Genomic DNA, 72,089 nt, shown 5'->3' with positions numbered 1-72,089 from the left:
TTCTGTTTTAGGAGGATCCTTTGCTTGAAGCGTGGTAGGACCCCTCCAGGGAAGCTGTTACCACCCTGCTCCCCTCTCTCTGGCTCGTCTGCCGGCAGCGTGGCCTTGGTGGGATGGCTTCTGGCCCTGTCCCCTTATGGGCCTGGTGATTGCTGCTTGGCTCAATCTCTGTGTAGTCGTGGTGAGGGCATGAAGTACCCCCTCCACCTGTAGGTTAAGCAGCTCTGGATGATCTGCTGCCTGTACTGGGGACCTAGTTCCCCTTGTGTGCTCGGATACCGGGATCTCCGTACTCAGCCACCCTTCTCTCTGGATGATTTTCAGGCCGACCCACGGTACTCCTTTCTCCCCCGCTTTCAGCTACTGCACTCCTCAGGACCTGTCTGACACGAGAGCTCCTCTGCTCCCTTCCACACACTTCAACTTCTTCCTCCAGACTCTCCTCCTCCCTCTCTCTCTCTTTCCTGCTTCCTAGCAACCAGCCCCTGAACACACCCCCAGCTGGGAATTGAAAGTTAACTCCTTCTGGCTACTCAAGGGTCCCCTCTGGTAATGTGGGAGGCCTGGTCACTATATGTTTGTGTGTGCACCTCATCCTGGCCTTTGGAGATTACCTGGAAGCATTGTCCCCGCATGGGTGCAATACTCTGTGGTGCCTGACCAGGTCAGGGGCGCCACATTCCCCCTTAGTTATCATCAGCACGTCCTCGGGCTGCAAAGACAAGAGAAAAAGGTAAATACAAACTTTTCCCACACAGGGGCAATTATTTACATTTAAACATACCAGGTACCATTCCACTACCAACCACCCACATGTCCGAACCCCACCCAAAAAACCTCCAGGAGGTAGGTCGCCGGTCCTTTTGGTGACCAGGGCTGGGCCATCACATTCCCCAGACCTTTCCTCCAATCTTCCTCTCCTGAGGAGAGTGGTGTAAGGTAGGCCCCATAAACAGGCGTACCCGCTTCCGAGTGTTGGAGGGCAGGCCCCATAAACAGGCGTGCCCCCTTGTTGGTGCAGAGCCATGCCCCTCAACAGGCAGACTCTGTGGTTGATACCAAGAAGGCAACTTTTTACAATGCAAAAGTTTGTGGTTAAAGCCAGTTCATAACCGGTGGTCCATTTTAAGGAGGTCTCACAATAGTCCTTGTGGGCACATTTCGCTTAAACGTTACTTAACTATAACAGGTTAAACATTACATTTCATACCGTCACTTTGAACTAAACTGTACTTTCTCTATAGCGTAATGGGAGCTGACCAAAGTTGCTGCGGGTTGACCTACGCAGTACTATACTGTCATCTGTCTGAGGTTGTGTCCTCCCACCCGATGTATGTGTCTCAATGTGAATAATAGGTGTGCTAGGTATTGATACCAGTGCATGGTCTTCTGCTTCAGCTACATTTGGCTCTTCCAGGTTCTGAACAGGTTCTTCTGGTCCTCTTACTTCTCTAGATTGAGGGAATGTAATGACTGGAATAACTACTGCTCCATTGTATTGAGGCCAACTTGCTGGAAAATCTCCAAGTACAGTATGGATCATCTTTTCTTTTGGTTCTTGAACTGGCAAAGGGTTGGGAATATCTTCAGGGGTTCTTAGTTGTTCAGGACATTTCTTTAGGCGATCTCTAGAAACGACAGCTGTTGTTTTTCCTCCATCTTTGCTGATAAGGCATGTCTTTTCATTGTTAAGCGTCGATGGTAACACAGTATAGGGTTCTTCTTCCCAGTGATTGTCAAGTTTATGACGTCTTCTCTTCCTTTTGAGAACTATATCTCCTGGCATCAAAGGAACAGCAGGTGCTTTTCGATTGTAGGCCTTTTCTTGTTTCTCACGCTGCTGAGTCAGGCTTCGCTCCACACACTCTTGTACTTTCTTGTATTGGGCTTGGCGGTTGGAATCCCAATCAGCACCTTGTAGATGGTCCTCAGGGGTCTCAACTCCCATTTCCAGATCTACTGGCAATCTCCCTGGTCTGGCCCTCATCAGGTATGCCGGTGTGCAGTTCGTGGAACTCACAGGGATGTTGTTATACATGTCCACTAGATCGGGCAGTTTTTCCGGCCACCGACTTCGTTCTTCTAGTGGGAGCGTCTTCAGAAGGTCGAGAATGATGTGGTTCATCTTCTCACACATGCCATTGGTCTGAGGATGGTAAGGCGTAGTACGGATCTTCTGGCAGCCGTATAGGTTACAAAACTCCTTAAACACTTCAGCTTCAAAGGCTGGTCCTTGGTCAGTGAGCACTTGATCTGGATAGCCATGTGGTCGACAGAAGTGTGTCTGGAAAGCTTTGGCTGCAGTTTGACCTGTCAAGTCCTTGACTGGTACTACCACCAGGAATCTGGAGTAGTGGTCAACCATAGTGAGAGCGTAGTTGTAGCCTTGTCTGCTGGGTGCCAACTTTACATGGTCCAGGGCCACGATCTCCAGGGGCCGTTTAGTTTGGATTGGCTGGAGTGGTGCTCTCTGGCTGTGTTGGTCTTTTCTTCTAAGATTGCAGGGCCCGCAGTTTCGACACCACTTCTCTAGGGCAGATCTCATGCCCACCCAGTAGAATCTTACTTTCAGTAGGGCCTCCAGTTTCTTCCAACCAAAGTGGCCTGCACCATTGTGATAGGCTTCCAGCACCATCCTCGTATCCTTCTGTGGTACAATCACTTGCCACACCTTCTCATGCGTCCTCGGGTCAATGATACTCCTGTAAAGTTTGTCTTGATAGATGAATAATCGACCCCTCTCCTTCCATAGGTACTGCGCCTCAGGTGGGGCTCCTTTGTCAAGGCTGGCGCCAGGCTGGCTGATCAGTTTCTTTACCAAGCCTACCGCTGGATCATTTTCCTGGGTCTCCTTCCAGTTGTAGTGAGGTAGTGGGTTCAGGGTCACCTCTTGGCGGTTGGCACGCGACTGCCGACACTGTTTTGCTCCATGGCGATGGAACGCTGGCAGCTCAATCTCTTCAAGATCATCTACATCTTCACCCTCGTCTGCTAGGTGAGGCATCCTGGACAGAGCATCTGCGTTGCCGTTCTTGCGGCCAGCTCGATACTTGACAGTAAAGTCATAATTCGCCAGTCGGGCTACCCAACGCTGCTCCATGGCACCCAATTTAGCAGTATCCAAGTGGGTCAGGGGGTTGTTGTCCGTGAAGACAGTGAATTTGGTGGCTGCCAGGTAGTGCTTGAACCGCTCTGTGATAGCCCATACCATGGCCAGGAACTCTAGCTTGAATGAGCTATAATTCTCCGGGTTTCTTTCAGTAGGCCTGAGCTTCCTGCTGGCGTAAGCAATCACACGCTCTTTGCCTCCCTGCACCTGTGAAAGCACTGCTCCCAGTCCCACATTACTGGCATCTGTGTACAGTACGAATGGCAGACCGTAGTCAGGGTAGGCTAGGATCTCTTCACCCGTCAAGGCCCCTTTCATTTGTCTGAAGGAGTGTTCTTCTGCTTCTCCCCAGTGAAATGGCGGGCCGGAGATCTTTCCTCTCTTCTTTGGGTGGCCTACCAGGAGCTCTTGCAAAGGCGCTGCCATTTTCGTGTAGCCCTTGATGAACCTTCTGTAGTAGCCTACCAAGCCAAGGAACTGACGTACCTCCCGGACGGTAGTAGGTGTGGGCCATTCCTGGATGACTGTGACCTTCTCTGGGTCCGGTGCTACTCCTTCTGCACTGACCACGTGACCTAGGTACTGGACCTTTGGCTTCAGTAAATGGCACTTGGATGGTTTCAGCTTCATTCCATATCGGGATAGTGCTTCAAAGACTTCAGCCAGGTGTTTCAGGTGGTCCTCGTAGGTCTTGGAGTACACGATGACATCATCCAGGTAGAGCAGGACGGTTTCAAAGTTGAGGTGCCCTAGGCAGCATTCCATAAGCCTCTGGAAGGTCCCGGGGGCATTGCAGAGTCCAAATGGCATGCTGTTGAACTCACAGAGGCCCATTGGGGTGGTGAAGGCCGTCTTCTCCCGATCTTCTTCTGCTACAGATACTTGCCAGTAGCCACTAGTAAGATCTAGGGTAGAAAAGTAGTTAGAGGTTTTTAAGGCAGCGAGGGATTCCTCTATCCTTGGCAAAGGGTAGGCATCCTTGTGTGTTATCTGATTTATCCGTCTGTAATCCACACACATCCTCATCGTGCCATCCTTCTTTCTTACCAGGACCAGGGGAGCCGCCCAGGGGCTGCAACTGTCCCTAATGACGCCTGCCTCCTTCATGTCCTTCAGCATGTCCTTTGTGCGCTGGTAATGGGCTGGTGGAATAGGCCTATGTCTTTCCTTAATGGGAGGATGACTGCCTGTGGGTATGTGATGTTGCACCCCTTTGATCTTACCAAAGTCTAGTGGGTTCTTACTAAAGACCTGCTCGTATTCCTGCACGACCCTGTAAACCCCATGTTTCTGGTAGTCGGGTGTAGAGTCAGTCCCCACGTGTAGTTTCTGGCACCAATCCTCTAACTGCTTTTGGGAGGTCTCGCCCTCTTTTGAGTCAGCTTGTGTCAGGGGACCTACAGGTGTTATGGCGTCATCTGAGCATGTAAACAGTTTGGCTATGGTAGCGTACCTTGGTAGTCTGGCTTCCTCCTCCCCACAGTTCAACACTCGTACAGGCACTCGTCCCTTGTGTACATCAACTACCCCCCTGGCTGTCAGAATCGTGGGCCAGTGGTCTGAATGAGTGGGCTCTAGTACAGCCTGGTAATCTTGTCCTCTGAGACCTACCGCTGCTCTACACCACATCATCATTTCACTCCGTGGGGGTATCACAATGGGGTTTGCATCCATCACCCGTACACTACCAATCTCACCGCCAGTCTGTTTTACCTGTTGCTTCCTCAGAATGATTCGGATCTCCTTTTGCAAGGCTCTTTGCGACCTGCCCTCAGCACCTTCAACAATCTGGTGAAGCAACAACAACACTTCCTCTAGGCAATTTTCTATGACATTAGTGCCTAAAATCATTTGCGGGTTCCTTTCTCTAATATCAGTGTCCACAACAATCAGTCCTTGTCCCTTCATTTCCTGCCTTCCCACCTTTATGGTTACCTCTTTGACCCCGATCTGGTCTATAGGTTGTCCGTTGGCAGCATAGATGGTGAGGGAGGGGTCCGGTGGTCGGAGATCGTCGTCCGACCAAAACCTCCGATAAAGGACATACGGGATCGTGGTGACCTGAGAGCCGGTGTCCAATAACGCCGGGGTAGGGATCCCGTCCAGGACGATGGACAGGACAGGACGTCCACCCACGTACTGATCACAGCAGCGACTTGGGCCTGATCTTCTTAATCCTGAGGACTGGCCCCCGGCCCCAGGTTTGGCTCGTTTAAAGGACAGGCCCTTGCATAGTGTCCTGCCTCCTGGCAACGACGACAGATGGGTTGTCCAGATGAGTCATAGCGATCACTGCTCCTGCCTCGGGTTGGGGGACCTCTTCTCCTCCGCATCCAAGGGACGTCCTCTGGGTTGTCAGCTAGCAGGATCCGATGAGGGACTTTGGTCTCTGAGGGCAACTGCATTGCTTTCAGGATTTGTGCGACGTCCTTAGTGAGCTGTTGCACCTGGGAGGATAGTGTATTTATGGTCTCTGCTGGCGTGTTGAGTCCTTTTGCAGTTACCAGGGCCTGCGAGGAGGATTCCGCTCCTGCAGCCGTGGAACTGGCAGGCCATGCTGGTGCGACGGGGTCTGTGTCCACAGGAGGTTGGAGTGCTTTCACTGCCCTGTCTTTCAGAATGGCAAAGTCCACGTCAGGGTGTTCCAGGGACCACAGCTTCATCTGCTTCCCATCCTCAGGAGAACGCAGGCCCCGCAAGAATTGTTCCTTCATCATCCGGTTTCCTTCCTGATCACTGACAGGGTCCACCAGCTTGAGAGCCCGTAGTGCAGCCTGCAGCCTGAGGGCATAGGCTCTTATACTATCTTGGGGCTTCTGACGGCAGTTATAGAAGTCCGTCCTCAGCTCTCCCTCTGTGCGGTGTTCAAAAGCAGCTGCTAGTTTGGCAAAGATGGTCTCAACAGAGCCCCGGTCATCATTGGTCCAGGACTCAGCCTCCAACTCTGCTGCTTCAGTCAATTGTCCCAGCACCACAGCGGCCCTCTGCTTACCAGTCATCGCGTGCATGTCTAGCAGGGTGTTGATCTTCTTCTTAAACCCGGTCAGCGTGTCTATTTTACCGGCGTATTGGGGCAGCCACTGCGCTCCTGGGACATACAGCAAGGAAACTGGCATTATGGGGGAGATTTCAGCCGGCGCGGCTGCGACCGCGGCACCGGCACCAGGCGCTGCTGCGTCCAGCGCGACGGGGGCTGGCATCGCTTGGGCTGCGTCGCCCTGACCAGGGGCATTACCTCCTGCAGCGTCCATTTTTCTTCAGAAATCCCCGCGCTCCCTTTCCACTTCCTGGATCAGAACGCTCTCCGAATTGTGGGGGTTCTGGGGCGGCCACACCTCTTCGTGGGCGGTGCTCTTCTCCCTCGCGCGGGCTGCAGCGCGCGCTTTTGAAGATGGCAATATGGCGGCGGTTCAATTTTTGCGGTCGGACCTCTGAGGCACACGGTCACCTGTCTGAACAGGTCTAGTCCTTATCCTGTTCGTGACGCCAGAAGATGTGAAGCCCCGCTAGTATGTGTCGGTGCAGTACCTTCAGGGACTCCACGTGGATGGAACAGTCTGGTCACAGGTAGGGAACCTTCTTTTAGGATTGTCGTGACGCCACTCTCAGTATTGCGGTCAGCGGGGACCGCCACTGCAGAATAAGGGATGCCTGGGGCTGATGGTGGGTGCAGTCAGTATATTAGCCCCCTGAGAGTGAGGCAAGCCCCAGGCCCCGGTGTATGTGTGTGGGACCACAGGTCGCAGAATGACTCAAACACAGTCCAAGAAGTCTTTCAACGTGTTTACTCACTGTTTGGAGGTCACGGTGAGATGCCCGGGCGACACTGTGATAACCAGGTTGAACCAGGAATTCCAGGAGGCCGTTCTGAGGGTAGCTGTCCACTCGCCTTCCTTGCACTCTTTCTGTTTTAGGAGGATCCTTTGCTTGAAGCGTGGTAGGACCCCTCCAGGGAAGCTGTTACCACCCTGCTCCCCTCTCTCTGGCTCGTCTGCCGGCAGCGTGGCCTTGGTGGGATGGCTTCTGGCCCTGTCCCCTTATGGGCCTGGTGATTGCTGCTTGGCTCAATCTCTGTGTAGTCGTGGTGAGGGCATGAAGTACCCCCTCCACCTGTAGGTTAAGCAGCTCTGGATGATCTGCTGCCTGTACTGGGGACCTAGTTCCCCTTGTGTGCTCGGATACCGGGATCTCCGTACTCAGCCACCCTTCTCTCTGGATGATTTTCAGGCCGACCCACGGTACTCCTTTCTCCCCCGCTTTCAGCTACTGCACTCCTCAGGACCTGTCTGACACGAGAGCTCCTCTGCTCCCTTCCACACACTTCAACTTCTTCCTCCAGACTCTCCTCCTCCCTCTCTCTCTCTGCCCTGCTTCCTAGCAACCAGCCCCTGAACACACCCCCAGCTGGGAATTGAAAGTTAACTCCTTCTGGCTACTCAAGGGTCCCCTCTGGTAATGTGGGAGGCCTGGTCACTATATGTTTGTGTGTGCACCTCATCCTGGCCTTTGGAGATTACCTGGAAGCATTGTCCCCGCATGGGTGCAATACTCTGTGGTGCCTGACCAGGTCAGGGGCGCCACATTTGTTGTGTGAACAAGATCTGAGATAAGTTTGATACGTTAACTGATGAAGACTTAATCAGCAAATTAATAGATACCCACTGGCAACAGTGTTGAACAGGCAAACTAGTTTTTAAAGCTGATACAGCAGTGTCTATAGTGTTAACACGATCAAGGATAACATTGTTTTGCATACAGCAGATGAAGGGCTAACTGCAGACCTGAGCAAGGAAATACATTCAGGTAGTAGAAACAAAACGGAGTTTTCTAAAGATAATATGCAGCAGGAGACAAACAGGCAAACTAGTATTTAGAGTTGAAGCACTCTGATACAGCAGTGTTAGGCTACTTTCACACATCCGGATTTTTGCTCTGCGGCACAATACGGCGCTCTGCAGAAAAACCGCAACCGGCTTTTGTAACACCGGTTGCGTTTTTTTTTTGCATAGACTTACATTAGTGCCGTATTGTGCCGCAGGGGCTTGCGTTCCGTCCGGTTTTTGCCGCATGCGGCAGATTTAGCCGATGCCGCGGCCGGATCGAATGTTCCCTGCAACGTTTTTTGTTCCGGCAAAAAACACCGCATCGCGCCGCATCCGGCCGCTGCGGCGCATTTTTCAATGCATACCTATGGAGGCCAGATGCGGCGCGATGCGGAAAAAAACGCATCCGCTCGCCGCATGCGGTTTTTTCCACTGCGCATGCTCAGTAGCATGCCGCAACCGGAAAAAAATGGACGGGCCGCATGTAAAAACTTATGCAAAGGATGCGGTGTTTTCGCCACATCCGTTGCATAGTTTTCACAGCCGGATTGAGCCGCAGTGCTCAATCCGGATGTGTGAAAGTAGCCTTAGTAGTGTGAACAAGATCAGAGATGAGTTTGTTACGTTAACAGATGAATGGTTAATCAGCAAACAAATGGATAACTGCTGGCAGCAGTGTTAAGCAGGCAAACTAGTTTTTAGAGCTGATACAGCAGCTTCTGTAGTATTAACGACCTAACATTGTTTTGCATACAGCAGATGAAGGGATAACTGCAGACCTGAGCAAGGAAATAAATTCAGGTAGTAGAAACAAAATGGAGTTTTCTGAGATGATTTGCAGCAAGAGACAAACAGGCAAACTAGTTTTTAAAGCTGATACACTCTGATACAGCAGTGTTAGTAGTGTGAACAAGATAAGAGATGATATGCAGCAAGAGACAAACAGGCAAACTAGTATTTAGAGTTGATGCACTCTGATACAGCGGTATTAGTAGTGTGAACAAGATCAGAGATGATTTTTTTAAGTTAACAGATGAAGGCTTAATCAGCAAACACATGAATACCAACTGGCAACAGTGTTGAGCAGCCAAACTAGTTTTTAGAGCTGATACATTTTGATACAGCAGTTTCTGTAGTGTTAACGACATAACATTGTTTTGCATACAGCAGATGAAGGGCTAACTGCAGACCTGAGCAAGAAAATACATTCAGGTAGTAGAAACAAAATGGAGTTTTCTGAGATGATTTGCAGCAAGAGACAAACAGGCAAACTAGTATTTAGAGCTGATGCACTCTGATACAACAGCATCTGTAGTGTGAACAAGCACAGAGATAACATTGTTTTGCATACAGCAGATGAAGAGCTAACTGCAGACCTGAAAAAGGAAATAATTCAGGTAGTAGAAACAAAAGGGAGATTTCTGAGATGATTTGCAGCAAGAGACAAACAGGCAAACTAGTATTTAGAGCTGATGCACTCTGATACAACAGCATCTGTAGTGTGAACAAGCACAGAGATAACATTGTTTTGCATACAGCAGATGAAGGGCTAACTGCAGACCTGAAAAAGGAAATAATTCAGGTAGTAGAAACAAAAGGGAGATTTCTGAGATGATTTGCAGCAAGAGACAAAAATCAAAGCAGAAGTTAATGTAACACAACATACTTAATACTCAAACACACCTGAATGTTGGTCTTATAAGGTGGTGATGTCACTGAAGTTCCTTGGGCAACTTGTGAAGCCATAGAAGAAGGAAGCAGAACCCAGTCTGAGACAATTGTCTTAAGTTTTTGCAAAAGTTCAACACCAAAGAGATAAAGGGATGTATAGTATTCCATTGGCTGGAGAGCCACAGATTGGGGAACACTAATATAGAGAATGAAAAATCCTGGTTGTCATTGGAAAAGACTGCGGCGAGGATTATTCCTTTCCTGCATGGTTATTTGAACGCTTCCGTTCACCCATAACTAAATAAACCTCCCCCATTTTTCTTCTATTTTCATCCAATCCTATCTCCACTGTCTAAAGGTAAGCCGGGTTTGGAGGTTGCCGGTGCAGTCAATTTCCGCTCCTGTCATATTCTTCATTCCTATCCTTCACTCCTGTGACACAGATCTCCAGATTGTGATATTATTTTTAATGCTAACAGGGTATGTTTTCTGATAACAGTCCCGGCTAATGGATTTTGCAAGAAAACTTGTGTGTAAAATGTCAACAATAGATAAGTACCGCAAAGAGTCAAACAGGCCGCCTCGCTGGAGAAAAGATGTTTATCTGTGAATATTTTACCTGGGATATAAAAACTTTTTTTTTTCCCTCCCCTGTCTCAGCTGGATTACGTGTTGCCATGGTAATTCCTACATTTCTCGGCGTAGCTTTAATTTGGTTACAAATGTCTCTACAAACAGCAGACAGATAATATTCGCTGACAGATCGCTACAATGTAGCGGAGGAGACTGCACTCTGTAACCGTTGACCTTTGGGTGTATAAATAGTCATTAAATCTGAGAAAAGGAGAATATGGCACCAAGGGAGGGTTCACTTACTTAAAGGGGTTTGGATTATTTTCTTAGCAAATTAGAGGAAACATTATTTTGTGTTGGAAATAAAAAAAAATCTTGTATTCATCTATTATATAAAAAAAAAGGTGGGGGCTGATTTTGTCCTGCTCTCGGATTTCAAGCCAAAATTATATAAGGCTATGTGCACATGTTGCTTTTTTATGTGCTTCTTTTCTGCACATAAAAAAGCATGTTTTGGTAGGAAAAATGTCCATTTTTTAATGTGTTTATGGATTTTTTCACTTGTGTTTTTTCCTGCTTTTTGTGCTTCTTTTTAGTCATGGCGATTGCCGGGATTCAGGTGCTGTACCCCCGCAATCTCTGCCAGGTCTGATGTAGCAGCTGGGACCCGGGTCTCATTACCCGGAGTGGTGCCCGTGCCGCTTCCGGCCGTTTAACCCCCTAAATGCTGCAATGAGTACGATCACAGCATTCAGGAGGCAAGGAAAGGAATCAATTACCTCTCCCTGGCGATCCAGTCCCTAAAATGCGATCACAGGGACCTGATCACTGCCATAATAACGACCCCGGGTTACTGAGCTACGAAGAGCCTCACAGACCATGCTGTATACATGGCGTGTGAGGCATAGTGCTGCAGTATATAATCCACTGGATTATACAAATGCAGAAAAGAAACGCAGAAACTATTGACATGCTGCTTTTTTTTCAGCACCAAAATCTGTAAGGGAAAAAAGAAGCAGTGAGTACACAGCAAGGCACGATTCTCATAGACTTTGCTGGGATGCTTTTTCCTTGCTTTTATTGATTAAAATAGGCAAGGACAAAATACATGAAAAAAGTAAAGTGTGCACATAGCCTAATGCTTCCTCTTACCTATGGGGGCACTCCTGGGAAATGTGAAACTTGTCTCCCTTTTTCTAATCCCCACAGATTACTGCTGATTTCTGGGGTTTCAGCAGCAAAACTGTATTGGCCTTGCTTTTGCGGTCATGTTTAGGCTATGTGTGCATGTTGCAGATTTGGTGCAGAAATTTTCTGCATCAAATCTGCACCTTCTGGCAGAAAAATGCACCAAAACACACATGCATTTTTGTGCCATGCTTTTTCCTTAATGAAGTTAATGAGTGCAAGGGCTAAAAAAATGCAGGAAAAAAATGCACAAAGAATTGCCATGCTGCAGATTATTTTCTGCACCAAAATCTGCAAGGAAAAAAATAAGCAACGTGTGCACAGCACAGGATTCTTATTGACTTTGCTGGCATAAGGATAAACATGCAGAATTATTTTACAATTTACACCAAATCTACATTAAAAAACACAAAAAACGCAAAGACGTATACAATTTGCATTTTTTTCTGCAACCAAAACCTGCTCATTTAGCAGTAAAAAAAAAACTGCTTCAAAAAAGAATTGCTGCTTTTTTGCTGCTTTTTTTTGTGTTTTTCTGGCTGCGATTTTGGTGTGTCATTGTCTACAGTACATGTTTAAATAAAAGTAGGTTTTTTTACTACAAAAGCAGCAAAAAAGCAGCTGTTTCTTTTTTTTAGTGTTTTTGCACTTTCACGTTGCTTTAAAGCACTGCAAAAACCCTGAAAGAATTGACACGCTGCTTCTTTAAAAAACGTAACAGTTTTCCATTCCATTGGGGAAAAAAAACAAATGTATCTGTGTGTGTTTGAGATTTCTGAAATGAAATCTCATAGGTTTTGCAGGTAATGTATAACGCAGCTTATAATTTACATAAAACTCAAGAAAAAACACAGCAAAAACGTAATGAGTGAAAATAGCCTTAAAGAGGACAAGTCACTGCCTAAAAAAACGATTAATTAAATGCCTTGCAAAATTCCCTGAACTCCCCTGATTCAGCCCTTCAGTTTAGTTTTATCGCTGAGTCTCTCTATTGCAGAGATATTCACATTTGATTATTCTGGAGCACAATATGTGAAATCTCTGTTTGCAGTCTAACTGGGCGTTTCTTCAGTCTTCTCTGGGGTGAGTGCTTTTATCCCTGTCTCTTAATCATTGCCAATTACAGCATCTGAGACTGATAAATCAGCTGCGAAGTTGTTTGGGGGGGAGGGGTGAAACTGTAGTCCCCCAGAGAAGACTCTGATGAAGGAGTTGCGCTATAAGCAGAGATTTCACACACTGTGCTCCAAAAAGATACAAATATCTGTGAATATCTCTGCAATAGAGTGGCGCAGCATAAAATTGAAAACATCGGCAGAATCAAAAGAGCTCAGGGATTTTACAAGGTAATTTTTTGAGCAAATGCTAAGCCTTCTTTAAGTATGTCATATAGTGGCCTGGATTGCAATAGGAATCTTAAAGGGGTTGTCCACTACTTTTATATTGATAGCCTATCCTTAGGATAGGCCATCAATGTCTGATTGGCCAGGGTCTGACACCCCACACCCCCGCCAACCAGCTGTGCGCGATCCCGGTGGCAGCAGGCAGCCGAAAATACTCAGTTCCGGTGCTGCTCCATCTTCTAATAGTGGCCGCATCCGGGTATTGCACATCCGCCTCCCATTCTAATCAATAGGAGGTAGATGTGCAGTACTCGGCGGAGGGCACTATCAGAAGACAGAGCAGCACCGGAACTGAGCATTTACGGCTGCCTCCTGCTGGCACCAAGTACAGCTGATGAGCGAGGGTGACGGGTGTCAGACCCCAGCCGATCAGACTTTAATGACTTATTCTAAGGATAGGCATCAATGTAAAAGTAGTGGACAAACTCTTTAAAGTATATGGATTACTCTAGGGGCATTTTTTTAATTAATTGTGTTCATTTGGGGCTAAAAATATTGTTACAGTTTAGCTTCATTTAAAATTTAGCAGTATTTAGCTTTTACTGTCTTTTGTTTCTCTCCATTTTGCTATTTGCAGAATTATGCTAGACATAGAGATTTTTTATTAAAGGTTAAACTTTATAATGAGCTTTAACCCCCCCCAAAAAAGTTAAAGATGGGAAAGAGACACAGACATCATTAACATGGAGACGTGTAGTCAAAAGGCACATTATGAAGGGCTACAACATCAAAGAGATAATAGCTGGCCGATATAGTTTGAGATCAAGTAATGAGATAAAGTAAAGAAAATAACACAGGTATAAAAAAATAAATATCAAAATCAGAGGCAGTCAACATAAAGTAAGTATACCCATCTGTAAGGGAGAACACACCCGACGCACGTTTCGCCAAGGCTTCATCTGGCTGAGCATTTCCCTATAGGTTCAAATTTTCAGAATTAGTTATCTGAGAATCTCTCATTCTGGCAAGAAAATTTGTAACTCTTTCATCCATTTTTTTTCTGAGCTTTTCTAGAGCGGATTAATGACCACCTTAAAGTTCAGCTCAACTTTGATGTCATCTGTGGTCATAAATCAGCATGTAAGAAGTCAGATAAAGACGTAAAAAAAGTCACAAACTTTCCTTCAGAAGTATTTAAATTACAGATTCTTAGTTCACTCATCCTGTAGCTAGCAATGTGCAGCAAAAAAAAAGACTTTAAAAGCCAGATAGTGCTATATTTTTCATGAAATCCAGAAGCAAAAATTACTTTTGGCCTGAAAATATTTTCAAGTTATAAAAAAAGTCACCAAAGGTGTGCATATTTTTTAAAAAGTGAAAACCAAGTGATCCCTTAGAATACGCACACCAGTCTTCCCCTTTCAAGCTGACCTATGGTTTCTATTCATTTCTTTCTTTTGCTTATGTTCTTTTTGAAGTTGTTTCCAAAAAGTTGAACTGCTCTTTAGTGGCCACATGACTATAATGTGACTAAAAGTTTACAATAAAAGTTTTCAAAAGTTCTAAAAGTTTGTAAATAAGTAATAAAAAATAATTAATTACTATTAATGATTATTCTACCAGTAAAAATGTATACTGTATTTTTGGTTTTATAAGACGCACTGGATTATAAGACTCACCCCAAATTTAGAGGAGGAAAATAAGAAAAAATAATTTTTATTGTTAAAATGAGGGTCTGTCTTATAATCCTAGTGCGTCTTCATCAGGGAGAGCAGCAATGGTAGAGCGGCTCAGGAGGGTCACAGGAGGCAGGGTCGGCGATGCTGTGGGCTCAGAGGGGGGAGTGTTGTGGCTCAGGAGGGTCACAGGAGGCAGGGTCGGCGATGCTGCGGACTCAGAGGAGGGTGTGTTGTGGCTCAGGAGGGTCACAGGAGGCAGGGTCGGCGATGCTGTGGGCTCAGAGGAGGGAGTGTTGTGGCTCAGGAGGGTCAGTGGACGGAGGGTCGGCGATGCTGCAGGCTCAGAGGAGGGTGTGTTGCGGCTCAGGAAGGTCACAGGAGGCAGGGTTGGCGATGCTGCGGGCTCGGAGGAGGGTGTGTTGCGGATCAGGATGGTCAGTAGATGGACGTTCGGTGATACTGCGGGCTCGGGGGTATCACAGTGGCGAGCGCCATTCATCTTCCGGCATGCTGCAGGCTCCATTGAACTGCCAGTGGGCTACGAGTTCCATTGAACTGCAGTGCTGGCGGTTGATGCAATGGACATCTAGAAAAGGGCCACATAGGCTACGCATGCGCAGATTGGCCTCTGCGGCCATTTTCTTGCAGTCCATTGCGTACCACCAGCAGTTCAAAGAGCCTGTAGTCCGCCGGCAGATCAATGGTGTCTTCTGCTGCCGCTGCGACACCCCCAAGCCTGCACTATCGCTGACTCTCTGTCCTGTGACTGTCTTGAGCCACTCTACTGCAGTGACATCCCCTCCTCTGTGCCCTCAGTATTGCCAACCCTGCCTCCTGTGATCCCACTCCACCTCCGTTGCCCCGGTAAGTCATATCTGTATTATAAGATGCGCCCACATTTTACCCCCAGTTTTAAGGAAAAATGAGTGTGTCTTATAATCCGGAAAATACGGTAAATGGTAGAGGAAGTAATATGCAGAAGTGGTTTTGCATCAACCATGCAATACCTTGGTACCGGTAAGAGGTAGGTCAGCTCTAAGTAATCCGTTTAAGGAAACGGTCACAGGTGCACGTGGTCAGAGTAGGAGAAAATCCAAATTCAATCCAAAAAGAGAGAAAGCCATGGCACAGTCCTTTATTTAATTAATTTGGTGCAGGTAAAAATAACGGGGAAAGAGCCGGGTGCAAGCCTCCAGTGGACGACGGCCGTTTCGCACCCCCTTGTGCTTGTGATTGGACCCGTTGAAGCACAAGGAAGTGCGAAACGGCCGTCGTCCACTGGGATGGAATATTGGATGGACTGTGTCATGGCTTTCCCTCTCTTTGGATTGTAATTGCTAGAGGAAGGTTGAACTATGTAAGTATGTAACTAATAAAAAATAAACTTATTTGTATGCTATTGATGACCCTGGATCTTCATACTGGACCATCCAAAGACTATCGCTAGCTATGGAGGACCTCACATCCACAGGCATTGAATTTCGGCTGTGGCGGTCAGACAAGACATAGGGACACTAGCAGAAGTCGACAAAAGTTCTAAAACTTTGGGAATGTTTTGCATAATTTCTAAAGCAGTAAACAAAGTGATAAGTCATCAGCGAAAAATATGTTAATAATGGAAAAGGCTAAAATATGCAAATTACAAGAACGATGAGCTTGTTGATACAAGATGTAAGCAGAAATCCTTGGATCTGTCAGGATGAATGAGGATGATGTAAGTACAGAAGTCAGACGTATTTATCAGCTCGTGCCATTTGCAGAGCCGGCTGATGACTAAACTGGGCTTTCAGCAGAATTCCAGTGTTAGGACAGCTCCTCTGATTGCCTTTTCCCCAGAGCTGGCATAACACTGACATATAATTGCGGAATGAACCCACGTTCAGACACCTTTACATTTATACAACCTATAGTTAGCCTCATATATTAAATACAGCGTGTCCCTGGGAATGAGAGATCCTATAGACAACAATATCAGGTCCACAAAGCAGATATATGTGTAATCATGCTCAATTTATTAAATATTACAAAAACATACATATAAAAGTGTGACAATACATATAATTAGATAAAGGCTACACGGATGTGGAAATAGGGAAAGAGTCGCACTACTAAGGGTGACTACACGGGACCAGTGCAGTCCGTAGCCACATATATAAAGGCTGATTACCTACGGGCTATGCTTAACACTGAGAGTGCTGGTGGTGTCAAGTTACTCACGGTATATTAGAATTAATCAACACTTGTACATCCGTAAACATTAGAGATGCACAACCACTCAGCAGTCTCTAAATCAATCTTCTAATATGCCCCTAATAAGATACAGGACTTAAGTGGTAAGTTACCTGCAGCCATGTGTCTATCGGTAAGCACCTGCCCGTGTAGCCACTCCCACCTCGACGCGCGTTTCACCGCTTCCGGTTTCGTCAGGAGGCATGTCAGGAATGTAGTGTGTGCCTTAGATATACTACGTGGAATTGCTCCCAGCTGATGGTCAATTGCCGGAATCGGGCGCTCCGAACGTCATGATGAGCGTCCCATGGGTGAGTCGCACTGCGAGCGCGTCAACAGTCCACGTGACCGCGTGTCACGCGGTACGCGTCCCTGTGACGTAGAGTGTCCATGGAGACCGGACCGAAGTCCCACCCCCATGTCACTTGCTCTAGTGGCACGTCATCCATGGAGTCTGCACAGCGCATGAACACAGAGCGGCCCCCGGATAACTTGGTGAGTGAAGCCCTGACCACACGGGTGGTAACTTACAGTATGGGAATACATATTAGATTATATCAAGACGTGATACATACAAACTGTGGTGGCGTACGTCATATATGAGCCTAGAAAAGATGCAAAAGTTGAACTGCACTATTTCATATGCATATAAAGAGACGAATCCCAATCACATGCTCATAACGGACGTATTACGCCAACCACAGGCAAGCATACACAGTATCGACAGTTATATGTACACCCACATCACACGTTCTGCAACCCCGTGCATACATGCCGTATAATATTAAATCTCCAAAATTCCATGTATGAATGTGTCCAGTGGGGCAGATAATGTCTCACAAATCATTAGGTTTCTTTATATGAGTGTCCAGTCATCTAGATGTCAGTATTTTGGACACATGCATACGCGGAATATCCATATTATGGGAAACAAGCCCATATCAAACAGGGCCTGTCAGGCACCCCCAAATCAACAACGCAACATGCGCACAGGACGCTGCAGACCCACGTGACCTGTCGCCCAATTGTCGCCCTCACCATATGCCCAAGTACAGAAAGTTGGAAATACATATTGGATTATGTCAAAACGTGATACATACATATTGTGGTGGCGCACGTCATATATGAGCATAGAAAAGATGCAAAAGTTAAACTGCACTATTTCATATGCATATAAAGAGACAGATCTCAATCACATGCTCATAACGGACGTATTACGCCACCCATAGGCACGCATACACAATTGTCGACAGTTATATGTACACATACATCACGCGTTCTGCAACCCCGTGCGTACATGCCGTATAATATTAAATCTCCAAAAATTCCATGTATGAATGTGTCCAGTGGGACAGATAATGTCTCACAAATCATTAGGTTTCTTTATATAAATGTCCAGTCATCTAGATGTCAGTATTTTGGACACATGCATACGCGGAATATCCATATTATGGGAAGCAAGCCCATATCAAACAGGGCCTATCAGGCGCCCCCAAATCAACAACGCAACATGCGCACAGCACACCGCAAACCCACGTGACCTGTCGCCCAAATGTCGCCCCCACCATATGCCCAAATACAGAAGGAATCTTTATCACTGCAGGAAATTCCCATATGATACCTAATCTGCATCAATAAGCACATAATGAGGGCCACATACTAACCCAAAATTAGGCATAATACCAGACACCAGGTCACGTCCAATTGCATGCCCCCGCTGCTGTGTCCAATTTCATTGGCAACAGAACATATCTCCAAAAAGCCAACCAAACATATGACTTAAGTATACACATAAAATATGGGGTGTGTTGCTGTCGCCGATGCTTCTATCTGTCATCATCTTGACTGTTGTCAATAAGGGATCAAGATAAATTGTCGATCATGCCGACTTCCATACTCTTATGCGGTCCATGTGAAGTCGTATCAGGCTCCAAATCACACGCTGCAATTCCATGAAGGCACAAAGAGAGTATCGAGAAAAGAAAAAGGAGGAATAAAAGAAAAATTAAAATACAGATACAATATGTACAGCTTAAAATTCGCGCTACATTGGTAAGAAGGGTTTGAAACTCAAGGCCTCATTGAGACCAATGGGCATTACAGTATCGAGGACAACCATCCATTTTGTCTCCTTTTTTAGGAGTTCCGTCCTATAGTCACCCCCTCTCGCACCCAGGCTAACGTGGTCTATACCCTTGACTCTTAGGTCCTTGGGATTACATTTGTGGTAGTTGAAAAAATGCCGTGGTATAGTCTTTAACTCGCTAATGTCTTTACATCCTTGGGCATTTACAATGTCCCGAACATGTTCCAAAGTTCTTACCCGTAGCTGTCTAGTGGTCATCCCTACATAGATTTTTTTGCAGGGGCAACTAGCATAGTAAATTACCATGTCAGTTTTGCATGTTATATTATGCGTGATGGAAAAACATTTAGTTTCTGCACTATTCACAAATGTGGTGCTCCTCTCTATGTACCTACATGCCGTACAGTTGCCACATTGAAAGCAACCCCACTTAGGTCCCTTCTGAGTAAATGGATTTTGAAGTAGCGGGACATAATGGCTACGGGTAAGCAGGTCTTTAAGGTTTCTCGATCTACGCCAAGTGATGGATGGGTAAGCTGTAAGATGTTTGGCCAGGTCTTGATCAGCTAACAGGATCCCCCAATGTTTTTGAAAAATGTTTCTTATATCATGCCATTTGGTGTTGAAGTTTGAAATAAATCTGACAGGTTGTAACTCACTATTGTCCCTATGTGACATAAGCAGTGTCTCTCGTTTACTGTTGAGTGCTCTGATGTAACCCTGTTTGATGTTTTGAGGTTTATATCCTCTCTCTTTGAGACAGGTACTGAGTCGAGTGGCTTGGGCCTCAAAATCCACCTCCCTTGAACAAATCCTGCGCATATGCAGGAACTGTCCTGTTGGTACTGCCTTAATTGTTTGTGGGTGGTGAGAGGATGATGCGTGTAAAAGTGAGTTAGTTGCCGTGCTTTTACGAAAAACATCTGTCACTAAACCGCCATCCTCACCTCTAATTATTGAGATATCCAAGAATTCCACTTTGTTGTAGTCATATTTAGATGTAAGTTTAATGTTCAGCTGGTTGTCATTGAGTTGTTGTAAAAACACAACCAGGGATGCCTCAGAGCCCTGCCACACGAATAGAATGTCATCTATGTACCTGTACCATGACACCACTGCATCGAAGCCCTCTATGGATTGCACAACCTCCCGCTCCCACAGCCCCAGGAAAAGATTTGCATATGAGGGCGCACAAGTCGCCCCCATTGCCACTCCCTGGAGCTGTAGGTAATAGCGGTCCTTGAATAGGAAATAGTTGTGTTTCAATATGAAGTCTAGCAATTCCATTACAAAGTCGATCAAGTCATCATCCATATTCGTCATTCGCAAATAAGTTCTCGATGCAGTGGTGCCATGGCTATGTGCAATAGATGTGTACAGCGACTCTACGTCACATGTGACCAACATCATGTCCGGTTCTAATTGGACACTGTGTAGCCGCTTGAGTATATCAGTTGAGTCTCTGATATATGATGGCAGAGTCCCGACACATCCCTGGAGGTAAAAATCAATGAATCTACAGATCTTCTCATTCAGCCCCCCTATACCTGATACAATTGGTCTTCCCGGGGGGTTGTCTTTGTTTTTGTGAATCTTTGGTGTTAAATAAAAAGTCGGAATTCTCGGACATTTGGTGATAAGACCATCCCTCATTTTCTCAGTGATGATTCCCCTCCTAAATCCATTTTCAATAATTCCGTCTAATGTTTTTTTGTATTGAATTGTCGGATTGTTTCTTAGTCTTTGGTAACAGTTAGCAGCATTAAGTTGTCGGAATGCTTCACCTTCATACATACCTGCAGGCCACACAACAAGGTTCCCCCCCTTATCGGCCGGTTTTATGACCACATCCTTCATATCTCTTAGTTCTTTAATAGCTCTTCTCTCCTGAGCTGTCAGATTGTAATTTCTTGTTTTTTCTGAGATAGTCAATATTTCTTTTTTAACTAGTTTAACAAAGATGTCAACATTTGGACTAATGCCATGGGGGGGGAAGACTTGCGTCCGACTGTGCAGGTATGTAGGGAACCGAGAGTGTATAGGTTCCTCAATCTCTTGTTCATCCAATAATATTTGAAGATCAGATAACGCTTGTTGTTCTCTAAAAGTGGGAAAGCCATCGTCATCTTTTGAGGCAAAGAACTTTTTATATCTTAGCTTTCTGGCAAATAGTTCTAAGTCCTTTATGAGTGTAAAGTGATCAACATGTGCAGTGGGGGAAAAAGTAAGCCCCTTCTCCAGTACACATATCTGTGCACTGGTAAGGTTTTTACTTGACAGGTTTATTACCTTTAGTTTATCTTTGTTTTGTATCCCCACTTTTTCTGGTTCCTTAGAACTCTTCCAGAACTTCCTGGATTTTGGGCAGTTGATGGAGGGTTTCGTTCTGGACCATCTCCCCTCCCTTGCCGCTTGGCTAAAAAATGTTCTCCACATATTTCTTCAGATTGATTAGATGTAGTAGAAGAGGCTTGTGATCCTCGTCTGTTTCTGTGTCCTTGATTATTGTTATACCACCGATATACTTTTTTGTCTTGGTAATCGGAAAGGTCTCTCTGGAATTTTTTAATTTTTCTTTCCTGTACCTCTTTTTCACATTTATTGATTTCAGCATCAAGATCTTTATCAAATTTGGAGAATTCCTCCGATGAGAGATTCTCCTGGATGTGTACTCTATATGTGTCAATATCTTTTTCTACAGTCTCTATAGATTTTTTATCAAATCCAATCAATAATTCAATTAATGTACGAGAACATTTAGTAAGCGTATCCTCCCATCTCTCTATGAACAATGGATCAGGTGTTACAGTAGTGGGGAATATCTGCAGTCTAAGTCCTCGAGGGATAATATTTTTCTGGAGGTAATTCTCTAATGATACCTTATTCCACCACAGGCGCGTACGTTTTTCTAACGAATTGGTGACCTTGAGTTTCAAATCCTTAACATTATAAGTTTCACTCTCAACGACTCCCCCCTCACCAAACAGTGAGCCTATCTGATTAATCCAAGCTTTATCTCGTTTTTTATAGTCCATGTAGCTAGTGCTCGAGGCATCTGAAAATACAGAAAAGAGGAAATAGCATACAACCTATAGTTAGCCTCATATATTAAATACAGCGTGTCCCTGGGAATGAGAGATCCTATAGACAACAATATCAGGTCCACAAAGCAGATATATGTGTAATCATGCTCAATTTATTAAATATTACAAAAACATACATATAAAAGTGTGACAATACATATAATTAGATAAAGGCTACACGGATGTGGAAATAGGGAAAGAGTCGCACTACTAAGGGTGACTACACGGGACCAGTGCAGTCCGTAGCCACATATATAAAGGCTGATTACCTACGGGCTATGCTTAATTTTTTACATTTATATTAACATGTCATGTAATTGACTAATGACTCATTTAGCACAAGTTGCATCAGTACACACTAAAATATCTCATTACATCACTAAAATCATTTATATTATACCAATCATGATATTTTCATTGCAATACCACGCTTGACCTCATGGTGTGCTGTTACGAGAAACTGTCCTTAAAGTGTAACCATTGTTTTAATTTTTATTTCCTAAATTATTAGTACGTATAAAAATAGGCAACTTTGTAATAGGTTGTATCAGTCAAATTTGCCTCTTTCTCTGCCAGAATTGATCAGGCATGGTAAAGGCATGGATAGGTAGGGAGCAGAGAGTCTTATGGAGAGGGCGTGGATATCCACAGCAGTAGGGAACAGAGTCTTATGAGGAAGGCATGGATATCCACCACAGTAGGGACTATAGATTCATATGGAGAGTGCATGGATATTCACCACAGTAGGGAGCAGAGAGATATGTAGAGAGGGCATGGATAGCCACTACAGTAGGGAGCAGAGTCTTATGGAGAGGGCGTGGATATCCACCACAGTAGGGAGCAGAGAGACGTGTGGAGAGGGCATGGATATGAAAAATGCTACTTGCTAATTTGAACATGTGAATAATGAATTGCATACCTGCCATGAATATTAGGAAAAAGGAGATATTTAGCAATCGCATTCAGAAAAAAAACTACATAGAGATATACCTTGACGAGGTCTTGGGGCTCAGTTACATTGATCAATGCGATTGCTAAATATCCCCTTTTTCCTAATGTTCATGGCAGGTATGCAATTCATTATTCACATGTTCAAATTAGCAAGTAGCATTTTTCATTGTATATTCCAATATTTTTCCATATGCTTGAGGCATTATACCATTATCTAAGTTTGATGTGCAGCCTTATCCTTGTATAGTATGTATTTTTTGGCTTGCACTCATAATATATATATATTAGTTCTCACTTCAGTTATCCTATTCAGTTATATGTAGTTTTTTTTCTGAATGTGAACACAGCTCCGCCCCTTTCGGCCATGTTTTTTTCCATCTCCTATATAAGAAAGTCCTTAGTTACCCCTCTCCACCCACAGCAGTTTTTAATTGCAATGAGATGACACACAGTTAGGGTCACAGAGCTAGGGACCTCAATATAGAGATATACCTTGACGAGGTCTTGGGGCTATGTTACATTGATCAATGCGATTGCTAAATATCTCCTTTTTCCTAATATTCATGGCAGGTATGCAATTCATTATTCACATGTTCAAATTAGCAAGTAGCATTTTTCATTGTATATTCCAATATTTTTCCATATGCTTGGAACTGTACTGGTAACTAGTCATGAGCAGGCACTACCATGCTCGGGTGCTCAGTACTGGTAACTAGTGATGAGCGGGCATTACCATGCTCGGGTGCTCAGTACTGGTAACTAGTGATGAGCGGGCATTACCATGCTCGGGTGCTCAGTACTCGTAACTAGTGATAAGTGGACACTACCATGATCGAATCAACGAATCAATCACCAGGATTTTCGTTTATAACCTGCAGCCAGTGCTATACTGGCACTATCAGGCTAATTCTATATATACCTGTAGTGGTCAGCTCTGATGTTTAGGTTTTGAAATCCAAGAAAGTAAAATTTATAAAATCATCAGCTGTCAGGCTGCCACCAGGGGGAGCTGGAGTCCTGCAGGAAAAGACACTACACAGAGCTGAATAATCAAGGAGGGGAACTCAGTGTGGGCTGGTCAGTGCCTCGCAACATCAACCAGAAAGCAAAAGCCACGGGGCATGCGGGGGATGGTCAGGCAGGCCGGATCATACACAGTACAGGGCGAAGGAATACTGGAGGAATGAGCAGAGGTGGGATCGAGGTCAGGCCGAGGTCAGTATCAGAGGAGGCAACCGAGTGGGGAGGTAGCATAAGGGGAACAACCGGGGCAACTTCCCTCCTTGTGGGAAGGAAGGAGGGGGAACAGAGGAATGGAGGAACGACTACGGGATGGAACACAGACAGAGATTGAGGGCAGAGAGAGGGGACGGATCAGGATCACACTTACAGGGACCAGCAATCACAGGCAAAGTAGTGCTAAGCCTAAAGCCTGCGCTGGTTCACCGGAGATGACAGAATTTAAGGCATCCAAGTGCCGGAAGTGAGGCCCGAGAGAAGGTTCCGCCCCCTAGCCATGTGGACTGGGAGGCGAAACCGTAACATCAGCTTCTTGAGTGACAGCAGCTGAAGATCAGATAATATCTGGGGGGTATTCATAGTTATCCCCTCCCCTTTAAAATTAGCATAAGTATTATACAAACAATGTGCATTTTCACTTCTAGGACCTGTGGTGAGGTAATACCCATGTGACCAGAAGGGGCGGGGCCTCAGCCAATAGGAAAATGTTGCTTTGTGGTATCAGCTTTGTTGGATGAGGCTCCACCCCTTCTGGTCACATGGGTATGACCACAGGTCCTGGAAGTGAAAAGTTACATTGTTTGTATAATACTTAAGCTAATTCTAACAGGGGGAGGGGTTAACTAGGAATTCTCTCCAGATATTATCTGCTCCTCAGCTGCTGTCACTCAAGAAGCTGATGATTTTATAAACTTTTCTTTCTTGGATTTCAAAACCTAAAAATCCGAGCTGACCACTACAGGTATGTATAGAATCAGCCTGATAGTGCCAGTATAGCACTGTATGTATAGAATCAGCCTGATAGTGCCAGTATAGCATTGTATGTATAGAATCAGCCTGATAGAGCCAGTATAGCACTGTATGTATAGAATCAGCCTGATAGTGCCAGTATAGCATTGTATGTATAGAATCAGCCTGATAGAGCCAGTATAGCACTGTATGTATAGAATCAGCCTGATAGTGCCAGTATAGCACTGTATGTATAGAATCAGCCTGATAGTGCCAGTATAGCACTGTATGTATAGAATCAGTCTGATAGTGCCAGTATAGCACTGTATGTATAGAATCAGCCTGATAGTGCCAGTATAGCACTGTATGTATAGAATCAGCCTGATAGTGCCAGTATAGCACTGTATGTATAGAATCAGCTTGATAGCGCCAGTATAGCACTGTATGTATAGAATCAGCAGGATAGTGCCAGTATAGCACTGTATGTATAGAATCAGCCTGATAGTGCCAGTATAGCACTGTATGTATAGAATCAGCCTGATAGTGCCAGTATAGCACTGTATGTATAGAATCAGCCTGATAGTGCCAGTATAGCACTGTATGTATAGAATCAGCCTGATAGAGCCAGTATAGCACTGTATGTATAGAATCAGCCTGATAGTGCCAGTATATAGCACTGTATGTATAGAATCAGCCTGATAGTGTCAGTATAGCACTGTATGTATAGAATCAGCATTATAATGCCAGTATAGCACTGTATGTATAGAATCAGCCTGATAGTGCCAGTATAGCACTGTATGTATAGAATCAGCCAGATAGTGCCAGTACAGCACTGTATGTATAGAATCAGCCTGATAGTGCCAGTATAGCACTGTATGTATAGAATCAGCCTGATAGTGCCAGTATAGCACTGTATGTATAGACTCAGCCTGATAGTGCCAGTATAGCACTGTATGTATAGACTCAGCCTGATAGTGCCAGTATAGCACTGTATGTATAGAATCAGCCTGATAGCGCCAGTATAGCACTGTATGTATAGACTCAGCCTGATAGTGCCAGTATTGCACTGTATGTATAGAATCAGCCTGATAGCGCCAGTATAGCACTGTATGTATAGAATCAGCCTGATAGTGCCAGTATAGCACTGTATGTATAGACTCAGCCTGATAGTGCCAGTATAGCACTGTATGTATAGACTCAGCCTGATAGTGCCAGTATAGCACTGTATGTATAGAATCAGCCTGATAGTGCCAGTATAGCACTGTATGTATAGACTCAGCCTGATAGTGCCAGTATAGCACTGTATGTATAGAATCAGCCTGATAGCGCCAGTATAGCACTGTATGTATAGAATCAGCCTGATAGTGCCAGTGTAGCACTGACTTTATGCAATATACGAAAATCCTGGTCATTGGTGCACTTTAACATTTTTCTATAGTATTTAAGATATGTCTTTGAATAATTTCAAATAATGAAAAATAATGTCAACAACATCTATCTATGTATCCCTCTATCTATCTCTCTATCTACAGTTAGGTCCAGAAATATTTGGACAGTGACACAAGTTTTGTTATTTTAGCTGCTTACAAAAACATGTTCAGAAATACAATTATGTATATAACATGGGCTGAAAGTGCACACTCCCAGCTGCAATATGAGAGTTTTCACATCCAAATCGTACAAAGGGTTTAGGAATAATAGCTCTGTAATGCATAGCCTCCTCTTTTTCAAGGGACCAAAAGTAATTGGACAAGGGACTCAAAGGGCTGCAATTAACTCTGAAGGTGTCTCCCTCGTTAAGCTGTAATCAATGAAGTAGTTAAAAGGTCTGGGGTTGATTACAGGTGTGTGGTTTTGCATTTGGAAGCTGTTGCTGTGACCAGACAACATGCGGTCTAAGGAACTCTCAATTGAGGTGAAGCAGAACATCCTGAGGCTGAAAAAAAAGAAAAAATCCATCAGAGAGATAGCAGACATGCTTGGAGTAGCAAAATCAACAGTCAGGTACATTCTGAGAAAAAAGGAATTGACTGGTGAGCTTGGGAACTCAAAAAGGCCTGGGCGTCCACGGATGACAACAGTGGTGGATGATCGCCGCATACTTTCTTTGGGGAAGAAGAACCCGTTCACAACATCAACTGAAGTCCAGAACACTCTCAGTGAAGTAGGTGTATCTGTCTCTAAGTCAACAGTAAAGAGAAGACTCCATGAAAGTAAATACAAAGGGTTCACATCTAGATGCAAACCATTCATCAATTCCAAAAATAGACAGGCCAGAGTTAAATTTGCTGAAAAACACCTCATGAAGCCAGCTCAGTTCTGGAAAAGTATTCTATGGACAGATGAGACCAAGATCAACCTGTACCAGAATGATGGGAAGAAAAAAGTTTGGAGAAGAAAGGGAACGGCACATGATCCAAGGCACACCACATCCTCTGTAAAACATGGTGGAGGCAACGTGATGGCATGGGCATGCATGGCTTTCAATGGCACTGGGTCACTTGTGTTTATTGATGACATAACAGCAGACAAGAGTAGCCGGATGAATTCTGAAGTGTACCGGGATATACTTTCAGCCCAGATTCAGCCAAATGCCGCAAAGTTGATCGGACGGCGCTTCATAGTACAGATGGACAATGACCCCAAGCTACCCAGGAGTTCATAAGTGCAAAAAAGTGGAACATTCTGCAATGGCCAAGTCAATCACCAGATCTTAACCCAATTGAGCATGCATTTCACTTGCTCAAATCCAGACTTAAGACGGAAAGACCCACAAACAAGCAAGACCTGAAGGCTGTGGCTGTAAAGGCCTGGCAAAGCATTAAGAAGGAGGAAACCCAGCGTTTGGTGATGTCCATGGGTTCCAGACTTAAGGCAGTGATTGCCTCCAAAGGATTCGCAACAAAATATTGAAAATAAAAATATTTTGTTTGGGTTTGGTTTATTTGTCCAATTACTTTTGACCTCCTAAAATGTGGAGTGTATGTAAAGAAATGTGACAATTCCTACAATTTCTATCAGATATTTTTGTTCAAACCTTCAAATTAAACGTTACAATCTGCACTTGAATTCTGTTGTAGAGGTTTCATTTCAAATCCAATGTGGTGGCATGCAGAGCCCAACTCGCGAAAATTGTGTCACTGTCCAAATATTTCTGGACCTAACTGTATCTATCTATCTATCCCTCTATCTATCCCTCTATCTATCTATCTATCCCTCTATCTATCCCTCTATCTATCTATCTATCTATCTATCTATCTATCTATCTATCTATCTATCTATCCCTCTATGTATCTATCTATCTATCTATCTATCTATCCCTCTATCTATCTATCTATCCCTCTATCTATCTATCTCTCTATCTATCTATCTATCTATCTATCTATCTATCTATCTATCTATCTATCTATCTATCTATCTATCTATCTATCCATCTATCTATCTATCTATCCCTCTATCTATCTATCTATCCCTCTATCTATCTATCCCTCTATCTATCTATCTATCCCTCTATCTATCTATCTCTCTATCTATCTATCTATCTATCTATCTATCTATCTATCTATCTATCTATCTATCTATCCCTCTATCTATCACGCTGGTGCGGATCTCGCTGACATCTTAATAGAGAGGTTAGCAGTAATATAAGCCGCTGCTCCTGGTCTGTGTGTGTGTGTCATGTAGGAATGGACCTGCGCTGTGCATTGATTTCCTATCAACACTTCACATGTTTCCGCGTGAGAGGAGCAAAATTATTTGCCTATCATTAATCAGGATGTAAAATCACACAATCAATATTGGAGAGGAGCGGTCATTTTTCTTGGCATCAGCGTTTAATGTATGAGGCATAATGATAACAATCGCTGATAAAGGGGCGCAACTATACAGCATGAGAGGAACAATGAAATAAATAAAGAAGAGCATTGTATCATTACGTTATGTTCGGTTTTGCTCTTTGTCGTTGTATTTTTGCTCTCTCTTTTAATAGAGCCCTTCAAACAAAGGCTATAAAAAGGGCCGTGTGATTGCTTTGTCCCTGGTAGCGTGGCAGAGGGCTGCTGCAGATGTATTTAACATAAACCATAAGCTTATAACAATATATATATATATTATATGTTATGGTTTAAAAACAGTATAATGTATAGTGTAATACATTGTATTACTGATCCTGAGTTACATCCTGTATTATACTCCAGAGCTGCACTCATTATTCTGCTGGTGCAGTCACTGTGCACATACATTACATTACTGATCCTGAGTTACCTCCTGTATTATACTCCAGAGCTACACTCACTATTCTGCTGGTGCAGTCACTGTGTACATACATTACATTACTGATCCTGAGTTACATTATGTATTATACTCCAGAGCTGCACTCACTATTCTGCTGGTGCAGTCACTGTGTACATACATTACATTACTTATCCTGAGTTACCTCCTGTATTATACTCCAGAGCTGCACTCGCTATTCTGCTGGTGCAGTCACTGTGTACATACATTACATTACTGATCCTGAGTTACCTCCTGTATTATACTCCAGAGCTGCACTCACTATTCTGCTGGTGCAGTCATTGTGTACATACATTACATTACTGATCCTGCACTGATCCTGAGTTACATCCTGTATTATACTCCAGAGCTGCAGTCACTATTCTGCTGGTGCAGTCATTGTGTACATACATTACATTACTGATCCTGTACTGATCCTGAGTTACCTCCTGTATTATACTGCAGAGCTGCACTCACTATTCTGCTGGAGCAGTCATTGTGTACATACATTACATTACTGATCCTGCACTGATCCTGAGTTACCTCCTGTATTATACTCCAGAGCTGCAGTCACTATTCTGCTGGTGCAGTCATTGTGTACATACATTACATTACTAATCCTGCACTGATCCTGAGTTACCTCCTGTATTATACTCCAGAGCTGCACTCACTATTCTGCTGGAGCAGTCATTGTGTACATACATTACATTACTGATCCTGCACTGATCCTGAGTTACCTCCTGTATTATACTCCAGAGCTGCACTCACTATTCTGCTGGTGCAGTCATTGTGTACATACATTACATTACTGATCCTGCACTGATCCTGAGTTACCTCCTGTATTATTCTCCAGAGCTGCACTCACTATTCTGCTGGTGCAGTCATTGTGTACATACATTACAATTCTTATCCTGTACTGATCCTGAGTTACCTCCTGTATTATCCTCCAGAGCTGCACTCACTATTTTGCTGGTGCAGTCACTGTGTACATACATTACATTACTGATCCTGATATACATCCTGTATTATACTCCAGAGCTGCACTCACTATTCTGCTTGAGTTGTCTCTGTATACATTAATTCCTTGTCTTCTAGTGATGCTGACTATACAATTTAGTGAGTATTTAGTACCCTGTATAGTGAGTAGAGTCGATGCAGGGGTAGCTGGGCCCTGGGAGAACTAAAATATCCTCACATAATTAGCAATCAGTATTATAAATTACGTTACACATTTTACATATGAGCCTCAGAGCTTTAATATTCGCCTCTGATTTATCTCCATTCTCTGCTTCAGAGGGAAGATTTTGGAATCAGAAGCCGGTTCCCCTGACCTCGGAGCTGTAGGGGCTGGCGAATATTTCCACTTGGTCATTATCGGTTGTTTGCACTGACACTTGACACTGGATAATAATAATACTTGACCCTGGACATTCGTCAGCGGATATGTTACTGCCAACAGTGTATTGACCGGTGTAATCTGCTTATATTGTCACATGCCGGACAGATCTTATGGGTTTCATATCAAAGTACAATGTTACAAGATTGGTAGTGGGCCAGTGATTCCACCGGCATCTGCCATCTGTTGTACGAGGTTCTAACATGTTCCTGCTTTTCGGTTAAAGAGAACATCTGTTTCATAGTGTTAATCCGGGAAGGATTTAGATATAAAAGTGACCTTGCTGAATTCCTTTTTTCAGAAATAGATAGATAAAAAGAGAAATAGATAGATAAATTGATACATAGATAGATGCAATTTTATTAAATCCTATGATTTCCAACAATTAAGTGTCTTGGTTCTTCTCCGTGGTGCTCTGCTCTCCAGCAGAGCTGATGTTCTGTTTTCTACTTTGTATCGGTGGATGGGTGGTTCCCATCCTCGGTTCCTACACCGGTGTTTGGAGGGGCCTCGCTTCAGGCACCTTATTCCAGGTGATTGTCTGCTTCATTAGTGAGAAACCTCACCCGGAACACCGCCAGTCATAGTTCCTGCCTGCAGAAAGTGCTCTGGTTTCCGTTTGAGCTTTAATCTTGACCTCCTGCCCCAGACCTGTTGTTACCCCTCTCCTCATGTGTTCCTGACTCTGACATTGTTCCCTAACCTTCGACTTTTACCCTGACCTTGGCTCCACTTTTTCTCAGTGTACCTTATGTGACTTCCTGGCTTCTGACCTCCAGTTTTTCCCTTGACCTGGGTTCTGTTTTCCTTCAGTGTATATTATGTGACTTCCTGGCTTCTGACCTCTGGTTTTTCCCCTGACCTAGGTTCTGTTTTCCTTCAGTGTATATTATGTGACTTCCTGGCTTCTGACCTCCAGTTTGTGCCTTGACCTGGGTTCTGTTTTCCTTCAGTGTATATTATGTGACTTCCTGGCTTCTAACCTCTGGTTTGGGCTCAGACCTCGGCTCTGCTTCATCCTTGTGTTCCATATTTGACTTCCTGGCTCCTGACCTCTGTTCTTTTGACTTCCCCATCAATAGTTGCATCTGGGGACACCTGGGGGTCACTAGGAAGTGTTTGCCAACACACACAGAAGACTGTCTTGATCTCAGGTGTGACTGAGCAGGTTTCTGAAAATGCAAAAAATATTGTCACAAATTTACAACTTTCATGAAGAACAATGTGTCACGAAAAAGAAATCTCAGAATCACTAGGATCCGTTAAAGAGTTCCAAAGTTGTTATTTCATGAATTGACACTGGTCAGAATTGAAAAAAAAAAAATGGTCATGAAGGTGAAAACAGACTGGATGGTACAGTGGTTAATCTAATATATAAAGCTGAATGTGCAGCTACAGCCACAAGATTTGCACACTCATACTTCTGGACCCCGAGAGCGTCATAGGCTATGTTTTGAGGAGAAATTTTAACCCCGCGCTTTACAGTTATTCGCCAAAAAACCTGACTCCATTAAAGCTGGGAGCCATAGTGCAGCCAGAACTTCAGAAGAATGCGCAGCCACGCCCTTATATGGAATGTTGGCATGTCACAATACAGCCAGGGAAAGAGACAGACACAGACAGGGAAAGAGGCAGACACAGACAGGGTAAGAAACAGACATAGACAGGGTAAGAGACAGACACAAAGAGACAGACAAAGAGACAGACTGACAGGGAAAGAGAGGGAAAGAGCAGGTTAAGAGACAGACACAGACAAAGAGACAGAGACAGGGAAACAGACAGGGAAAGAGAGGGAAAGATACAGACAGGGTAAGAGACAGGCAAAGACAGGTAAAGAGACAGACAAAGAGACAGACACAGGGAAAGAGACAGAGGGAAAGAGACAGACAGGGAAAGAGACAGACAGGGAAAGAGAAGGAAAGAGACAGACAGGGAAAGAGACAGAGATAGATAGACAGACAGGGAAATAGATTGAGACAGATTTAGAAAGAGACATAGACAGTCAGAGACAGACAGGGAAAGAGACAGACAAAGAGATAGAGAGAGAGACAGAGAGATATATACAGAGGGGGAGACAGACAGAGAATGGGAGAGAAACAGAGAGACAGTTACTATCCCGGGCAGCGCCGGGTGCTATGTTGTGAGGTGAAATTTTAACACCGCGCGTTCCAATTTACCAATCAATTTTGCCCCTATCTACATAATGGGGAAAAAGTGAAACGAAAAGTGTTGGGGGCAGCGGCCAGATGTGAACAAGGGGGATTTAAGGAATGAGAGCGATGGCGCTAAAGAGTATATACCGTAGTTACTAAGGTGGGGCCCCGACATAGGATACTCACCACTCTCGGGGATATGAACACACACAAAAAATGCGCCACACACTACCACGTGCTTGAACACATATACCACCCTCAGCACGTATGTACACAGTGACTGCACCAGCAGAATAGTGAGTGCAGCTCTGGAGTATAATACAGGATGTAATTCTGACCTATTGCTCTATCACGCACAGCTCAGCACTCGCTTTCCTTTCTGTCACCTCTGCAGGGTTTTGGTCGGGCCAGACACGCATCGACCATGGAGTTGTATGTGTGAGCTAATATATACTGTCAGGGGGGAGGGCTTTCTGTTGCCTGGAGATTTATCAGGCTGCCAATAGCAACCAATCACAGCTTAGCTTCTATTTTGCTACAGTTAATTAATCTGAGCTCTGATTGGTTAATATAGGCAACAAAGGACATTCTCACTATGTGTGAGGTCATAGGATGTTAAATCTGTGTGGAATATCTGTGGTGTTGAAATATATGTTGTGAAATGCTTCTATTAGCTTAGTTTTTGCCTTTTAATAATTACATTTCTATCTATTTGTTTTGTGGTGTTTGTGTGCAGAATACATTTTTGTTAATACAGTCTAATTTGTTAACAGCAGTTATTAAACCGGGCGAAGCCGGGTAGTACAGCTAGTACTCTAGAAAGCAGTAGCAAGACAGCACAATAATTTTAACAGAAAAAAAATCAGTGTCAGTCATAAATGGATTGCTTTTCTAGTTTCTGTATTTCTTGTCCAATCCCTTTTGTCAAAGGGGAACGATTGTGTTTAAAAAAAGGTCGCCTTGCCATTGTCTGTTGGGCTCACATAAAACTGCCCATTTTTGTATTCTAAGTACTTCAATTGTTGCATGTTTTTCATAGCGGTAATCAATGTTTATACTCCCATATCTGAGCACTGCAGAGTATAACTGTCTCCTTTTTGTTACTATGTTTCATGTTCAGACTGCACCTGTTCCCATTACAAAGGTAGGATGTGCCATCAGTCTTTTTCTTAGATTACAGGGTCATACCTTCTGATTGAGCTCCAGGCGATTTTAATTCTCCATTTGCAGGTTCCTATCCACCCATAAATTAGCATCCGTTCTATAGTGACCCAACAAAAGAGATTGCCTTGCTGTTGGCTGTTGGGCTCACATGAAAGTGGCCATTTTTGTGTGTTAAGTATCTCGATTTTTACATGTTTTTCATAGCACTAATACATGTGTATATTCCCGTTGTTACACATATCTTAGCACTACAAAGTGCAACTGTCTCCTTTTTGTTACTATGTTTCATGTTCAGTTTGCACCTGTTCACTTTAGAAATGTAGGATGTGCCATCAGTCTTTTTCTTAGATTACATGGCCATGCCTTCTGATTGAGCACTCCTGCTCTTCAACCTTAGGCTACATTCACACTTCCGTTGTTTTAAATCCCTCAGGTTCGTCGTTGCAACGCAACAACGGATACGTCGTTTTTTAGATGTCAACTGACGCAACGGATGTGTTGTTTCACTGGATTCCGTTCACAGGAATCCTGTGAAAAAACTGATCCTTCGTGTCCGTTATATCCGCTGTGTCCGTTTTTTGATGGATCCGTCATGATCTCTTTGTGTTTGGGACAGCCCAATGGGTGTGCGAGACATGCTGGGCATGCTCAGTAGAGCATGACGGAATCTAGCACTGGATTCCGTCGTGTGACAGATTACGGCGGAATCTAGCACCATAGACAGCCATTATAGCTCTTGACGGATGACAACGGAATCCTGTGGAGTGTGTTTTTGTGTCGCTCCAAAAATCGTTACATTGTGCGTTCATACCACCTGACGGTCAGTCATTCCACGACTGATCCATCGCTCGACGGATGCAACGCAAGGCCATCTGTTGCAATCCGTTCTTAATACAAGTCTATGGGGAAAAAACGGATTCCTGCAAAATATTTTGCAGGATACTGTAAGGCTATGTGCGCACGTGTGCGCTCTGCACAGCACCTAAAAGGTGCGCTTCAGAGCGCAGCTGAAAAGCTCCGTTCTGAAGCGCATGGTGCCGGCGAGAAAGTGCGCTCTGCATTCAGCTCCTGCCATAGACAGAGCAGGAGCTGCTGGCAAAGCGCACGGAAGAAGTGACATGTCACTTCTTAGAATGCAGCGCTTCAGGCAGCAGCCGAAGCGCTGCGCTCTAAGACGCCACGTGCGCACGGCCCCTGCACAATCTCCATAGACTTTGCAGGGGACGCAGGACGCATGCAGTTACACTGCGCTACAAAGCGCAGCGTAACTGCATGAATTACGCACACGTGCGCACATAGCCTTAGTCCTCAAGGCGACGGATTGTGACTGATGCAAAACAACGGAAGTGTGAATGTAGCCTTAGGCGTTTTTTTTTCTCTATTTGCAGGTTCCTGTCCAATGATAAATTGGAGCTTTTTTAACTTAAAGAGAGGCATTAGTTTGATAGGGACCCAACAAAAATAGGTTACCTTGACGTTGGCTGTTGGGCTCACATAAAACTAGCCATTTTTATATGCTAAGTATCTCAATTTCTATATGTTTTTCCTGGCAGTAATGCATGTCTATGTTCATATAGTCATTGTTCCACATATCTTAGCACTACAGAGTGCAACTGTTTCCTTTTTGTTATTATGTTTCATATTTAGTTCACATTAGAAAGGTCGGATGTGCCGTCAGTCTTTTTCTTAGATTACAGGGTCATACCTTCTGATTGAGCTCCTGCTCTTCAGCCTCAGGCGATTTTAATTCTCCATTTGCAGATTCCTATCTGCCCATAAGTTGGAGTGTTTTTTTTAACCCAAAGAAAGGCATTAGTTTGATAGTTCCCAACAAAATGAGGTCACCTTGCTGCTGGTTGTTGGGCTCACATAACACTGGCCATTTTTGTGTGCTAAGTATCTCAATTTTTACATGTTCTCCATAACAGTAATGCATGTCCATATTGCCATATTCATTGTTACACATATCTTCTCTTTGTTATTGTGTTTTAAAAATAATTCCTAAATCTGGACTCATATTTTGTAAAGGGGTTGAAAAAAAGTAAAAAAAAAAAATAATTTAAAAATGTAGACATTTAACTGCTTATGTTGCAATGTGTTATTTATACAGTATTGTGTTTATATAATTTTATTTTATCCTTTCACATAAACCGATATTCCGGGAACTGTTGGTATAAACTTCGTCTGATTGATCCGCTCCTTGGGAAAACATTGCAGTCACAGGTCAAGATTAAATAGAAATTCTTTCCATTTTTAGCGGTCTGCAATAGTTTTGGTGATGATTTATTAGACTCCCTTGTAAACTTGTCTCGGATTCATGCTTTATGCGTGCGGAAATAATGGATTTGTCAATGTTCCTCCATTACCTGCTGAAGGTCTGTGTCTATTATGATTATCCATGTTTATGCCGGGGCAGTTAATAGGCCTTCCAAATTGCAGGCGAGTGACCTGACTGCTGCGGATCTTTTGTAGAAACAGCCTTTTGGATTGTTTTGTATCTCTTTGTGAAAGTGATGACCTTGTTCTATTGTATACAAAAATAAATTAAAAAATAAAGTAAAAAATATAAAAACTCTGCAGACATCAGGAATGGTAGATGGTTTGCAAAACAAAGAAAAGACTCCGGCTTCCTCAGTCGTTTATCATTGTCAGCGAGCCGCGGTCTAGAGCTGAACTATGGCGACTAATGTTCTTTGAAAAGAGAAGACTAATGAATCTTTGCTACAAACAAAATATGTATCAATAAACATCCTCTGAACCTCCTGGGCATAATTCTACAAAAAGTTGACATTTTGTGTCTGAGGCACTCGAGAGCCTTTTGTATGCTTATTTATAGCACCTGAGCTTTTGTGCCTCATCAAACGTCGTCTTCTAATGAGCCTTGTGCCTGTAAGAGTGAAGGAATGGTCTAGAAAGACACCGACGCTGGAAGCCAAGAGGACGTCAGATCCGGGAGAGATGTTTTCAGCTGTTTAGATATTTTTCTTCCTTCTTAAAGGGAATATGTCATCCTTTTGCATTTTTTTAGTTATTAATATTGGTGGTATAATAGTGAAATCATCCATACCTGTATGCCTCCTGGATGACTGATGGGTTGTTTGTCAAAAATTCTGTTTTATATCTTTGATCTTCCAGGCTATGGGGTTTGCGCTGCCCGGAAGATAAGCCGGCCTATTGTCTTCATTATACAGGATTCCTCCTTCCCTTCTCTTCATAATAGTGAAATTAACCATACCTGTATGCCTCCTGGATGATTGATGGGTTGTTTGTCAAAAATGTTGTTTTATATCTTTGATCTTCCAGGCTATGGGGTGTGCGCTGCCTGAAGATAAAACAGCCTATTGTCTTCATTACACAGGATTCCTCCTTTCCTTTTCTTCATAATAGTGAAATCATCCACACCTGTATGCCTCCTGGATGACTGATGGGTTGTTTGTCAAAAATTCTGTTTTATATCTTTGATCTTCCAGGCTATGGGGTGTGCGCTGCCCGGAAGATAAGCCGGCCTATTGTCTTCATTATACAGGATTCCTCCTTCCCTTCTCTTCATAATAGTGAAATTAACCATACCTGTATGCCTCCTGGATGATTGATGGGTTGTTTGTCAAAAATGTTGTTTTATATCTTTGATCTTCCAGGCTATGGGGTGTGTGCTGCCTGAAGATAAAACAGCCTATTGTCTTCATTACACAGGATTCCTCCTTTCCTTTTCTTCATAATAGTGAAATCATCCACACCTGTATGCCTCCTGGATGACTGATGGGTTGTTTGTCAAAAATTCTGTTTTATATCTTTGATCTTCCAGGCTATGGGGTGTGCGCTGCCCAGAAGATAAGCCAGCCTATGGTCTTCATTATATAGAATTCCTCCTTCCCTTCTCTTCACAATAGTGAAATCATCCATACCTGTATGCCTCTTGGATGATGGGTTGTTTGTCAAAAATTCTGTTTTATATCTTTGATCTTCCCGGCTATGGGGTGTGCGCTCCCCAGAAGATAAGCCGGCCTATGGTCTTCATTATATAGAATTCCTCCTTCCCTTTTCTTCATAATAGTGAAATCATCCATACCTGTATGCCTCTTGGATGATGGGTTGTTTGTCAAAAATTCTGTTTTATATCTTTGATCTTCCAGGCTATGGGGTGTGCGCTGCCCGGAAGACAAGCTGGCCTATTGTCTTCATTATATAGAATTCCTCCTTCCCTTCTCTTCATAATAGTGAAATCATCTATACCTGTATGCCTCCTGGATGATTGATGGGTTGTTTGTCAAAAATCCTCTTTTATATCTTCGATCTTCCAGGCTATGGGGAATGTGATGTAACAGTTTGACATCCAACCTTCTGCTCCATTTTATATCAGGGGTAAAAGTTCCCCTTTGGAGATAAAAATTTGCCCATGGATGGATAATAATTTGTTTTCACTGGATTACCCTTTGAGCAGTAGGGATCGTAAACTATAGAGTAAATGATTTTTGTGACAAATCGTAAATTTAACTTTTGCCATTTTATAATTTCCTTAAAGGGAATCTGTCATCCTTTTGGGTCTTTTTAGTTATTATTATGGGAATACAGGTGTCATAATAGTGAAATTAACCATACCTGTATGCCTCCTGGATGATGGGTCATTTGTCAAAAATCCTATTTTATAGCTTTGATTCTCCAGGCTATGGGGCATATGCTGCCCGTAAGATGAGTAATTATACAAGATTCCTCCTCCACTTCCCTTCCCTAGTGTCCAGGTGATGTCATGTACGTGGCCGGAAATCTTGCCCCAGCGCATTCTGCCTGCCATCGCTCCCTGCACTTCTGTGGGCACAGGCTTCGATTTTGATGTGTGCAGGCGCCAGGGACTCATAGCTGCTTCACAGAGAAACGGCAGACAGAATGTGCAGGCGAGGGATTTCTGTCCGCGCACCTGAGGTCACAGGGACCAGAGGCAGGGTTATCTTCTGGGCAGAGCACACCCCATAGCCTGGAAGATCGAATATATAAAAGAGGATTTTTCCAAACAACCCCTCATCCAGGAGGCATACAGGTGTGGCTAATGTCACCTTTATGCCAACTGTATGGATATATTAATAACTAAATAAAATGCAAAAGGGTGACAGATTGCCTTTAAGGAAATGATAAAATGGCAAAAGTCCCATTTACGATTTGTCACAAAGATCTTTTAGAGTGACGATCTCTGGTTCTCAAAGGGTTATCCAGTGAAAACAAATTATTATCCATCCACAGGCAAACTTTTATCACCAATGGGGAACAATGATCCCCTCTATAAATTGGATGCAGGTCGACTTCAGACTCTTGCTCCATTTATTTTCTAAAATGTTGTGTGCGGTGCTGAGCCGCTCCATAGGCAATGATTGGAGCGGTGGACAATCATGTGCACGGTGTTCAATTCTATAGGTACAGGTTCCAGCAGTCAACCCCCACTGATCAATAAGTTTCCATCCATGTTATGGAGAGGTGATATAATCCGAAAAATACGGTAAGTTGAGATGCACTTTTCCTCCCAAAAATTTGAGAAAAAAATGAGGGGTACGTGTTGTAACAGTAGGCGCTGTGCTGTTGGGGCTGTGGGTGCTGTGCTGCTGGGGCTGTGGGTGCTGTGCTGCTGGGGCTGTGGGTGCTGTGCTGCTGGGGCTGTGGGTGCTGTGCTGCTGGGGCTGCGGGCGCTGTGCTGCTGGGGCTGTGGGTGCTGTGCTGCTGGGACTGCGGGTGCTGTGCTGCTACAACTGCGGGTGCTGTGCTTCTGGAGCTGCGGGTGCTGTGCTGCTGGGTCTGCCAGCTCTGTGTTGCACTGCTGGGGCTGCGGGCACTGGCTGCTGGGGCTGTGGGTGCTGTGCTTCTGGGGCTGCGGGCGCTGTGCTGCTGGGGCTGTGGGTGCTGTACTTCTGGAGCTGCGGGTGCTGTGCTGCTGGGGCTGCGGGTGCTGTGTTGTGCTGCTGGGGCTGCGGGCACTGGCTGCTGGGGCTGTGGATGCTGTGCTTCTGGGGCTGCGGGTGTTGTGCTGCTAGGTCTGCGGGTGCTGTGCTTCTGGGGCTACCTGTGTTGTGCTGCTGGAGCTGCGGGCACTCTGCTGTTGGTCTCTGGGCAGTCAGGCACTGGTAGGGGCCATCTTGAAAATGGCAGCGGTGCAGGGTTCAAATAATGGCGCTCAGAGTCAGCGCATGCGCAGATGGAGCTCTCGGCTCAAGATCTCATCTGCGCAAGCGCCGCCTCCAGCCCATTGATATCCCAGCAGCGGAATTAAGGAAAATGAAGTCCAGAGTTGGCGCGTGCACAGTTGAGAACTAAGCTCGTCATTGAGCCGGTGCCTCAATATGCACTTGCGCCGACTCCAGATGCCACTTCTTTAAAGCCCGCTCCGCTGACAGTTTCTGGATGTTGCCTGCCTCATTCATAGTGCCCGCAGACAGCATCTGGGACACCTGCCGCATCACCCATAGCAGCAAGATGTATCCTACTCCACCACCGCTCTTGCCTCCTGTGACCCCGCTCCACCACCGCTGATACTCCTCCCCGGTAAAACACCACCGGATTCTAACATTTTTTTTCTTTTCTCTAAATTTGTAATTCGTCTTATAATCCAGCGCGTCTTATAATCCACAAAATAAGGTATTTTCTCCAAACAACCCCTTTAATGATCACATGTATGTCTGAAATAGAAGGGTATCGATGGTTGGCTCATACCCACAACTTGCTCTAATGTATTTACAACTAGATGTTTAGATGAAGTACAATGTATCAATTTTGATTCTATATTGTAAAAGAAAAACATTCTATACAGAATCAATTTATCCAATTATTATTCTCCACATTCAACACATTTTTCCAGATTTTTATTTTATAATTAATGTGTTTTCATTATTGTTTCAAGTAGTTTTACAAAAATGTATCAATTGTGACTTTTGAACGTTTGATAAATAGTCGAGAAATCCCCACAGCAGGGGTTTATGCGTATGCATATCTGGTGAATACAGTACAGTCCAAAAGTTTGGACACACCTCATTCAAAGATTTTTCTTTATTTTCAGGACTCTGAAAATTGTAGATTCACATTGAAGGCATCAAAACTATGAATTATCACATGTGGAATGAAATACTTAACAAAAAAGTGTGAAACAACTGAAAATATGTCTTATATTCTAGTTTCTTCAAAGTAGCCACCTTTTGCTTTGATTACTGCTTTGCACACTCTTGGCATTCTCTTGATGAGCTTCAAGAGGTAGTCACCGGAAATGGTTTTCCAACAGTCTTGAAGGAGTTCTCAGAGATGCTTAGCAATTGTTTCCCCTTTTGCCTTCACTCTGCGGTCCAGCTCACCCCAAACCATCTCGATTGGGTTCAGGTCTGGTGACTGTGGAGGCCAGGTAATCTGGCGTAGCACCCCATCACTCTCCTTCTTGGTCAAATAGCCCTTACACAGCCTGGAGGTGTGTTTGGGATCATTGTCCTGTTGAAAAATAAATGATGGTTTAACTAAATGCAAACCGGATGGAATAGCACGCCGCTGCAAGATGCTGTGGTAGCCATGCTGGTTCTGTATGCCTTCAATTTTGAAAAAATCCCCAACAGTGTCCCCAGCAAAGCCCCCCCACACCATCACACCTCCTCCTCCATGCTTCACGGTGGGAACCAGCCATGTAGAGTCCATCCGTTCACCTTTTCTACAAAGACACGGTGGTTGGATCCACAGATCTCAAATTTGGACTCATCAGACCAAAGCACAGATTTCCACTGGTCTAATGTCCATTCCTTGTGTTCTTTAGCCCAAACAAGTCTCTTCTGCTTGTTGCCTGTCCTTAGCAGTGGTTTACTAGCAGCTATTTTACCATGAAGGCTGCTGCACAAAGTCTCCTCTTAACAGTTGTTCTAGAGATGAGAAGGTGTGCCCAAACTTTTGGTCTGTACTGTATATACGTACCGTATGCACTTATATTATCTATACATTTTTTTTCTAGATTTTTTATATCATCAGTGTGCGTTTTCTTTATCGTTTCAAATAGTTTTACAAAAATGTATCAATTGTGACTTTTGAACAATGTTTGATAAGTAGTTGAGAAATCCCCGCGGTAGGGGCTTTATGCGTATGCATATCTGCTGTATATATACGTACCGCATGCACTTATATTATCTATACATTTTTTTGTTACTTTGTATCTTCTTTCTTTGCCATGCAATCTTAGGATTTAATGAAAAAAGATGTGACAGGCTGACACATACAACTTACAAACCCTTGGGAAGCTCTTAAGTAAATGTTTAAAAGTCTGCAGATTGTAATTTTGATAATATAACAGTGACAGGCTTTTATAAGGGTCCCCGAGGCGAGTCAGGGAATTATATAAGTCAGACAAATGTAACACGAATCTATCCACATTCCAATCATATTAAGCCGGCTCGGTCGGGGCAAACAAATAAATAAATAAAAGCACTTGCCCAAAGCAGGAGCTTAAATTTCAGGCTCAAGGTTAACCAAGGGAGAGCGGGAGATCAGTTAAAAGGATGCGACTGAAATGAAATGACTTTCTGTCCTGTACATAATCTTTCTGCCAGCAAATAAGGAGCAGAATCTTTTGAGAAAATGCTGATTATTTCCGCTGTTATGAAATGACAAATAAGGGGGGGTCCGATTTTGAGTTTCCTTTTGCTTTGTCGATGATTTTGTATTAAAGGTACAAAAAGATGAGCGTTTCTCCACTATAGCAAACATCTGCATAACAACTAAACCTTCAATTATGATGTACTATCTGTGCGGGCCCTGGATGTTATGACTCGCTGTCTCTCCTTAAGCACGCATCCCGGACGGTCTCCCTGAGAGGAGATGGGTAGCACACCCCCTAGCAACCTGTTCTCTCTTCATCGTCCCATACTGATCTCTCCTCAATCTGTTTGTGTGTTCCTACTCCCTCAGTGCAGCCCCCACCTTTCTGATGATTGGTGGTTATACCAGCAACCGGGAATTTCCCTGCTGTCTGGCTTCCTGTGTTGTATAACTGCCTGGCTGGCTAACTAACTGTGTGTTATTGTAAGTGTCTGGGTGAATGCCGTGCAAGAGAAAACCAGTAGTTAACCTCCTCTTACCCTTAAGACAGATGCAATACTCTGTGGCGACTGGAGCCTCAGGGGTGCCAGACTATGCATACTAAAGATGAGCGAATCCACCAAAATTTGAATTCAAAAGATTCCATCAAATTCCAGCAAATGATTCTTCCTGGGTTTTAAAATATTGTTTACAAGGAAATGTTTTACCTCACAGAAAGCATCATCTATGATCCCATGCTGTAATATCTTGTACTTTTTTTCATCCTCCCTTGCCCAGGAGCTGTGGTATGATCAGACCACGCATGTCCTTGTACGGTCAGACACAACCATTACACAGTACACAGCAGGAACACATATATAAAATTATCTCAGCACAAGAAGATTTTATATAAACACTTCCAATTGGGGAAATTATTATTATTCCAAGATGTAATGATTAAAATAAACTTTAAAATTAAGTTTGGGGGAAAAACCCCTTTCAATAAGTAAAATTCCAATATGCAAATAAAACTAGTAGTTTTGCACATGTTCCTCTTAGTAAAAATCCTCTCCAATAGCAAAGATATTTCTAATTTCATAATTTACTGCATGTTGCTAACTGATTAACGCTGCAGTTTATCAGAAGTGTCCGTTTTTTAAGGTAAGCAGTGTCTTCTTGCAAGCAGGTGCATTAAAGCCTAAAAGTGACCCAACCTGATTCTGTCACAGGGTGTGGTGGGATAACAGGGGACCGGGGATCCTAAACTGACCCTCAGGCTAGGGAGTCCATAGCTGTCCCTGATCCCAGAGATACGTCTGATGGTGATGATGTCTGGGCCGCCTTCCTACCCCTGCTCCTAAAGTGGCCCTCAGGCTATTGGTGCCCCAGCTTTCCCTGACCCCAAAAATACATTTGATGGTGATGATGTCTGGGCCGTCTTCCCACCCGTGCTCCTAAACTGGAACTACAGGCTATGGGTGCCCTAAATATGTCTGATAGTGATAATATCTGGGCCGCTTTCCTACCCCTGTGCCTAAACTGTCCCTCAAGCTAGGGGTGATCTAGCTGTCCCTGATTTCAGAGATATGTCTAATGGTTATGATGTCTGGGCCGCCTTCCTACCCCTACTCCTAAAGTGGCCCTCAGGCTAGGGGTGCCCTAGCTGTCCCTGATCCCAGAGATACATTTGATGGTGATGATGTCTGGGCCACCTTCCTACCCCTGCTCCTAAACTGGAACTCCAGGCTATGGGTGCCCTAAATATGTCTGATGGTGATGATGTTTAAGCCAGCTTCCTACCCCTGCTCCTGACCAGCCCTGATCTAGTACCCCCTCCCTCCATACCCTGAAGTTAAGGCTGGGACAAAACCATGTAAACACCAACAGTGATAGACAAAAAGGGGTAACCAAAACTCTATAACACAGCACACTCACGCAGAGTAATCAGGCAACAAGTGATAAGAAGGAAAACTAAAGCAGGGAGGAAATAACAAGACGACAGGAGGAATTCCAGTGTACACCAAGCAACACGCAGTAAATCATGAGACTGGAAAACAACAGCACACGGAGCAGTTTATCAGAAAGCTATAGTCGGCATAGGAAGACAAAATCCTCCATCTTAAAAAGGTGATAGGTCTCCAGCAATATGTGATCCAAAGGTAACCAGCAGGCTAGCAGAAATTAAGTCCTTCTTGTTCAATCACTAATGAGCGCAAAGCTGGTCGATGTCCGAGCCTGCCCATGCAACTCAGAAGCACCAGAGAAAGTACAGTGAGGCATGTCAGAGTCTGTGGTCTGAACAGCATCGGGTGCCACCATGACGCTTGCCAACTTTAGAGCAAAACACCGTGGGACAGATTCAAAGTGCCTGTGCTCCCCCAATCGTGCAAAGCCAAATTTGACTTTGCAGTCGATACTGCTAATCATCAGGAGTGCAGTGCCCCTTGAAGGCAGGAAGTCGGGAGGCAGGGGAGAGCTGTGCCTCTGCAGATAAGAATGTGAGCACACTTCTCTAAGACTTTCATCTATAAATCTAAAGAACCCAGCTATACATGTGATGTTACAACCCTGAATATATGGCTAAAATCCCAGAATCCTTCCACATTCCGCCACTTTTTTCTATCACTTTGAAGTCACATAGAGCATTTTACCAGCGCCTTGCACATTTCCTCCTATGAGAAAGTATGAGTCATGGTTTCTTTTCACAAAATGTCCAATGCAACATAAATTCTAAAGCAAAAGGGAAAAAAAAAAAAAGCAGTCAGCTTTCAAAGCATTAGGTGCCTGATTTATTTGGGATAAAAATCAGAACCAAGGAAAATGTCACCTCTAAATGCCGGATTTTAATTCCTCTCCTGTCTCTCCGGAGAGTAGGAGTGCAAAAGCCTCGTTAAACCATAAAGTAGGATTATCTGTGTGCCCTTTAAACAAATTAGAGTGGATTATCTGGATTAGTGGATAAAAGGGGTTAATTTTATATATATAAAAAAAATATATAAAACTAAAGTCTGTTCCTAAAAGGATAGAGAGATCGGGTCGGCCGGGTCAGCGCCGGTCTGACACTGTATAAACCTTATTTAATATTGTAAGAGGCGTAAATGGATTTTCATAGGTAACCGTGTCTGCCGGGATTTACGGTAATCTTTAAATGTGTGCCCTTTAGAATTTAAAATTCAGGACGGCCTAAAAGGCCACAATCATCGGCTCACCCCGAGCAAGCAGACAAGGTGTCGAGCATGTGATACCTACATTATGGGTTTAGCGAGGGCTCATTTTATAAACCCTAACTCAGATGTAATCTATAGATATATAGGTCACGGATTATTTTTCTTTGACTTTTCTCTTTTTATTAGAGACCTACGTGGAAAATCCATTCATCTTTTACTTGGAGAATAGTCAACCCCCGACGAGCGCCGTAACACACAGTGCACACCAAGAACGCGATGCAATGGTGGGCCCTGGAATTAGGGAGGTGGGAGTGAGGTCACATCCTACACTCACCTGAGGCTGATCCTTGAACTGCCTAACGTCCCTATACAGATCCTTCCTCACCATCGCCAAACATGTGCCTAAGCCCTCGCTTTCCCTGAACTCACCCTGGCAAGTGAGAAGGCCAATGAGAACACTAGTCTCACCACTGCAATAGTACAACACAAGGGATGGGAGACAGGGGAAAAATACACACAAAAGGAAAACACTCCAAGCTGCTCCAATGCAGCTAAACACTAAAGCTGCAATAGTCATGACTCCTCAGCTTCTTCCAGAGATTGAGTGGTCAGCTTAGGAATAATGATTCTATAACCATGCAATAGTCACGACTCTTCAACTCTTCCAGAGACAGGGTTCTTACAAAGTGGTCAGCATCGATATAGAATCTATAACAGACATCAGATGGTAAGACACCAATGCAGATAAACACCACAGCTGCAATTGTCACGACTTCTCTGCTTCTTCCAGAGACAGTCTTCTTATAAAGTGGTCAGCATAGATATAGAATCTATAACAGACATCAGATGGTAAGACACTAATGCAGGTAAACACCACATCTGCAATTATCACGACTTCTCAGCTTCTTCCAGAGATTGGCCCCTTTCAATGTTGTCAGCATAGGAATAAAGATTCTATAACCATGCAATAGTGACGACTCTTCAGCTTCTTCCAGAGACAGGCTTCTTACAAAGTGGTCAGCATAGATGGAGAATCTATAACCGACATCAGATGGTAAGACACCAATGTAGGTAAACACCACAGCTGGAATAGTCATGACTTCTCTGCTTGTTCCAGAGACAGTCTTCTTATAAAGTGGTCAGCATAGAATGAGAATCTATAACCGAAATCAGATGGTAAGACACCAATATAGGTAAACACCACAGCTGCAATAGTCATGACTTCTCAGCTTCTTCCAGAGATTGGCTCCCTCCAAAGTGGTCAGCATAGGAATAAATATTCAATAACCATGTAATAGTCATGACTCTTCAGCTTCTTCCAGAGATAGGCTTCTTACAAAGTGGTCAGCATAGAGAGAGAATCTATAACAGACATCAGATGATAAGACACCAATGCAGATAAACACCACAGCTGCAATTGTCACGACTTCTCTGCTTCTTCCAGTGACAGTCTTCTTATAAAGTGGTCAGCTTAGAATGAGAATCTATAACTGGCATCAGATGGTAAGACACCAATGCAGATTAATACCACAGCTAAAATTGCTATGACTCTTCAGCTTCTTCCAGACACTGGCTCCTTCCAAAGTGGTCAGCATAGGAATAAAGATTCTATAACCGTGCAATAGTCACGACTCTTCAGCTCTTTCCAGAAACACCCTTCTTACAAAGTGGTCGGCATAGAATGAGAATCTATAACTGGCATCAGATGGTAAGACACCAATGCAGATTAATACCACAGCTGCAATTTCCATGACTCCTCAGCTTTTTCCAGAGATTGTCTCCATCCAAAAGGGTCATCATAGGAATAAAGATTCTATAACCGTGCAATAGTCACGACTCTTCAGCTTCTTCAAGGGACAGTCTTCTTATAAAGTGGTCAGCATAGAATGAGAATCTATAACTGGCATCAGATGGTAAGACCATAATGCAGATAAACACCACAGCTGCAATAGTCATGACTCCTCGGTTCTTCCAGAGATTGGCTCCTTCCAAAGTGGTCAGCATAGGAATAAAGATTCTAGAACAGGTGTCAGATGGTAAGACACGGGATCACAAAGAGCTGCACCTAAGATTAAGACTCCAAAGAATAGCCATATAGGAAAGAGTCATTAACCTCTTCAGCACCAATAGAAAGCAGATACATTTAAACACAAGCTGTAGACCTGCTCATAATAAGGCGTTGCAACCTTCTGGACCCAGACTAGCCAGAGGTACCCAGAAAGCAGAGCACACCCATGACAGAATGTTTTCCCTGTGTTTCGTTGGGTTTCCTCTAAGTTCCCTGGTTTTTTACAACACTGCAAAGACATAGTGATAGGGAATTTAGATTATGAGTCCAAATGTGGACAGTGATGGTAATATCCATAAAGTACTATGGTATATGATGGCATTATAAAAGCAAGTATAATAAATAAGTGGTACCAAGTCTGACTCACTTTATTGCCCTAAAGGAACATGAGGCCTAATTAAAGGGATCCTGTCAGGTGCAATATACACCTAGAACCAAGAGCGGAACTGGGTGCATATTTCTATATTCGTGCCTAACCGTCCATGTATCTAGTAGCATTGATAAAAGAGATCTTTAGAAAAAGTATTTCTAAAGATCCTTTATGATATGCTAATGAGCGCAGGGACTAGTCACAAGAGCGTTACTTTCCTTGGCTAGTTGGCCCTCTTAGCATGTAAGCATGCCCTGTAACAACCATGGCTGCTCTCACCTCTCAGCTCAGTGCGCATGTTCGGAAGTCCCCGAACTTCCGGTCATGCATCCTATGAAGCCGGGTGTACGCGTCCCAGCTTCAAACTGGAAGACAAGGGGACTTCTGATCATGTGCACTGAGCCGAGAGGTGAGAGCAACCATGATTCTGACGGGGCGTGCTTACATGCTTAGGGCCCAACTTACCTAGGGAAGTAATGCCCTTGCGACTGTTCCCTGGTCCTAGGCTCCTTAGCCACTAAGGTGGCAGCAGAGAGATGAATGACCATCCTCTGATGGGGTGTGCTTAAATGCTAGGGGGCCGACTAGCCAAGGGAAGTAAGCCCTTGCGACTAGTCCCTGGCCTCATTAGCATATCATAAAGGGTCTTTAGAAATACTTTTTCTAAATATATCTTTATCTATGCAACTAGATACAGGGACTGTTAGGCAGGGATTAGCAATATGCCCCCAGAACTGGTCTTGGTTCTGGGTGAATACAGGACCTGACAGGTTCCCTTTAAGGACAATGGCGGCACTATCCCTTTAATATAAGCAACTCAGGTGGCAGAAGACATTTCCATTTTTTTAAGTATATTTTCTATTTTTGAAAAAGAATGTAAAAATAATTTGTTCCAAAAAAATACACCACCCCTTGACTTATTGCCAGTAATTTATCTGAGTTTTGGTGTACAAGGAAGACAACATCGATCCCAGGTGGAAAGAGGGAGCGTTTTGCAGTTATCATAATAAGAGGATCTTCTTGGTGTAATTGAAGTTGACAATAGTAAATAGTAAAAATGTTGGAAAAGAACACTAAGAAATATTGGAAAGAAAATAGCAATTCCCTCAGATGTGAAGATGACAGTGAGCTATTAGTCTGCGCGGCTTAATCCTTACACTCTACAATAGCACTGAATGTTTTGGGAGAGCTCCGAAAAAAAAGGAACATGAAGAAATGTGAACACAACATGAAAAAAAAATAAGAAAATAAAAATGTTTACGTAGAGTCAAGATTGGAACTTCATCCATCATCTGCAGACAATTCAGGGGATGTTTGATGGGCTTTAGAAGGCAACGGCAGAGGTGTAGGCATAGGGGTCGCTAGAGTTCCTTTCTGAAGAAGCAAATCGCATATCCCTGTATTAAAATTATACTGTTACCTGTACAAATTCCAGCCACTTCACTTTTTTGCTTCAGGTCGCAGCAGCAACCTGATGCACTCCAATTACATTACTTAAACCTGTAACTTGTACATCAATTGATATTGCTCCAATTATGTTATATTAGTGTTACGCTGGTAGGTGTAGAGTCGTTGCGCCAAAGGACAAGCTTATCCTGAAGGGGCATGACTAAGTGACTATAGGGCACTTATCAGAGCTGATGGTATGGATAGACCGAGTCGCTAGGTACCACTCCAGGGAGGTCGCTGGGACTGCAGCATTGGAGTGTTAGAGATATGGGTGCAAGGTACAGACGGATGAAAACTAGAGATGTAGTCATACTATTCAGGGTCAGGGCAGGCAGCACAGATTCAGTAAATGTAGCTGAGGTCATGAGCAGAGAAGTTGGGATAAATAAGTATGGAAGCTGGGTCTGAAATCGGGAGACACTATATCAAAGAGCAGCTTGTCAGGGACTGAGCAAGAATCAAGATCAGGCAAGAAATGGTGGGAGTAGCTTCTTTATAAATCTGCTGCTTGGGATTAGGTCAGGGAAGACAAACCTTGCAGGACACAGGAGAAATAAATCTCAGCAGGAATCAGCTACACCTCCCTATAGCCAGGTGGAGACAGCAGGGATATGCAGCAAAGTAGAAAAGCAGCATGATTGCCCAGTGCGGTGGCCTTCAACAGGAAGGATGAGGCATAGTGATGGGGACACGAATGCGTTAACGCCATGACAGTTATTTTTCCAACTGACTTTCCAACTCATTTGCCCTTCTGCACTGGACCCACTAGCCCGTACTGCAGAAGAATTCTGGATCAGGAGCTTTGAGGATCCACGTCACCACCTGAGACACAACCCTTACAGATGTAGCTTTTTCAAAAAATGATACAGTAATAACATTAAAGAATAACAAAATCACTATATTTGTAGATTTTCGATAGAGGTTCCATGCAGAATCTAGCTCAGAATCTATATACAACCAGTCTGGAAGTGTACCGGAATACACGCCAGACCATGGACCACTTCTTCCAGTTACATAGTCATGCTGCTATTGCACATCCAGCATAATTTGCATGTTGTGTCTATGCTACATTTCTTATGACTGATACATAGGATCTCTTTTTAAAAAAATATAATTTTTATTGGGGAAGAAGCATTTATACAGTTATACAACTAATTCGTACGCAAAAAATATGTTGACAGGTTCCCTCTACCATGGATTTCAACTACATACAACTGGATTTTCTATAGGTTCTTTAATTCTGTTTATGCTCCTTTATCCTTCTTTTGTCTCATTTACACTTATTTGTGCTTTACTTTGCTTCATTAATAGGAATTTTCGGCCCCTTCTAGCTTACCAGATTGCTGGAAGATCAGAATGAAAGCATCTTACGTGGAATTTTGTTTATAACTAATGAACCCAGATATATTGTGTCTTATTCTTAACTACGCAACATGTTAATTAAGATGTATAAAGTTGCACATTTCTGAAAATATTTTGAATACCACAAATGCCATAAAATCTTATGCTTTAGACTCAATAAACAATATGTGAAAAGGATACCAATGAACCCGATCACCTCCAGCTACCAATGAACCTGATCACCTCTAGCTAACAATGAACCCGATCACCTCCAGCTACCAATGAACCCGATCACCTCCAGCTAACAATGAACCCGATCACCTCTAGCTAACAATGAACCCGATCACCTCCAGCTACCAATGAACCCGATCACCTCCAGCTACTAATGAACCTGATCATCTCCAGCTACTAATGAACCCAATCACCTTTAGCTACTAACGAACCTGATCACCTCCAGCTACCAATAAACTCGATCACCTGCAGCTACCAATGAACCCGATTATCTCCAGCTACCAATGAACCTGATCATCTCCAGCTACTAATGAACCCAATCACCTTTAGCTACTAACGAACCTGATCACCTCCAGCTACCAATAAACTCAATCACCTCAAGCTACCAATGAACCCGATCACCTCCTGCTATCAATGAACCCGATCACCTCCAGCTACCAATGAACCCAATCACCTCCAGCTACCAATGAACCCAATCACCTCCAGCTACCAATGAACCCGATCACCTCCAGCTACCAATGAACCCGATCACCTCCAGCTACCAATGAACCCGATCACCTCCAGCTACTAATGAACCCGATCACCTCCTGCTACCAATGAACCCAATCACCTCCAGCTACCAATGAACCCGATCACCTCCAGCTACTAATGAACCCGATCACCTCCTGCTACCAATGAACCCGATCACCTCCAGCTACCAATGAACCCGATCACTTCCAGCTACCAATGAACCCAATCACGTCCAGCTACCAACAAACCCGATCACTTCCAGCTACCAATGAACCCAATCACCTCCAGCTACCAATGAACCCAATCACCTCCAGCTACCAATGAACCCAATCACCTCCAGCTACCAACGAACCCGATCACTTCCAGCTACCAATGAACCCGATCACTTCCAGCTACCAACGAACCCGATCACCTCCAGCTACCAACGAACCCGATCACTTCCAGCTACCAATGAACCCAATCACTTCCAGCTACCAATGAACCCAATCACTTCCAGCTACCAATGAACCCAATCACCTCCAGCTACCAATGAACCTAATCACCTTCAGCTATTAGAACAGGATGCGAGGGTTGTGTGTCCTTCTCTCAGATCCGGCTCACCATCACATTCATCCATACAGACCTATAGTAATATCCGTAGGATGACTTGTCTGTCTCATCCGCAGCTTAGAAAACACTGAACACCGTATTCATTCCTGTGTCTGAAACAAATCAACTTTCCGGCTGTGTGGGTGGTAAAGGTGAATACGCTCATAGTGGGAGAACATCAAAGACAGCACTGCAAGTTATATAAAAACTGAGTGTAAATATTTCTAGCCCATACTTGCCAAATATGGCCACGTGGCACCCAAGGTACGACATGCTGCCGGAAGTTGTTAGCCATGGCCATGCCTTATTTTGTACCCGTGTCTACGCCCCACATTTTCCATGTCTTCTCTATGCCTCTGTGTCCAAAGGGTGGCTAGATGACCGGTCATGGTGCCCTAAATGAATATCTTGTTGCCATTACTTGTTTTTTTTGGCTTTCTTATCGATTTCGCTTGGTATTCATGAAGATCTTGTGTTCAATGCTTGGACTTCATGAACATTTTCTATCTGTTACTTGGAGTTCATGAAGATCTTGTGTCCATTACTTAGATTTCATGGAGATCTTATGTCCTTTGCTTGGACTTCATGAAAATCTTGTGTCATTTCCATGTACTTCATGTAGACCTAGTGTCTGGTGCTTGGACATCATGAAGTCCAAGCAGTTTGGACTTAATGTAGTGTCAATTACTTGGACTTCAAGAAGACCTTGTATCTTTTACTTGGACTTCATAGAAATCGTGTGTCTAGTGCATAGACTTGATAGAGATCATTTCTCCAAGTGCATGGACTTCATGAAGATTTGGTTTTCTTTGCTTGGATTTCATGGTGATCTTGTGTCCAATTACTTGCACTTCATGGAGATCTTTTGTCTAGTGTTTGGACATCTTGGAGAACATATTTCCTTTGAATGGATTTCATGTATATCTTATCTCCATGTCTTTGACTTCATAGATATTTTCTTTCAGGTGCTTGAACTTTATGAAGATCTTTTGTCCTTTGCTTGGATTTCATAGAGATCTTGTCTGTTGTGCTTGATCTCCATGTTACATGAATGAACTTCTGGAAGAACTGGTGACTTCGATTTTGACTTTATCTTGTGTCTTGTAGTTGAACTTCATGAAGATCTGTCCATTACTTGGTTTTAAAGGAGATCTTATAGCTTTTTCTTGGACTTCATGGAAATTTTGGGTCCAGTTCTTGGACTTCATGAAGATCTTGTGTTGGATCCTTGTACTTCATGAAGATTTTGTATCTGAGGATTGTACTTCATGAAGATGATGTGTTTGTTCTTTGGAATTCAATGAGATTGTGTGTCCGGTGTTTGGATTTTATGAAGATCTTGTGTCCATCGCTTGGACTTCATGAAGATCTTGTGTTTGATGTTTGTAGTTCATGAAGATTTTCTATCTGAAGATTGTACTTCATGAAGATGATGTGTCTGTTCCTTGGAATTCAATATCGTGTGTCTGGTGTTTGGACCTTATGAAGATCTTATGTCCATTGCTTGGACTTCATGAAGATCTTATGTCCATTGCTTAGACTTCATGAAGATCTTGTGTTGGATTCTTGGACTTCATGAAGACTTTGTATCTAAGGAATGTACTTCATGACGATGATGTGTTTGTTCTTTGGAATTCAATGAGATCTTCTGTCCGGTGTTTGGATTTTATGAAGATCTTGTGTCCATCGCTTGGACTTCATGTAGACCTTAAGTCTGGTACTTGGACATCATTGAAATCTTGTGTCCAAACTTGGATTTCATGAAGATCTTGCATCTTTTCCTTGGATTTCATGGAGGCCTTTCCTCTTGTACTTGGATTTCAAGACAATCTTGAGATTGAGGCTTGGACTTTACGACGCTCTAATGTCCTCTACTTAGACTTCATCAGATCGAATTTCTGCTGTTTACAACTGAATGTACTTTTGAGTATTGATGCATAATAAAGCAAGACATAGTCAAGACTTGATTGATTTCATAGTCCACTGCTATACTCATCCAGGTTGTCCTTTAAACTAATTCATAAAAGATTTAGAATAATTCGCTAATTACATGAGTGACACGTAATCCTGGCATCCAAAACACTCCTCATTTACAAGGATATCTCCATTTCTATTGACATATGTGCAATTAAAATGATACCTAAAGGATTCGTAAGGCAATACCTTTTTAATTAAAAAGGCAGCAGTTCTGTGTCTTCGCGGCTCCCTGGAGAAAAAAAAAAATGAATCTCTTGGAAAGAAAATTGTTTTGAAAGAGAATATAGGAAGAAATATAATGCCTTAGACATGAGAATTCCTGCCTCCGAATTCCTGAAGGTGCAACATGGCTGTGGCAAACATGATCGATGTCTGGGGCGCACCCTGATATTAAAGGGAGATGATAATGGGGAGATTATATTTTGGCTTCTATAAAATATAAATTCCTGGCACAAATGTGACCACTGTCATTACTAGAGCTCCTGCTATGGAGAATCTTGACAGTGAGAAGGTTTGTCACCCCCAAAAAACCCTCAAAGATTTCCAAGTCAACTCCAGTGTAATGCTCCCCACTGGGCCGCAGTACACAGTACACCTGAGCATCGTGACTGTGGCGCACATTAGGTATTTACCGCAGCCTCTGATGGAGTTGGATGCCGGTAGCAGCCAGATGCCACGCAAGGAGACACGGTGCTACAACAGCTAGCTCCAGGGGTACGGGCACTGACAGTCTTACATCTAATAGTTGCAGCCGGGATGTGTCAGGCATGGCCAGAATGGAGGGGTGCAGCAGTGGGTTTGGCAGATACAGCTAAAATGGTTAGGTGCAGCAGCAGCTACAGTGTTACAACTTGTATTATACTCCAAAGCTGCAGTCACTGTTTACATACATTACATTACTCATCCTGTACTGATCCTGAGTTACCTCCTGTACTATACTCCAGAGCTGCACTCACTATTCTGCTGGTGCAGTCACTGTGTACATACATTACATTACTCATCCTGTACTGATCCTGAGTTACATCCTGTATTATACTCCAGAGCTGCACTCACTATTCTGCTGGTGCAGTCACTGTGTACATACATTACATTACTCATCCTGTACTGATCCTGAGTTACATCCTGTATTATACTCCAGAGCTGCACTCACTATTCTGCTGGTGCAGTCACTGTGTACATACATTACATTACTCATCCTGTACTGATCCTGAGTTACATCCTGTATTATACTCCAGAGCTGCACTCACTATTCTGCTGGTGCAGTCACTGTGTACATACATTACATTACTCATCCTTACTGATCCTGAGTTATATCCTGTATTATACTCCAGAGCTGCACTCACTATTCTGCTGGTGCAGTCACTGTGTACATACATTACATTACTGATCCTGAGTTACCTCCTGTATTATTCTACAGAGCTGCACTCACAATTCTGCTGGTGCAGTCACTATGTACATACATTCCATTACTGTATTATGCTCCAGAGCTGCACTCACTGTTCTGCTGGTGCAGTCACTATGTACATACATTACTGTATTATACTCCAGAGCTGTACTCACTTTTCTGCTGGTGCAGTCACTGTGTTCATACATTACATTACTGATCCTGTACTAATCCTGAGTTACATCCAGTATTATACTCCAGAGCTGCACTCACTATTCTGCTGGTGCAGTCACTGTGTACATACATTACATTACTTATCCTGCACTGATCCTGAGTTACATCCTGTATTATACTCCAGAGCTGCACTCACTATTCTGCTGGTGCAGTCACTGTGTAAATACATTGCATTACTGTATTATGCTCCAGAGCTGCTCATGCAGTTGCTGTGGACATACGATACCGGTCTTCTAATGGTCCTGCCTTCTTCTTTCTGTTGTTCTCTGGAATTGTAACTCTGATGTCCTTATTTCTTGTTTTTCAGCTCAGCCCCATTGATGTGCACACGTCGGTGCCGCAGAACCACAAACACCCATTGTACTGGGCAGAGACCATGGATTCGCAACGTTGTAATTATCCTTCATTTTCTTTCCGGAGCAGCTTTGGTTCCAGCCACATCTGAAGAAGAAAGCTCAGATTATTGATATTCCCATTTTCATTAGATTTGACATTTGATTTGTGGGACTCACATGAAAGCGGCAATGAAAACACTGACAAAAGACACATTTGAAGGGAATTCAATCTTAGACGAGTCCTTTCTGCAGAAACATCCAAAGAAAAAAAGGATATTTAATGAAAACCAATAGAGGGAGAAGGTGAGCTGCAAACCGAGCCGCGCAATCCGTTCAGAGGAGAATGGTGACATTTGCTCTGCGGCTGCTGCGGCACATGGTGCGGGACGCTGCTCCCCGCTCCCCGACACATTGTAAATACACAGTGTTTAATGTTTCTATTTCACAGCTGCAAAGACCTGTGCACTTTACTACGAATTGCGCAAGGCTTTTATCTCCGGCGTAATAACTGCGAAAACATATCATCAGCCCCGCGATATTAAAAGAGGCGACGGAACATGAATGTATCTGCGGATATCTCACCGCCGGTATTAGTGATGCCTAATGGACTGACACTGGTGATAGAGACAAACCCTCTGTGTATATATACAGCGTGTCCACCCATATCCTGTCCACCGCCATTAACTTGAGAACGGCGGCAGCTATAGGCATAGAAGTGGTGTCTAGGTATAGTAAAGTATCCATGCGCTACACAATGAAACCACGTATAGTGCCACCTGGTGGAAAACAACGGAGTTAGCATTTTTATCTCAAAAATGGAACGAGGTAGAGAAAAAAAGTGAATTAGGGCATCATCAATTCAATACGAATCGACACCTTGCATACAGAAATGCTATAATATGAAACCTCATGACCCCCCCCAAAATATTGAATACTGGTCATGCATATGACGCTCATTTAACTTTGATGCTCAAAGTGGCCCCCGTCAGCTGCAATCCACATCTGGCCTCTGCACAGCATACTGTATCTTGCTGCACGTTGTGCAATATGGTAGGTGACACGTTTGCACAAGCATCTGTGATATGTCGTCGTAGGTCCTGCAATGTTGGTGGAGGGGTCGCATACACCTGCTGTGTGATGTGACCTCACAGAAAGAATGGGGTCAGGTCAGGTAAGCGTGGAGGCCACTCCACACAACCACCATACCCAATGACTTGTAGGAAGGTCTCCATGAGGTATCGCTTCACGTCCGCAGCCTTGTGAGTTTTACACATTCTAATCATAGCATTTCTGTATGCAAGGTGTCGATTCGTATTGAATTGATGATGCCCTACAACTTTGTAATTCACTTTTTTTCTCTATCTCGTTCCATTTTCGAGATAAAAATGCTAATTCCACTGTTTTCCACCAGGTGGCGCTATAGGTGGTTTCATTGTGTAGCACATGGCTACTTTACTATACCTAGACACCACTTCTATGCCTATAGCTGCCGCCATTCTCAAGTTAATGGCGGTGGACAGGATATGGGTGGACACACTGTATACTGCACTGTGCAAAATTTTCAGGCAGGTTTTTGATAAATTCTGCAAAGTAAGAATCTTTAAAAAAATAGAAGTGTTAATAGATGTTTTTTTAACCATATTTAAAAATATAAAGAATAATTAAAATGAAATTCAAATTCGATCAATATTTCTTGACCACCTTTTACCTTCATCACTTCTACTCGTCACTTGCACCATTTTTTAAAGATCTCCACAGGAGCTTGTTCCAAACATCTTGGAGACCTGACCCCCGATCTTCTGAGGCTTGTGCGGATCCCCCATCTCCTGATCCCAGACAGGCTGGATGATGTGAGATCAGGGCTTTGCAGGGGCCGGATCATCACCTCCAAGACTAGAGACCTGACCCCAGATCTTCTGAGGCTTGTGCGGATCCTTCTATCTCCTGATCCTAGACAGGCTGAATGATGTGAGATCAGGGCTCTATGGAAGCCGGATCATCACCTCCAAGACTAGAGATCTGACCCCCGATCTTCTGATGTTTGGGTGGATCCTTTTATCTCCTGATCCCAGACAGGCTGGATGATGTGAGATCAGGGCTTTGCAGGGGCCGGATCATCACCTCCAAGACTAGAGACCTGACCCCAGATCTTCTGAGGCTTGTGTGGATCCTTCTATCTCCTGATCCCAGACAGGCTGGATGATGTGAGATCAGGGCTCTGCAGGGGCTGGATCATCACCTCCAAGACTGTAGACCTGACCTCTGATCTTCTGAGGCTTGGGTGGATCCTTCCATCTCCTGATCCCAGACAGGCTGGATAATGAGAGATCAGGGCTCTACAAGGGCCGGATCATCACCTCCATGACTGGAGACCTAACCCTTTATCTTCTGAGCCTTGTGCGTATCCTTCTATCTCTTGATCCCAGACAGGCTGGATGATGTGAGATCAGTGCTCTGCGGGGCTGGATCATCACCTCCAGGACTAGAGACCTAACCCTCGATCTTCTGAGGCTTGTGCTGATCCTTCCATTTCCTGATCCCAGACAGGCTGAATAATGTGAGATCAGGGCTCTGCAGGGGCCGGATCATCACCTCTAGTACTGGAGACTTGACCCGCGATCAGAGGCTTGTGCAGATCCTGATCCCAGTCAGGTTGGATGATGTGAGATCAGGGCTCCATGGGAGCTAGATTGGCACCTCCAGGACTGGACAACTGACCCCTGATCTTCTGAGGCTTGTGTGGATCCTTCCATCTCCTGTTCCCGGACAGGCTGGATGATGTAAGATCAGGACTCTGCAGGGGCCGGATCATCACCTCCAAGACTGGAGACTTGACCCCCGATCTTCCCGTATAACCGTCATCTGTAGATAAGTAATGCATGCATTTTCCCCTTGTGTCCTCCTTGTGTCTTCTCTAGTGTTTAGTGGGGTTGACAAAGAGCACATTCCATCCGTTCCCTATTTAGGGCCCAGCACTAGGAATACCTAGGGTCAGGTATCCGCCTCGGCGCGCATAGGTGCAGAACCTATCTAGGGTGATGAGAGACCAGCAGTAGGTTCGGTCAGGGGTCGCCATCTCCTTTCCTTCCTTTCGCCGTTTGCTTGGTTGTTGCCCATACCTAGCTTCATAACATTTTTTTTTTCTTAAATGTGAGGGTCTCAGCAGCCAGACCCCTGTAAATAAGATATTGATGGCATTTACTGGTTGCATCTGTAAAACACAATCCCTTTAAGTAGGCGCAACATTTGAATTCAAAATTTGCAACAAAGTCCCCTCCTTCTATTTATAATACTGATGTCCTCTTTTGTGGCAGATGTGCATCAATGACCTGTCAAGTACCTGATCAATGATGTATCTTCTTCCTTTCCATCCTCTGTAGCTGCAGCCAGGCTCGGACTGGCCCACCGGTGAGCTGGAGAATCCGCTGGTGGGCCTCTTTGCAGTAGAATCTCACTCATACCCCAAACATGATCAGTAGATGACACAATAGACTTCTTTCCCTATGTACAGAGAAATGAAGCATCCTTCATTTTACAAACTACCAGGTATATATATATATATATATATATATATATATATATATATATATTATATAGAAGCATAGGTGAATTTGTGAATCCAATCTTTGCATGTAGAGTCAATTTTACTGGTAGGCTCGTGCCGCCCCAGTCTGACACCGCCTGCACCAATGCTTTTAAGCTCTCTCCAAACCCAAATAATATACATAAGCCACCTCCTAATAATGGTAATAGCTCTTGATATAAATTATACTCCGAGACATTCATCTAATCACCAATCTCTAGTAACAGAAGGGCTCCGAGACTCTCAGAAAGGAGCCACAATGAGAAGTGCAGTAGATAGAAAAAGCTTTAATTTCCAGCGATCAAATATTTATGTCACAGTTTGATGGCCCTTGGGAGAGTGATGTGATTTTCCAGAAGTGAGACGCACTTCTCCTAAATGTGTCCATCCATCAGCTTTTCATGGAGTCACACTTTGCATATACAGCAAAAAAAAAAATCCCCCCTTTTTGTGGCGGAGACATTAACAACTCGAAAAGGAATGGAAATGATGTTTCATCTAAGTCGTTTTCATGGAAGAAAAAAAAAATTACCATATTTCTATTAAGTAAAAAAAAGACTTGTCTTGTAGGGTGCTGTGGAGGAAGAAACTACTGAGCGCTGTGGAAAAGAATAATAGCAGATCCAAAGATTCGCATTACAGAAAGGACCTGGACGGAGGAAAGCTGGGTTATACACCGACATAGTGTGAATGTCTATTAGAGACTTAAAGGGAACCAACCACCTGGATTTTTCTATATAACCTAAAACCAGTGCTATACTGGCACTATCAGACTGATTCTATACATACAGTGCTATACTGGCACTACCAGGTTGATTCTATACATACAGTGCTATACTGACACTATCAGGCTGATTCTATACATACAGTGCTATACTGGCACTATCAGACTGATTCTATACATACAGTGCTATACTGGCACTATCAGGCTGATTCTATACGTACAGTGCTATACTGGCACTATCAGGCTGATTCTATACATACAGTGCTATACTGGCACTATCAGACTGATTCTATACATACAGTGCTATACTGGCACTATCAGGCTGATTCTATACATACAGTGCTATACTGGCACTATCAGGCTGATTCTATACATACAGTGCTATACTGGCACTATCAGGCTGATTCTATACATACAGTGCTATACTGGCACTATCAGGCTGATTCTATACATACAGTGCTATACTGGCACTATCAGGCTGATTCTATACATACAGTGCTATACTGGCACTATCAGGCTGATTCTATACATACAGTGCTATACTGGCACTATCAGGCTGATTCTATACATACAGTGCTATACTGGCACTATCAGGCTGATTCTATACATACAGTGCTATACTGGCACTATCAGGCTGATTCTATACATACAGTGCTATACTGGCGCTATCAGACTGATTCTATACATACAGAGCTATACTGGCACTATCAGGCTGATTCTATACATATAGTGCTATACTGGCACTATCCAGCTAATTCTATACATACAGTGCTATACTGGCACTATCAGGCTGATTCTATACATACAGTGCTATACTGGCACTATCAGGCTGATTCTATACATACAATGCTATACTGGCACTATCAGGCTGATTCTATACATACAGTGCTATACTGGCACTATCAGGCTGATTCTATACATACAGTGCTATACTGGCACTATCAGGCTGATTCTATACATATAGTGCTATACTGGCACTATCAGGCTGATTCTATACATACAGTGCTATACTGGCACTATCAGGCTGATTCTATACATACAGTGCTATACTGGCACTATCAGGCTGATTCTATACATACAGTGCTATACTGGCACTATCAGGCTGATTCTATACATACCGTGCTATACTGGCGCTATCAGACTGATTCTATACATACAGAGCTATACTGGCACTATCAGGCTGATTCTATACATACAGTGCTATACTGGCACTATCCAGCTAATTCTATACATACAGTGCTATACTGGCACTATCAGGCTGATTCTATACATACAGTGCTATACTGGGACTATCAGGCTGATTCTATACATACAATGCTATACTGGCACTATCAGGCTGATTCTATACATACAGTGCTATACTGGCACTATCAGGCTGATTCTATACATACAGTGCTATACTGGCACTATCAGGCGGATTCTATACATACAGTGCTATACTGGCACTATCAGGCTGATTCTATACATACAGTGCTATACTGGCACTATCAGGCTGATTCTATACATACAGTGCTATACTGGCACTATCTGGCTGATTCTATACATACAATGCTATACTGGCACTATCAGGCTGATTCTATACATACAGTGCTATACTGGCACTATCAGGCTGATTTTATACATACAGTGCTATACTGGCGCTATCAGACTGATTCTATACATACAGTGCTATATTGGCACTATCAGGCTGATTGATTCTATACATACAGTGCTGTACTGGTACTATCAGGCTGATTCTATACATACAGTGCTATACTGGCACTATCAGGCTGATTCTATACATACAGTGCTATACTGGCACTATCAGGCTGATTCTATACATACAGTGCTATACTGGCGCTATCAGACTGATTCTATACATACAGAGCTATACTGGCACTATCAGGCTGATTCTATACATACAGTGCTATACTGGCACTATCAGGCTGATTCTATACATACAGAGCTATACTGGCACTATCAGGCTGATTCTATACATACAGTGCTATACTGGCACTATCAGGCTGATTCTATACATACAGTGCTATACTGGCACTATCAGGCTGATTCTATACATACAGTGCTATACTGGCGCTATCAGACTGATTCTATACATACAGAGCTATACTGGCACTATCAGGCTGATTCTATACATACAGTGCTATACTGGCACTATCCAGCTAATTCTATACATACAGTGCCATACTGGCACTATCAGGCTGATTCTATACATACAGTGCTATACTGGGACTATCAGGCTGATTCTATACATACAATGCTATACTGGCACTATCAGGCTGATTCTATACATACAGTGCTATACTGGCACTATCAGGCTGATTCTATACATACAGTGCTATACTGGCACTATCAGGCTGATTCTATACATACAGTGCTATACTGGCACTATCAGGCTGATTCTATACATACAGTGCTATACTGGCACTATCAGGCTGATTCTATACATACAGTGCTATACTGGCACTATCAGGCTGATTCTATACATACAGTGCTATACTGGCACTATCAGGCTGATTCTATACATACAGTGCTATACTGGCACTATCAGGCTGATTCTATACATACAGTGCTATACTGGCGCTATCAGACTGATTCTATACATACAGAGCTATACTGGCACTATCAGGCTGATTCTATACATACAGTGCTATACTGGGACTATCAGGCTGATTCTATACATACAGTGCTATACTGGCACTATCCAGCTAATTCTATACATACAGTGCTATACTGGCACTATCAGGCTGATTCTATACATACAGTGCTATACTGGGACTATCAGGCTGATTCTATACATACAGTGCTATACTGGCACTATCAGGCTGATTCTATACATACAGTGCTATACTGGCACTATCAGGCTGATTCTATACATACAGTGCTATACTGGCACTATCAGGCTGATTCTATACATACAGTGCTATACTGGCACTATCAGGCTGATTCTATACATACATTGCTATACTGGCACTATAAGGCTGATTCTATACATACAGTGCTATACTGGCACTATCAGGCTGATTCTATACATACAGTGCTATACTGGCACTATCAGGCTGATTCTATACATACAGTGCTATACTGGCACTATCAGACTGATTCTATACATACAGTGCTATACTGGCACTATCAGGCTGATTCTATACATACAGTGCTATACTGGCACTATCAGGCTGATTCTATACATACAGTGCTATACTGGCACTATCAGGCTGATTCTATACATACAGTGCTATACTGGCACTATAAGGCTGATTCTATACATACAGTGCTATACTGGCACTATCAGGCTGATTCTATACATACAGTGCTATACTGGCACTATCAGGCTGATTCTATACATACAGTGCTATACTGGCACTATCAGGCTGATTCTATACATACAGTGCTATACTGGCGCTATCAGACTGATTCTATACATACAGTGCTATACTGGCACTATCAGGCTGATTCTATACATACAGTGCTATACTGGCACTATCAGGCTGATTCTATACATACAGTGCTATACTGGCGCTATCAGACTGATTCTATACATACAGAGCTATACTGGCACTATCAGGCTGATTCTATACATACAGTGCTATACTGGCACTATCCAGCTAATTCTATACATACAGTGCTATACTGGCACTATCAGGCTGATTCTATACATACAGTGCTATACTGGGACTATCAGGCTGATTCTATACATACAATGCTATACTGGCACTATCAGGCTGATTCTATACATACAGTGCTATACTGGCACTATCAGGCTGATTCTATACATACAGTGCTATACTGGCACTATCAGGCTGATTCTATACATACAGTGCTATACTGGCACTATCAGGCTGATTCTATACATACAGTGCTATACTGGCACTATCCAGCAAATTCTATACATACAGTGCTATACTGGCACTATCAGGCTGATTCTATACATACAGTGCTATACTGGCGCTATCAGGCTGATTCTATACATACAGCACTATACTGGCACTATCAGGCTGATTCTATACATACAGTGCTATACTGGCGCTATCAGGCTGATTCTATACATACAGTGCTATACTGGCACTATCAGGCTGATTCTATACATACAGTGCTATACTGGCACTATCAGGCTGATTCTATACATACAGTGCTATACTGGCACTATCAGGCTGATTCTATACATACAGTGCTATACTGGCACTATCAGGCTGATTCTATACATACAGTGCTATACTGGCACTATCAGGCTGATTCTGTACATACAGTGCTATACTGGCGCTATCAGGCTGATTCTATACAACAGTGCTATACTGGCACTATCAGGCTGATTCTATACATACAGTGCTATACTGGCACTATCAGGCTGATTCTGTACATACAGTGCTATACTGGCACTATAAGGCTGATTCTATACATACAGTGCTATACTGGCACTATCAGGCTGATTCTATACATACAGTGCTATACTGGCACTATCAGGCTAATTCTATACATACAGTGCTATACTGGCACTATCAGGCTGAATCTATACATACAGTGCTTTACTGGCACTATCAGGCTGATTCTGTACATACAGTGCTATACTGGCGCTATCAGGCTGATTCTATACATACAGTGCTATACTGGTGCTATCAGGCTGATTCTATACATACAGTGCTATACTGGCACTATCAGGCTGATTCTATACATACAGTGCTATACTGGCACTATAAGGCTGATTCTATACATACAGTGCTATACTGGCACTATCAGGCTGATTCTATACATACAGTGCTATACTGGCACTATCAGGCTGATTCTATACATACAGTGCTATACTGGCACTATAAGGCTGATTCTATACATACAGTGCTATACTGGCACTATCAGGCTGATTCTATACATACAGTGCTATACTGGCACTATCAGGCTGATTCTATACATACAGTGCTATACTGGCACTATAAGGCTGATTTTATACATACAGTGCTATACTGGCACTATCAGGCTGATTCTGTACATACAGTGCTATACTGGCACTATCAGGCTGATTCTATACATACAGTGCTATACTGGCACTATCAGGCTGATTCTATACATACAGTGCTATACTGGTGCTATCAGGCTGATTCTATACATACAGTGCTATACTGGCGCTGTCAGGCTGATTCTTTACATACAGTGCTATACTGGCACTATCAGGCTGATTCTATACATACAGTGCTATACTGGCACTATAAGGCTGATTCTATACATACAGTGCTATACTGGCACTATCAGGCTGATTCTATACATACAGTGCTATACTGGCACTATCAGGCTGATTCTATACATACAGTGCTATACTGGCACTATCAGGCTGATTCTATACATACAGTGCTATACTGGCACTATCAGGCTGATTCTATACATACAGTGCTATACTGGCACTATCCAGCAAATTCTATACATACAGTGCTATACTGGCACTATCAGGCTGATTCTATACATACAGTGCTATACTGGCGCTATCAGGCTGATTCTATACATACAGCACTATACTGGCACTATCAGGCTGATTCTATACATACAGTGCTATACTGGCGCTATCAGGCTGATTCTATACATACAGTGCTATACTGGCACTATCAGGCTGATTCTATACATACAGTGCTATACTGGCACTATCAGGCTGATTCTATACATACAGTGCTATACTGGCACTATCAGGCTGATTCTATACATACAGTGCTATACTGGCACTATCAGGCTGATTCTATACATACAGTGCTATACTGGCACTATCAGGCTGATTCTGTACATACAGTGCTATACTGGCGCTATCAGGCTGATTCTATACAACAGTGCTATACTGGCACTATCAGGCTGATTCTATACATACAGTGCTATACTGGCACTATCAGGCTGATTCTGTACATACAGTGCTATACTGGCACTATAAGGCTGATTCTATACATACAGTGCTATACTGGCACTATCAGGCTGATTCTATACATACAGTGCTATACTGGCACTATCAGGCTAATTCTATACATACAGTGCTATACTGGCACTATCAGGCTGAATCTATACATACAGTGCTTTACTGGCACTATCAGGCTGATTCTGTACATACAGTGCTATACTGGCGCTATCAGGCTGATTCTATACATACAGTGCTATACTGGTGCTATCAGGCTGATTCTATACATACAGTGCTATACTGGCACTATCAGGCTGATTCTATACATACAGTGCTATACTGGCACTATAAGGCTGATTCTATACATACAGTGCTATACTGGCACTATCAGGCTGATTCTATACATACAGTGCTATACTGGCACTATCAGGCTGATTCTATACATACAGTGCTATACTGGCACTATAAGGCTGATTCTATACATACAGTGCTATACTGGCACTATCAGGCTGATTCTATACATACAGTGCTATACTGGCACTATCAGGCTGATTCTATACATACAGTGCTATACTGGCACTATAAGGCTGATTTTATACATACAGTGCTATACTGGCACTATCAGGCTGATTCTGTACATACAGTGCTATACTGGCACTATCAGGCTGATTCTATACATACAGTGCTATACTGGCACTATCAGGCTGATTCTATACATACAGTGCTATACTGGTGCTATCAGGCTGATTCTATACATACAGTGCTATACTGGCGCTGTCAGGCTGATTCTTTACATACAGTGCTATACTGGCACTATCAGGCTGATTCTATACATACAGTGCTATACTGGCACTATAAGGCTGATTCTATACATACAGTGCTATACTGGCACTATCAGGCTGATTCTATACATACAGTGCTATACTGGCACTATCAGGCTGATTCTATACATACAGTGCTATACTGGCACTATCAGGCTGATTCTATACATACCTTTAGTGGTCAGCTACGATGTATAGGTTTTGAAACACAAGCAAGTAAAGTTTGTAAAATGGAGCAGCTTTTTGATTGGCAGCAACTGATACCTGGGGAGAGTATTCATAGAGATTTCTGCCCACCCGGCCTGTTGTTCCTCCCCCTATCTTTTATTTATGCTAATTCTATTATAGAACCATTTTACTAAGTGGCTAGAAGGACCTGTGCTGATGTCATACCCATGTGACCAGAAGGAGAAGGGTATCACCCAACATAGCTGATACCAGGAAGCAACATTATTTTTCTGTTGGCTGAGGCCCCACCCTTTCTGGTCACATGGGTATGACATCAGCACAGGTCCTTCTAGTCACAAAGTAAATTGATTCTATAATAGAATTAGCATAAATAAAAGATAGGTGGAGGAACAACAGGCAGGGGGACGGGATTTACTATCAAAACCCACCCCAGCTATCAAATAGCTGCTCATTTTACAAATTTTACTTGCTTGTGTTTCAAAACCTATACTTCCTAGCTGACAACTAAAGGTATGTATAGAATCAGCCTGATAGTGCCAGTATAGCACTGGCTTTAGGTTATATAGGAAAATCTTGGTGCATTAAGGGTTACTAGCCATTGGGACTGTGCAAATTCCAATACATGGACTGTCATTGCTCACTGAGGAACTTCAACCAATCATATCTTACAAGCAAATGTAATACAATTTTAAAAAATATTGATGTCATTATAGTTTTCTGATTTTTACTGAAATTTAAAAAAAAGAATTTATACATTGTAGATTTTTTTTAATTTATTTTTTACATTTTTTGTTTAACTATTGTATTACACTATCGCTAGATCCAATCGGAGCCCAAACTCTTCAACCAAGGAGTAATCAGTTCGGAATTCAGATGCTTTACACATGCTGAATACTCGTGAGCATCGCTGTGCTTGGGTACGCTCGGTGCTCAACCCAGTGCAAGCTGCTTGCAGTGTTTGAATGGCTTGCACTGGGGGGAATATCAGATTTATTGGATGTAGTAAGCACAAAAAAAAAAAAAAAACTTCCCCAAAAGTGATCTGATTATGGCTGGCTGTATTTGAGCGCAGACCCGAACTGCCCAATCAGTGACTTCAATGGGGTTTGGGTCAAGTCCGGGTCTCGAAATTGAGGTAATTTACGGGGTTAATGACAACTGTGATTTGTCAGCTGTCATCAAGCTCTGGATTAGTAATAGGGAGTGGTCTATGAGAACCCCCATTACTAATCCTGTAAGTGAAAATAAATAAAACACAAACATCAAACAAATCCTTTAATTGAAATAAAATACACAAACCCCAATTGTTGCTAACACCTTATATTATGCCAATTGCCACCACACCAGGGCAATTGGGATGAGCTGGGTAAAGCGCCGGAATTGTTGCATTTAATTGATGCGATAATTCTGGACGGTTGCGGGCTGCTATTTTTAGGCTGAGGAGGGCCCAATAACCATGTGCCTCCCCAGCTGGAGAATACCAGCCCAGGCTGTTGACTTTATCTTGGCTGGGTATCAAAATTTAGGGGTACTGCACGCTGGATTTTTTAAGTATATATTTAAAAATAAGCTGCATGGGGTCCCTTTAATTTTTATACACAGCCATATGCTTTATCTACGCTGAGTATCTATATATGGGTCACCCTACATCATTTTTTAAATTTGTTTATTTTTACACTTTCCTTGGGCAAGCTGAAAGCCTCTGTGAAGGCAACCAATCAGAGACACCGGTACACCGGCAGTCTGACTGCAGCCAATCAAAGATGCTGTAACAGTTGGTGGGCGGAGGAAGCAATGAATATGCATGAGATGTAATGAGCGGACCTGGAAGCGGTGTTACAGCTGTATCGAGGAGAGTAGTAAGTATGTTCTGCTTTAACCATTTTGCTTCCTTTTTTTTTACAGTGTTTTCCCTGGCCAATCACAGCCATAGCTGCGATGGCTCCGAAAGTGTCCACAACCTTAAAGCTTGCCGATTGGCTGCTCTGCAAACTTTAAACAAGCTTTATTCAGGTGACAACCCTGAACAAGAACTGAACATACTGTAAAAAGTATGTATGTGAGGTTCAGCACCGGACACAAGGTGTCCGGTATGGACCCCAAATTTTTCAGTTCGGGATTGCTCATCCCTACTTGCAAGCGCTACCCTAAAGATGGCCGGATCCATTTCCTCCGACCTGCTCTGATGATTGCACGGGTGTTTTCACATTGTGACTTTGCCGTTGACCCAAACTATCACACAATTAAGCGCGCAGCACCCCCAGATAAGGAGATCTGCTGCTGAAAATACATTGATACATCTCGATAAAGCCCTTTAATAATGGCAGCTACTTAAGTAAGTCTATCCTTTCTAAGTAGAAAGAATGAAAGAAAAAAAAAGATCTTTGTGAATAACTGCTTGGAAGATCTGAAAGAGAATTTCCAGGTGACCGGGTGACCAGGACATTATGCCCAGAAGAGCTAATATGGCCGCCAGTGATATCTGCCACATAGTTTTGTCAGTTTCTGCCTGGTGTACAGTTGAGTCTTAGTTTTATTATCAGGCTACATCATTTTCCTTTATTTGTCTTCTTTTACTGCAGCAGGTGTTCATCTTGCTTCTTAAATATCAGCTTGATTTTGAAAGCTTTTATTTTGGTCACACATTGAAGGGATCAACAAATATAGAAAGAAAATTAAGTTGCAATTATTATAAAATAGGAAGAAATATTTAAAAAAACAAATGTACTTTGGAAAGTTTCCAGAAAGTGATACATTTATAGCAACCTCGGGTCTGATGTTGTATTATTGTAATTATACTTCTATATTCTGAAACACACAGGAAAGTGGATGTGAATAGAACGGCAGCCTCTAATCACAATTATTGTGACATTTCTGATACTTCCTTCACAGGGATTTACATTACATTCGTATTCGCTGTCACAATCTTGTGGTGCCAATTCCTTCATGTGATTTCAGTAAACAGGAAAGTTACAATTTCATATTGCTATTAGGATACATTATATCACAATTCTATATAAGTCACTCTATAGTAATACCTGATAGGATAGTATGGTGATACAGAAAAATTCCATTGTCCTTCAAGCTAGCTCTATCGGTGACCCAGATCTCTCTGTTTCTCTTTGTTCCTCTATGTATTAAAGGAGAATTTTCATTTCATCCCTTAGCTATGCGATAAATGAATGACAGATGTGAGACCTATAAGTATCATTGAGGATGGGTCCCCATTGTGCTCATTAATTAGTATATACGTTCCAAACTTTGCAAAACAAGCGTGTCCCAAGATAGACCTCCAGCTTTAATGATATACGATAAAGGAGAAAAACATCCCAGACTAACCAAATTAAAGTACTAAAAGTGATATAAATAATTACCGTAATAATGGCCACCTGGAGAAATGGATCCACTGGATCACTAATGGAAACCATGGGGCAGCATCAAAGAGACTCATACGGCACTAAAACAGTCATAACCATGAATTTTAGGAACAAATCCACTTTAAAGTAGACTGGAACCAAATATACCTTATTGATCAGGCACAGGGTTACATGAGGAGGATGCCTATAAAACTGGGGCACACTGGAGTCAGAGACAACTATTGTGGACTGGACTTCTAAGGTGCAAGGAGCTGGCGAGGGCAGGCAAATCACAAAGAGAGGGGTGGATAGAAGAACAAGACTGAGCACCTTGACACATCAGAGGCCATGCTCAGCTTCCTATATATCCTCTCAGACCTTCCCCATTACTAATCTAGGGCTTAGTGGCAGCTGTAAGCTGACATTAACCCCTTATTACCTCATTTTTCATGGCACCAGGGCAATCAGGAAGAGCCTGGTAAAGTGCCAGGATTGTCACATCGTATGGAAGCGACTGCAGGCTGCTATTTATAGGACATTATGGGGAAACCTTTGCGTGTCAAAGGGTGTGCATTGACAGGACAAGGGCCCCTAGGCTGGCCCTCAGACGAATCTCTGCGTTTGTTATCTTGGAGGTAGGTTTGATGGTAACCAGGTCTGAGCCCCCAGCGTGACCCTAACTCCTGTCTGAGCCCTGATTTTACTCCCCCTCTCCCACACCCTCAGGTGGAACGAGAAACAAAAAGACAAAACCCCATAAAATGACACGGACAAGGGAGAACGGAAACTCGTACATGCTGCACTCAAAACACAAAGGAGAGACAATATGTGTACAAGAGAACAACGAAAGGGGGGCAGTAACGCATAACAGGGGAATGCTCACACCACTCAGAAGCGCAACACGGATCACTATAAACAGGAAAATTACTAAAACCAAGATTGCTGGAGCTAAATTTAATACTTATGTAGATACTCTGGAATCTGATAGCATGGAACATAACAAAGCTGAGACAAGGGTTGGGTAAATACTTTGTATTGGAAAATAATAAACACACAGAGAAGATACAGAGAATAACAGTGGCAACTGCAAATTAAATGCAAGTGCAAACAGCACAAATAAATGAATGTCCAGAAATTCTAAATGACCTGCAGAAATGCGTGAAAGTCCATAAATAATATGCAGTGGTGCGACCGGCACTAAAACGTGAATGTCCAGAAGTAATATACAGTAGTGATCATCGCACTATACGTGTAAGTCCACAATAATGTGTACGCACAGCAACTAAATATGTGAATGTCCAGAATAGGAAGCAGGAGTGCGCACAACAACAAATACGTGAATGTCCAGAAAAGGAAGCAGGAGCGCGCACAGCAACAAATACGTGAATGTCCAGAATAGGAAGCAGAAGTGCACACAGCAGCAAAGACGTGAATGTCTAGAATAGGAAGCAGGAGTGCGCACCGCAACAAATAGATGAATGTCCAGAATAGGAAGCAGGAGTGCGCACAGCAATAAATACATGAATGTCCAGAATAGGAAGCAGGAGTGCGCACAGCAAACAAATAGTTATCAGTGTACCTCCCAGGGTTGACAAAGTCCGACTCAAGTCCAGCAGACAGCCTGTACAGATTGAGTGATCACAAACAGAGAATCAAAGTCCTTACAGAGCAAGTAAGACCAGCAGTCTGAAGCT

General features: G+C 43.4%; 1 long non-coding RNA gene across 1 annotated transcript; it reads right to left on the bottom strand.

Moving 5' to 3' along the window:
- Positions 1–16,467: 16,467 nt before the first annotated feature.
- LOC142254523 (uncharacterized) lies at positions 16,468–56,104 on the bottom strand. Its single transcript, XR_012727250.1, has 4 exons — positions 56,040–56,104; positions 55,754–55,968; positions 31,352–31,540; positions 16,468–18,557 (listed from the first exon to the last, which is right to left on the bottom strand). It is a non-coding gene; the product is annotated as an uncharacterized LOC142254523 (long non-coding RNA).
- Positions 56,105–72,089: the final 15,985 nt, after the last annotated feature.

The sequence above is a fragment of the Anomaloglossus baeobatrachus genome, chromosome 10 (genome assembly GCF_048569485.1).
Source record: "Anomaloglossus baeobatrachus isolate aAnoBae1 chromosome 10, aAnoBae1.hap1, whole genome shotgun sequence".
Classification (NCBI taxonomy): Eukaryota; Metazoa; Chordata; class Amphibia; order Anura; family Aromobatidae; genus Anomaloglossus; species Anomaloglossus baeobatrachus.
Note: the sequence above shows the minus strand (reverse complement) of the source record. Positions and strands in the feature narration are given on the sequence as shown.